This window comes from Sphaeramia orbicularis, chromosome 6 (genome assembly GCF_902148855.1).
Source record: "Sphaeramia orbicularis chromosome 6, fSphaOr1.1, whole genome shotgun sequence".
In the NCBI taxonomy this organism is placed as follows: Eukaryota; Metazoa; Chordata; class Actinopteri; order Kurtiformes; family Apogonidae; genus Sphaeramia; species Sphaeramia orbicularis.
The window spans coordinates 21,416,244-21,488,332 of NC_043962.1; the positions used below are offsets into that span (position 1 = coordinate 21,416,244).

At 35.6% G+C, this 72,089-nt stretch overlaps 1 pseudogene; it reads left to right on the top strand.

Annotated features, from left to right (window-relative positions):
- Positions 1-13,424: 13,424 nt before the first annotated feature.
- LOC115421025 (inactive serine protease PAMR1-like) lies at positions 13,425-48,070 on the top strand (annotated as a pseudogene).
- The last annotated feature ends 24,019 nt before the right edge of the window (positions 48,071-72,089 follow it).

The following is a 72,089-nucleotide window of genomic DNA, read 5'->3' on the forward strand; positions in this document are numbered from 1 at the left end:
GACCATTTGAACTGCTGCAGGAAGACATGAGTCACGTTTGAGTCAATCACGCCGGCTGCGGTAATGTGTATACCATGCACCGTCTCCAAGACTCCTATAACCAAACTCCTGTCTGATTCGTGTCTGTAAGTGCACACAGCTACCGCACAGTAACTAATACCTTCAATTTGTAGTGTCGGTGAATGTGGGATGTGTGTGTGGCTTATTAAGATGCAGTAAATATGCCTCCTGGCAGATTTACCTACCCATGTTGTTGTCAGCTGAGTCACTCCCAGCACAACTTGTTTCATAATCCCATATAATGAGCTGATAATAGATGTTTCTTGAGCTGTTTTAATGCAGAACTAAGGTGTTTACATTGACAGTCTCATTTCTTGTCTTTTTAAGTGTGTATAAACATTTTCTTGCCGCTATTTGTGTTTGTGACTCTACCACGTCAGGAATGTAGTCAGTTATTGGGTTGTTTGTAAAGCTATTCTAACAATTTTCAGGAAATTTAGTGTAAGAATAGGGAAGGAGGCAAGGACAAAGAGCAGGTTTATAAACATGACAGAGCTTGGGAGTTCTTTTTGCTTTTTCTAACAATGTGGAATTAAGAGTTTGATTGGATTACAAGACTTTGGGGTCTTGGCAGATGTTTGCATCCTACTGAGTGCCCTTCATGTTTTTGTGAGGACCGCTGAGGCTTTTTGAAGGCTTCCTGTTCGGGGACCGTCCACCCACCTGAATCCCAACATGTCCTGTCCTTAAGGCATAGTTTCCTCTGTCCTGTCAGTGTTGGCTCCTGTAACGAGTGTTTAAATAAAGTCCTCCAGGAGGTTGTCGGGGCTACTGGGTAACAGGCAGTAGCAAACAAAGACCAAAGTATGAAGATGTAAGAAAAATATTTGAGAGGAGTGAGGGAAAACTTGGCACGCATGCACAGTCACAAGAAAAAAAAAGTGGACTCAGATTGAGCATTTGGAAAAATGTGTGTCATATCAGGAGGTAACAGTTCATGCCAAGTTTAGAGCTAAATGCTAAAAACAATGTGCACATCGCGGACGCTTGTTTGACATACTGTTGCACGTTCAGACTGTGCCGACATTGATAGGGGATTTCATTGGCTTTGTGGGTTTCCTAGAGGAGGGAAGTTTATTTAAAGCAATCTACAGGATGACCGCTGGGACGAGTGCTTGGGTTCAGGCTACATTCACATATGCAATGGCCGCAAAGATCCCCTGGGAGTTTCCCCTGCTCTACGATAGCCAAATTACTCCCACCTCAAAATACCAGACAGCTGCTGTGGGCAGTAAGCAAAAGGAATTACACACGGACATACATCTATACGCATGGACTGGCAGCTGCTATAAAAACAATCACTTTTCCATGATACATCAGTCAAAAAAGTGCAATTTGTCAGCAGGAAACTATTCATTCAGTGGTGGATAAAGTATAGTATATATAATTTGTTCAACACTGTCACTAAATAATATCAACAATTGCTTAAAGAATTGGTTTACCCACAGCAATACCTACATTCCACACAATACTTGTTGAGTAGTATCTACAGAATCATGTTGACTTTGCGATACATCTGCCCCAATCTTGTAGTCTTTTCTCTAGATACTAGTGGAATTTTGTTTTGGGTGTTTACAGAATTACTTACAAAATAGCTCTTTTCATAGCAACAAACTCCCAGTAGAATAATTAATACACACAAGAGAGACACAGTGACGTTCACAGTTATGAAGAGCCACGAAACTAGACAGAACCTGATAAGCATGGGGATCTGCTTGCTCTAAAGTTCTTACTCATCTTTTTCAGGTCTTTTTTTTTTTTAAATAGCTAAACTAATGACATGTATCAGCTCAAGACAAGGGGCAAGCTGATACCAGATACACTTTCTGTGCAAGACAATGAGAAACTAATTGTTTTAAATGCCAGAGATAGCCATGTGTCCGCTGTATTTCTGATAACATTTGGATATTACATTGGAGCTCATTACAAAAGTTATCTGAGACTCTGCAGGCAGTGTCTGACTATAAATGGAAACCAGGGCAAAAGTTGATGCTGATGCATAAACTCAGTAAATAAATAAATAAATAAATAAAGCATAAGCTGGTGACCCTGAGTTTATTCTTAGCTGAGTACAAAAGAAGTTGCTTCCTGAAAATGATGGCACAGTTTCAGAGCTGATGCAGGCGTATGAGTCATTTGTAAGGTCAAATTCAGCATCTGCAGCATGTTTTGAATGCAGTGTAGGCATTTATTAACCACATATGTAGGGCATGTGTAACACTATTGTTACGTTAGTCACAGAGAATAGTTTGCAGAAATTGGAAAAAAAACTCCAAATCCTATGATTGTAACTTTGCAAGGTCAGAGTCTGGTATGGGTAGACCACAGGTTAGCAGGCCAAACAAAGGGTCACAGGACAATACTTGACGTGATCCATGGAAGGAAGTGCCTTAATTTCCATGACCACTTCTCTGCCCTCAGTAATAATGATGTCAGTCCCTGGATCCAGATCAAAGGTGGAAAGCCGAGGCATGTCGGCTAACAACCTGGACCTCAAAAACCTCTGACTGGATGGAAACGGTCAGTGACATACAGAGGTTTCCACAAAGAAACAGGGTGTCCATTATGATGCTCATGCTATTGCTATTTTCATTTCTCTGGCTTTGTTGACATGTTGCGGGATGCATTTAGTGCAACATCTGGAATGGAAAAAGCAGATACCACTTACATAAGACCCAAAAAGCCAAACAGCCCACACAAAAATCTGCCCTCTTAGCTGCAGGACTGAAGGGGAAATAAAAAGAATTTATTATATTATTTTTTTTGTTCTATGACTTCATGACATTGTCTTGTCAAACAATTACGAGGTGTGCATGCATGGAGGGCTCTATAGCAAATTACAAAACACATAATAGAAGTACAGGATGAAAAGGATTCTTATAGCCGAAAGGCATAAAGGAGAAAGTAATGTGCCATCAGATGTACAGAGCGTCCTCCTATCTATCAACAACTGTTAAAAGTTTTATGTTTAAACATGCATTAGCCAGCAGCGTACAGGACTAACATAATTATAGGTGTGAAGGAACAGAACATAACGATAAGCAAAGTCAAATTTGCATAGCGCTGTGTTCTGTCTCACTGTAACTGAGGACGACTGATTTCTATACAGTATTTTTAAGCATGCTTGTTGTCTCCGTTACTGTTTGTGGGCCTACTGTCATGTACGTGCAGTTCCACACCTGTTTAAAACCACCCTAACTGTAGTAAAATCCCACATGAAATGGTTACTGTCCAGTCTGTAGTTACCTGCAGGTGTTGACCTGGAAGCCTCGCAGATGTTTTTTTACGAGACAGTAAGCTTATCACTGAAATGTATAGATTCTAACCACCGGGGCGCACGCCAACACGCCGTTATGCAGAAACGATCGGCAGTGTTGTATAATCCAGTTAGCGCTTGTTCAAAAAAATGGTCAAATAGGAGTCCAGAGAAGTAAAGATGGCATTCCAACATGCGTCCAGCACTGGGAGAGAAACCACAGCACCATGCGTCAGAGAAAAAACAAAATAGCCTTATCAACAGAGGAGGAGGTCCACAACTGGATCCATTCACGGGGTATTAAACACCGAAAACATTGCTGCCTGTGTGTATTACCTCAAGGACAAGTATCAAGAAAACAGCTTCAATCTGGACGTCTGGAAACTAATCCTATCATAAATGCGTGTTCTGTGATATCATGGGTAAGACTGAGGACTCCTGAGGGTTTAACCAAATAAAGATCCATTCTATTCTATTCTATTCTATTCTATTCTATTCTATTCTATTCTATTCTATTCTATTCTACTCAACTCTATTCTATTATCTTTCTATTCTATTCTGCTGTACTCTGCTCTGTTCTGTTCTATTCTACTCTATTTTATTGCTATTCTATTCTATTCTATTCTATTCTATCTGTTCTGTTCTATCTATTCTACTCTGTTCTATTCTATTCTACTCAACTCTATTCTATTATCTTCTATTCTATTCTGCTGTACTCTGCTCTGTTCTGTCTATTTCATATCTATTCTATTCTATTCTATTCTATTCTATTCTATTTCTATTCTATTCTAGTCTATTCTAATTTACTCAACTCTATTCTTTATCTTCTATTCTACTGTACTCTGTTCTGTATCTATTCTATTCTATCTTACATAGGGGTGTATGGCATTTAAATCCAATACGTTATTTCTCTATGAAGGACAGGACCAGCAGCAACGCTTCATTTAATGACATACCAGGCAATCTCATAAAACTCTTTGACCCTTTCATGTTTATGTCCTATAAATCAGATTTCATGGCCTCTCCGGCCAGTGTCCTCTAAAAACATTGCACTGAGGAAGGAGAAGAAATAGTACCAGCACATCTAATCCCATGAGGCTGATTTTTCACACATTTTAACAATTGTTTTTATCCGTCCACTCTGTAACTATTCACAGTACTTTGTAGAATAAACAGTAAAAAATTGGGTTCTTCAGTGTTTTCTTGCTCGACGGTACTTCAGTTTATATCCTTGGGTCGTATTGCAATCATAAATAGAGGTTCTGTCAGCTGTGTTTTAATATATGTGGCGACACTAGATCAGAGTTTGGATTGAACTACTGACAGTGAACAAATCAAGCTCCTGAAATCAGCAGGTTTTATATATTTCTTCACAGTTTTCACCTCTGTGAGATTAAAAGTATTTGTATTTCTATGTTCCATTCAACTTAAACCTTTATAGGGCACTCTGAAATTCAAAATTTCATTCTTTGTGTGTTCTGGACATCATCATCTACCTCCTCGTCAGTTGGTGTGACAATAGTCTTCCTCCTCTTGGCATAAAACATGCAATAAAAACAACTGTTATATGTTCATTAACTGACAAAAAATCACTCATATTCACTGTTTACAGCTTCAAATTTCTATAAATCTCTCTGAATCACTGAAAAGACTAACATGCTTCTTGACCCTCACTGATGCACGGGATTGACTCCATATTTAATGTTTGTGGAAATTACCAAAATAGTCACTTGCCCCATAAAGGGTTAATGCATAAAGTCAAAAGAAGTGTTTTGTCCTTCTTCCCTTTAACCCATAAAGACCCAAACAGCCACTGGTGACCAAAGCAATCTACTGATCTAAACTGTTTAATACCTGCGATCCACTACTCCTATCAATACATGTAAATAATTGGTGTAAAATGCAGTTTGTTCATCTTTTCATGGTCATCAGATATGACCCATTTGGATGTTTCAGAGCCTCCATAGTTACCGTGGAAACACCATCATCCTCTACAACACTGACTCACCAGTAAAACCAATGGAGTTTGATAAATGACAGTAAATGGGGATGCTTGTTTTATGTTCGATTAATGATATATTTTGTTGAAAAAGTCCCCTTCAGTTTTCTCTGTTTCTGATATAATAAAACACAACTTAATCTGAGCTTTTTTTGAACATCTACATGATTAGAGAATTAAATGTAGGAAAGTACATGATTTTAACTGAAAAAACACCAAAATACAGAAGATAATATTATAATAAATGTTGATAAGTTAGTTTTAAGAATGAGTAAATAGATTGAAAAAGTCATATGGGAAACTGCACAAGAGAAGCACCGGGTCTTTATGGGTTAAAATCAATTTCTTGTTCAAACTTCCTAGTCACAATAGATACTAGTCGCTTTTCCTCAGTGTCCTGTATAATGTCTCCATTTTGTCTCAACAGACACATCCCTAAAGACATAGAAGGGATGGTCCATGCCATGGATGTTTGTGGCTCTTGTACTTAGTCAAAACAAATCCACAAAAATGACAGTCTGAAGAAAATTATGAGCGCTTCCCTTCTTGTCTCCAGGAGGCAGACCATATTAACGAATGAAGACAATACAGCCATGGCAGCTTTAGCTCAGAAACAAAGCCACATTTTTCTGCCACCACAAAATACTATCACTTGTGGTGAGTTTGACAACATGGCATTGTGTAAGCGACTGTGTGTGAGGGCGCCCTGATCAAACAACATTAAGACTACCACTAAATCATAACCCGGATAGAGCTGGGCGATATGGAAAAAAATCATATCGCGATCATTTTTTTTTTTCATATCAGACAATATTGATATGTATGTATGCACAATATAAATCAAATCCCTGTTTTTGTCAAGCTTAAATTTTCTGTTACTAATAAGTTTGTTGTGAAGACAGAAGGTTATTTTGATTTAAATATGATTTAGTTTCTGTCAGAGGTTGACCATGACAGATTATACAACTGTTTCAGATAAATAAAACAGGTACATATATAGTCATGGAAAAAATGATTAAGACCACGCCCTGTTTTCCTTCCTTTTCTTGTCATTTTAATGCCTGGTACAACATAAAGGTACATTTGTTTGGACAAATATAATGATATCAACAAAAATAGCTCAAGAGTTTAATTTCAGAGCTCATATCTAGCCGTATTCCATGGTTTTCTGGATAATAACCAAAATCACTTAAGTTCTTACATCAGTAGCTATGGCATTGTACTGACAAAAACAGTGCTTTTAGGCATTCCGTGTTTTCTTTTTCTGTCTGTTGTAGTCACATGATACACACAGGAGTTAGCACTTGATTACATAACTATTGTTTTTGATGACTTTTGATGGTCTAATCATTTTTTCCGCAACTGTATTTAAAATTAAATTAAAGTCGGACCAGCAGGCAATAGCTTTCAAATTTTAAAAGAGAACACAAACAAACATACCATCTTCACAAAACAATGCAGGGGGTAATATACGTTCTGTAACTGCCATAACTGGTGCAACCGAAAATGAAACTTACACATTTTCATACCCCGACTCCCGGCTTCTATGATCCTCCCTACTTTTCAGTAAACCCGATCGCCCCGAGTTCTTGCTCAAATTTTCTCCGAGGGCACACTCGTTTCATCCCGCTGTAGCCCAAACAATTAGCGTGTGTGCAGCGGTTGCTCTTACCCTGTGCTGTGTGCGTCAATTAACTTGCCCTGGCTCTAGCGCAGGAGTGTCCAAACCTGGTCCTCGAGGGCCGGTATCCTGCATGTTTTAGATAATTCCCTCTTTCAGCACACCTGGTTCAAAACGGTTCAAGCAAACTACATTTTGAAAATACTCAATTCAAAAGTCAAACAGTTATGGCCCCGACCCATGCATACTTACATTCAGTCTCCTCCAACAACCCCACTCTTACAGAACAGCCCCAGTTCATACGTATCTAGCCAACATTACATTTGCTAGGGATTTATGTTGTGACAAAACAGTTTGTCGCTGAACTTTCCATCATAATATGACTAATATAGCCAAGCTCTGGTTCTGGCTTCGCTTCCTGTACAAACCATCCAAGCCTTTGAGAACTTATGATTCATGCCGAAGAGGGGTATGCACAGAGGGGGGAGGGACAAATGGCAGTTGAGTTTGATAGCCATATCACCGGGCACAAATGATTGGATGCAACAAATGATTGTATGGTGTTTTTTCAGTCCTGTCCATTCCACAAGGTGACTAAATTTTTTTTTATTGTTGCGTTAGAGCAATCGTGTATCATTCGTTCATTCATTTTCAATATAAAACAACTGTTTGTTTTTCATTTTCAAACCACAATGAAAAACGTACAATGGTATTGGTTTTCCATTTCCCAATTTTGTGCTCAAATAAAAATGGAAAAAACGGGATAACGACCGTTTCAACCGATTTTGCTATTTTCAGTATAAGTTAAATTGTCTGACCCGGAAGTAGTCATTACTAGGGAAAAAATAAACAAACGGAATGTTCCGAATTAATGAGATACTGTTTCTGAATTTTTTTAAAAATTCAGCTCTGTTTTCTGAATTAATAATTCAGAAAACCAGAGCCGAATGAATTTTTTGTGTGAATGCAATACGCTTGCGTATGCATCAAAAAGCGCTTAATTATAACAAAATATTCCTCCAGTCCAGCCATGATTCTGTTTATTTTTTCCCTGGTAACAACGACTTCCAGGTCAGACAACCTTAAACCAGCAAAATCGGATTAAACAGTTGGTTATCTGTTTTTTCATTTTCATTGAGCACAAATCGGGAAATGGAAAAACAAACGGTTATCAGTTTTTCATTGTGGTTTTGAAAATGAAAAACAAAAAAAACTGTTTTTTTTTTGTTTTTTGATTTTTGGTTTTAAACTGAAAAATGAATGAACGAATGATATGCAGATTTAGAGCATTTAATTAATTGGTTGTAATCGGGTGTGAAGGGGATTTTAACCAATATAGTAAAAATGCTCCAGGAAAACATCTCGCACCCCACCTTTAATGATCAGCTCATCATCAAGCTCTGCAGAAGCCTAATAATGATGTAATGGTTTCCAGGTGTGCTGGAAGAGGGAAATATCTAAAGCATGCAGGATACCGGCCCTCGAGGACTGGATTTGGACACCCCTGCTCTAGCATGATTGGTTTGGTGCTACTTAATTATGATTGGCTGTTCTTATGTCTGTCAAAACATGGATGAATGAATTCTATCGAAATTGTATCGAGCATGTCTCTCTATCGAGGGAAAGTTATTTTGCGACATATATCGTTATTGTTTTATCACCCAGCCCTATCCTGGGATCAATTACATGTTATTCCAGTGCGATACAAAGAAGGGCGGACGGCCAGCCATGTTGTCGCGGGCTTGCCGAACACGTTTGTACAAATCCAGCTGAGCCTACATTATCAAAACAATAAATAAAATGATAAAAGAACAGACATGGGTGATAAAACCGCCAAATGACAGCTTTATGAAGCACAAAGTCTGTCCTTAAAAAACCTGCTTTATAACTGACCTAGTCGCTTTGCACAACATACTTTCTGTTTGATTAATGTCAGCGTGCATGTCATAGCTCACCGTTTCTTCTACAGTGGAGGGGAAACAGTTGAGGAGAAGGCCAGATTCTAGCTGGACTCAGGCACAATTTATGATATCATTAATGTGCAAGGGCAGCGGGGACAACTCACAGCATTCCAAGACATCTGCGCTTCTCCATTCTAGACAGTCTGCATGCACCCAGTAGGAGACTCATCACTTACGGTTACTAATGTTTTCTCTGCTATGCAATGTGTGTTTAATAATTAAGGGAAAAGATTAAAATTTCTGTGGAGCTTCTGGCAAAATGTTTGTGAAAAAAGGGAACACATTTATGGAATGTGTGTGCAAGTAAAACCAGTTGGACTGTGTTTTAGGGAGTATCAAAAAGGAGTAAAGGTTTGAGGTTAGGATTATTGCCACTGCAAAGCTAACAGGAGGTTATGTGCAAAATGCTGCAACAGCAACATGCCAAGTTTAAAGTGCAGCTTCTGTTAGTTCTCTATCCACATCTGCCACTAAACAATTTCCACTTGTCTGTTTCAGCTTTTAAAGTCACCCTTGCATAATCGGGATCATTCAAAGTAAAACGCCCATGACTCACTGGTTTCCAATCCAATTAAACATTGCATTACATTTACTGTGTAAAAACTTCAGAGAGTAGAAGGTCAGAATTTACGCTAGCATATGTAAGGTTTAATGATTTAAATCTGTTTTTTGTGACGGTGACTTTACCATTGTGGCATGTTGTTGAGTTAATGATGTATGATGCAATAAAGTATGGAAATGCACAGAGGGGGTAATCCACTAAGAACCTGTCTTCCACTAACAACAAGCTCGAGGATACGTGGTAGTGGAAACAACCGGAGAACCATAAAGAGCTGCAGCATGAACAAACAGACAACTTTCCTTCTGTTTTCCCACAATGTGACACAATTCAGTTCAACACAATTCAAATTCCATACTTTTCCACACCCTAATTTCCAGATGTCTTGCTTAAAAAGCTTCCAACCAGCCAACCAGTTTAATATTTGGGATTTTAGGCGGCCATCGTCAGAGAATTTACTTCTACCTATTATGAGTGCTGCCAACGATCATGGACAAAGGCATGTTGAATATCTCGCTCATGAACAGGTGTGGACATCACCTGTCTGTCGAAGCAGCAGTGAAACTTGACAACCACCTTATAACGCCTTAAAACGGGTTGGAGGAGGATAAGAGCGGAAGGCGGGGCATTCAACTTGTCAATCTGCTCAATGTTTTCTGGGACTTGTAGCCTACTGCAAGCATTTTTAACAATTCTGATTTTACTGTAATTTTATGTGACTTTAAATATTTACATATGCTGTATTCATGTTTATTGTTTATATATATGTATTTGTGTATATGTGTTGTGTGTGTGCATAAATATATATATATATATATATATATATATATAAATATATATAATATATATATATATATATTTTTTTTTTATTATTTTTTTTTTTATTTTTTTTTTTTTATTTTTTTTTTTTACATCTGATTGTACATTGTCATTTTATGCAACCTGAAATGTTTGCTACTTCTTTCTTCTTTGCTAAAGCCTGACTAGTGACTGGAGATGGAAACTAACAATAGCTGTAATCTCTTTAGGTGAATCATCAGTTACTACAGCTTCTTTGTAACTGGTGGAAGCTATAATATGTAATTTGCATTGTCTCTATCAAATAAACTTCATAAATAAAAATGAAAAAAATGCACCTTAACCCTTTCATGCATAGTGATCACTACAGTGGACAGCTATTCTACTGTTCCTCTTGTATATTCATGGATTTTGTTGTAGTTCCCTATCAGCTAAACACATTGGGCGATCATGCATTATCCCATACACTGTAACGTTGATGTTCTTGATCAACCGGACCTGCAGTAACATGTTTGAGCGTAAAGCAATTGCTTGTTATTTTTATTGACATTGTAATTAACAACAAAAAGGTGTTTTTTTTGCAATATTATTTCCATGAAGTGAGTATTGACTAGTATTAGAGTATGTTAAAATATAAGAAAAACATCAGATTACAAACTTAAAAACATTTTCGTTTCATTGTTTTCACACAGTTATATCATTAATACATGTTCTTTGCTTCAAAAATTAAACACATGAGTGTCCAAGCTGAGCGGACCATTTTTGCCAACTCCATGAAAAACAGATTCATAAAAACTTTTGCAATCTCATTGTTTTTTAAATGCCTAAAGAGGAATAAAAACACTTAGGAAAAAAAATCTTGGTTAAGGTTCTCATAATTCATGCATGAAAGGGTTAAAAAAAAACATCGATCCATTTCTTTTTTTTTTTTTTTTTTAGATATTTGTAATTTATGCTTTAGAAAATAGATCAGCGGTAACAGTCTTGGAAACATGAATATTTTTCCATACATTTGTTTCCATTTCCATTCTTTTCCATACTTGCGTAGGAACCCTGCATGTTTGACTTCTGTTTGTCTCGTTTCCACACATAAATGCTATGCCACCTGCAGCTTGGATGGATGTTTCTGATCCTGATTTGTGGTTTTCTTTAGATTACAGGCATCTGTACAATCACTGCCCAGGCCCAGAGTGGAACGTTATGTGCAGAGGCTGTTGCGAGTATGACGTGATCCGCTGTAAATGTCCTCTCCAGGGGACTCCAGTGGGCTATGCGTACCCTGCTGCCGCAACGCCATCAACGAGTGGGACCCCTGCATCATCCATCCAGGTACAACTTCTAAATGCAGATTAATATGATTTGCAAACCTTTTCATGAAGAGCAGAAGAAATACTGACCAAGGCCATTCAAAAAATATCGTGGACCACATCTTTGGAATAATCTACATTCTGAACTTCAATCAACATCTTCTTTATCATATTTAATTATTATTTCACTTATATCATATTTTATTCTTTTTTTTTTGTGTATTGTTTATTTCTGGGGAGGTATTTACATAGGCCTTTTTTGGCTCCTGTCCTCTCCTACACAATGGGTGTTACTTGCATGATGTTTTTTTTTTCTTGTTGTGATGTGCAATAAATAAATACTAACCCCGATAACAGCCAAATGTATCATATTTGATACATGAGTTTTGAAGCCCTCTACATGATCAGGGTGATATTTGTTGTCTTGAAAAACCTGATGTATACAATTAGATACATGCAATAGACAAATAGTCCACCAGGGGGAGGAATTCGTTCACCAGAGGCCTTTCCAGTGACACTAAAAGATTAACTTAGTGAGGAAGGAGGCAGAACTTTACCAATTTTGAAAAGCAATTACCAATTTGTCAGACATGTTTGGTTATATTATATTTTTGTTTGTTCAAAAATAATAATATTTGAGCATTAAGACCTATTATCAAATAAGATACAAAATGAAAGTCATACATTGAAATTGATGTTTAAAAACACATTTTTTTAGTTGTTCAGAAGGACCAATAAGGCTCCAATTTCAAAGAACTGAATTTTTTTGCAGTAATGTAATAGTTCAGGCTTTCCAGGGTTAAATACTAAATTACATGAATCTACACCTTCAGTCTGTTTTCTTGAATCTGCCAGTTTGTGCAAGAGGAGGTATGGTCTGCCTGCACATTTGTTCATCTGTTCTTTGCGAAGCATGACAAACAGTGTCGTAGAAAGTCTGAAAATAACCAGATTATTTGTCTGATCTAATTTGTTTCCGGGCCAGCATTCACATTGGCTCCTTCTCTGATTACTGGCAGAAATCTCTTGAACTGGCGGAGTGAATGATCGCACTTGGAACATGATTGTGAATGGAAATGGGAGCAATCTTCCGGATGAGCACATCATTGTCTGTGTGAAAAGCCCCTGCATGTGTAATATGTCAGAACACACTACCTGGGATGTCTGCACGTGAGCTGCAACTCACACTCGCACAATCTTGTTTTTCTTCAAGTCATTTTCCTACATGCCATCCACCTATACATGTGTGTAATGTTTTCCTTACCTGCTCGAATGTGCTCATGTTTTCCTTTATGGGGAAAAAACAAGCTGTTCAGAATTAAATGGATACCTGAGCCTCAAGTTTAACTGTACTAAAAATGTTCTTCAGGACCTTCGTACAACCATAAATTACCCTGTGTACATCCCCCGCTCATTTGCTGTAAAAAAAAAAAAAAAAAAAAATCTACCTGTAAGCAGGTCGTATGTAGCTCTTTAACCCCAGTGGACAGAGGAGGCTCATACGTGAAAATACATCCTCCATGGGTTTTCTAAACAGTTTTATTTCAGGAAGTGGCAATACTTTATACTTGTGCATTCTGTTCTAGTGGAAAAGTAAATTTAATGAGTTTTGCAGGGTTTATAGCAGGGCAACAGAGCCAAAGCTGTTTCAGAATGTATAATAATCTAAATTCTTATTATAATTGTGCAGTGTTTGTCTGACTTCCTTTGACTGTGATTTTCCTTTTACATCTTTTTTTTTAGGTTGGCAGTGTATTGAGAACTGTAACGCTGTAACAATGGAACGTGGGGGCCGAGGGATGATTTCTTCATTAGTGGCAGATACTGTGCAGAGTGTCGGCCCGGCTGGTCTGGGGAGACTGCATGAGTACGTTGTTTAAAAAAAAAAAAAAAAAAAAATACAGTATCTAATCTATCTATCTATCTATCTATCTATCTATCTATCTATCTATCTATCTATCTATCTATCTATCTATCTATCTATCTATCTATCTATCTATCTATCTATCTATCTATCTATCGTCTAGTACAATTACACACATACATGGTCTAGTACAAGTACACATATATAATCTAGTACAAGGTACACAGATATGGTCTAGTACAAGTACACATATATGGTCTAGTACAAGTACCCATATATGGTCTAGTACAAGTACACAGATATTGTCTGTACAGTACACATATATGGTCTAGTACAATCACACAGATATGGTCTAGTACATTACATATATATTGTCTGTACAAGTACACATATATAGTCTAGTACAAGTACACACATACATGGTCTAGTACAAGTACACATATATTGTCTGTACAAGTACACATATATGGTCTAGTACAGTACACATATATTGTCTGTACAAGTACCACATATATAGTCTAGTACAAGCACACATATATAGTCTGTACAGTACACATATACAGTCTAGTACAAGCACACATATATAGTCTAGTACAAGTACACATATATAGTCTAGTACAAGTACATATATAGTCTAGTACAAGCACATATATATAGTCTAGTACAAGCACACATATATAGTCTAGTACAAAGCACACATATATCTAGTACAAGTACACATATATGGTCTAGTACAAGTACACATATATTGTCTGAACAAGTACACATATATGGTCTAGTACAAGTACATATATATTGTCTGTACATGTACACATATATTGTCTGTACAAGTACACATATATGGTCTAGTACAAGCACACATATATAGTCTAGTACAAGCACATATATGGTCTAGTACAAGCACACATATATAGTCTAGTACAAGCACACATATATAGTCTAGTACAAGTACACATATATAGTCTAGTACAAGTAGTATCCCAAAGTAGCAGCTTCTGCATGGCTTTACTGTAATTATTTTTAAACACATGTACATGTAGGTGAAATGGATATTATGTGCTTTATAGTCTTTCCATCCATGCTGATTTATCTTAATCTAAGTCAAAGATGGCACCTTGGACGGCTGCCACATGCCCAGGAGGTTTTCCACAATCAGCTGAATGACAAGACAGAGTCAACATTTAGGAATCCAATAAAATGATTTATTGGTGTAACATTTCAACACGGACTATAGCCTCGTATGCAAATATGTAGCCACAGGGCACAATAAGTATACATTAAATTAAAAGCAGAAGCAAGCTGCTGAATATCTTTGTTGGCCCTTTGTGCTCTGTGTTTATGTTTTCTTATGTCTCTGAGCATTCATTGGCGAAATTTAACTGTAATTACCTTCGGTTTGAGCGTGAACCAAAGCAGCTGAATATAGTTATGTAAATAATAATTATGCTATAATTAACAGGCTCTGTAATTTTAACTAGCGCCCCAGTTTTTACTCGATTTGCTCAAAATGGAGTCTCTTGTTTTGTGTGCTACAGAATGTGGGGGTGTCATCCATAAACGACAGGGCCATTGGTGCTGGAGAGTTACCCCAACAACGCCCGGTGCGAGTGGACCATTCAGGTGGATCGTCCCTTCACCATAGAACTCAGGTAAAATAATCAGTTTGGAAATAAAATCACATAAAAACCCTCCAGAGCCCAGAGTTGCACTAAAAATAATATTCCCGAAATAGTATTGAATTATAGCTTTCTTTGTTTTATTTGACTTCACACTCTGTAGATGTCGATACAATGCCATACTATTTCAATACACATAAATAACCCATAAAGACCCAAACATCCACTGTCGACCAAAACATCTACTGATCTAAACTGTTTAATACCTGTTGATCCACTAATCTTATCAATACCATGTAAATAATTAGTGTAAAATGCAGTTGTCGTCTTTTCATGATCATCACATATGATCTATTTGGACGTTCAGAGGCTCCGTAGTTTACCGTGTAAAACATCGTCATCCTCTGCAACACTGACTCACCAGTAAAACCAATGGAGTTTGATAAATGTCAATAATGGGGATGCTTGTTTTATGTTCGATTAATGATATATTTTGTTGAAAAAGTCACCTTTTCTAGTTACCGTGGAAATGCCGTCATCTTCTACAACCAAGTTGTCAAACATGCAGCCCGGGGGCCAAATCCGACCCGCCAAAGGGTCCAGTCCGGCCCTTGGGATGAATTTGTGAAATGTAAAAATTACACTAAGATATTAACAATCCTTTTAGTTTAGGCTCCACGTTCAGACCAATTCAATCTCAAGTGGGTCAGACCAGTAAAATCTATCATAATATTTATAAATACTCACAAATCCAATTTTTTCTCTTTGTAAATGTAAATATTTTCATGTATTTCCACTAACTCAAAGTATAATTTCGCAAAAAAACGTGAATAACCTGAACAAATATGAACAACCTGAATGTCTTAAGAGAAGTAAGTGCATATTCTGCCTGTTATTAAATGTTTTGTGTGTTTGTAGATCCACTGTGATTTGTAAGTTTCTAATGTACATGTGTAAATGATAAACTGAGGCTTAATATTGTTAAAATTACACTTATTTTTTCAGTTTGCTCATATTATTCACCATTGTCTTAAAGGGTAGTTTTGTAGATGTAAACCTGTTCATAATGTAAATGTACTTTTTTTTGCTCATAGACATAGAGAAAAGTTTGGAGTTGACATTATTTATATCTATTATTATGTTATTTTACCGGTTCGGCCCACTGCAGATCAAATGTAGCCGAATGTGGCCCCTGAACTAAAATGAGTTTAACACCCCTGTTCGACAACATTGATTCACCAGTAAAACCATGGAGTTGGATCAGTGACAGTCCATGGAGACACTTGATTTTACATTCAATTATTGATATTGTTGCTGAAAAAGTCACTTTTCAAACAGTTTTCTCCATTTTTGATGTAATAATCTTCAACTTTAATCTGAGCTTTTATGAAATCTACATAATCAGTAAATTTATCATAGGAAACTACATGATTTACACTGAAAAAATGCAAAATACAGAGGATAATATTATAAGAAAAGTTCAATATCTTTTGGAACTGCCACAAAAGTAGCATCTGGGTCTTTATGGGTGAATTGATGCATACTAAATGATAATGCAACTTAAACATAATGATGCTGCTAGACCTGTACATGAGTAAATTTTCTCTATCCTGACCTTTTAAATAATAATTCACTACCGCTGGACTAAAGGAGCGTGAATAATCCTCAACACGTTTTGACTTTGTGATGAATTGTTCTTTAGTGCTCATGATTTCCATAAAAACACCCAATAGCAAAAATATGGAGAATCGAAGCCTTGTAATGATATGTAGCATGTCTTTATTTGCACAAGTAATTATGTTGTGACATTAACCCTTTCATGCATTAGTGGTCACTACAGTGGACAGCTGTTCAAAGGTATTTTCTTGTATATTCCATAGATTTTGTTGTTTTAGTTCCATATCAGCCAACACAGTGGACACTTATGCACCATCCATATACATTCCAATTCATACCATTAATGTAACTTGCTGTTCTTGATAAACCTGATCTGTAGTAACATGTTTGAGTGTAAAAAATGTTAATCGTTATTAGACTTAACAGTTTTTTTTTGCTTTTTTAAACAAAAAGTTGTTTTTTGCATATTAATGTCCTTGAAGTGGGTAATAACTAGTATTTGAGTATGTTAAAAATGTGAGAAACATCAGCTTAGCGGCATTAAAAATGTTTTTATTTCATAGTTTTCACACAGAATATCAATAAATATATGTTTCTTTGCTTCTAAAATTAAACACATGCTGTCCAGCTGAGTGGACGGTTTTGTAACTCCAAGAAAAATAGGTTCATAAAAAAAAAAAAAAATAATAATAATAATAATAATAATTGCATTATTAATTTTCATGCTAAAGGAGAATAAAAACACTCAGAAAAAAAAAATCTTGATTAAAGTGCTTATAATTCATGGCATGAAAGGGTTAATGAACATCATGGGGGAATCTATGATCATCATTATACAGGAGATTAATTTTGTTTTTTCTGTAATTCCAGTTCAGTAGCTGCAGTCACACCTATTTTGCTAATGTCACATCAAACACGCAAAGCAACTACTGCCATGAAAGCACCTGAAATGCAGAACTTTTCCTTCAACTGTCTCTGAATGGAGGCGACAAAAATATAGATCAGTCCAACCAAAGACAGGAAAATAAACTCAATAGCCCAGTTGAATAAAGAGTCCCAGTTAGATATGAACACACCTCACAGCAAAAACATACCAATGCATACGTAACTATTGAAACCAAAAAGATACAGAGTCAGTAACGTCAGGATGTGTCAATAAAGTTGCCACAGTTTCATCTGGCATGAAATCATCACTTTTGGGATCTTTAATGTCCATCTGCAATAGTTATTAATGGCTGGCTGACTTAAGTCAAATTTCCACTTTGTTTCTGATATTTCTGGCCAGATGTAAGTCATAGACACATGCGAGTCTAAAGCAAAGTTTGGGTAACCACACACATCCCCTCTTTCAAAAAGTTATTACACCCTCCTTTTTTTTTCAGAGAAGGTATTACTTTTCAGCCTCAGTGATAACTATGTATTTATGTAATTCTCTCCATTACACAGACGACATTTTACAGGTGCTCGCAGTTTGTGCTTTGTATTAACAGAACAAAACTTCCATACAGCTACTTTCAGGCCTACGTTTAATGGTTTGTTGCGCGTGTAAAAGATGTTAACATTCTTATGTTGTGTTCCTTCTGTATATATAGAAGCACTGCTGTAAACGCTAATGTCAGTTATATTAGAATGCTATAACATTTATGGCCCTTTTAAACAGAAATTCAAACAAAACCCCCTAGCTAGTGGGCTCATAAACAGACTAAATGGGAAGTTATAAGTCTGGGCTTCAGCGACTGAATTACAAGCAGGCTATTGCTGTATTTCTGTCTTTAATCGAGTTTAGGTGAGTAGTGCTCTCATCACAAGCAACGTATTATGGACTTAACAACTGGACAATAACTGTCTGGTGTATTTTTTTTTTTATCAATGTATTTTTATTCATATTGAGTCTTTTAAACATACAAAAAGTAAGACAAACACTGAGACATATAACAGAGGTATAAGACACCACATTAGACAGACAGACAGACAGACAGACAGACAGACAGACAGACAGATAGATAGATAGATAGATAAAGGGTTCCACTATGTTATTACACAATCACTTTGTACACAGCCCACATTATCCAGAGTCAAGGTGCATTGTCAACTGCTCTACATAAGAAACAAGAAAAGCACTTGGAGAGCGCAGACCTCGCCCAAGACAGATCCCCCCCCCCCGATCACCACCAAAATGTAATCATGTTCTTCCTTATTCCAGTATCAAACATTTCCTGAAAATTTCCTGAAAATCCGGTCCATAACTTTTTGAGTTTTTGCTAACAAACAAACAAACACACAACCCTATTTCTGTCTTAACGGTTTAGGTCAGCATGCTCTCATCACAATCAACGTATTTACGGACTTAACTACTAACAATAACTGTCCTGGTGTATTATTTATTTATTTGTTTTTATCGATGTATTTTTAATTCATATTGAGTCTTTTAAACATACAAAAAGTAAGACAAACTCTGAGACATATAACAGACACCACATTAAATAAATAAATAAATGATAAAGAAAGAGAGAAAGAAAGAAAGGGTTCCACTATGTTATTACCCAATCACTTTGTACACAGCACACATTATCCAGAGTCAAGGTGCATTGTCAGCTGTTCTACATAAGAAAAAAGAAAGCACGCGGAGAGCGCAGACCTCTGCCAAGACAGAGGCCCCCCCGCCCCCGGCCACCACCAAAATTTAATCAGTTGTTCCTTGTGCCAGTATCAACATTTCCTGAAAATTTCATGAAAATCCGTCCATAACTTTTTGAGTTATCTTGCTGACAAACAAACAAACAAACAAAGCAAAGTGATCACAATACCTCCTGGCAGAGGTAATAAAAGGATGCTATACCACATTAAACTTCCCATTGATCCATTCAGTGTGTATCTAATCTTTTTCAATTTTAAGGAAAAACTGACATCATATATCCATCTGCCAAAAGAAGGGGGGTTATTCATTCTTTCAATTTAAAAGAATGATTCGCCATGCTAAAAGGGAGGAAGTAGACTATACTATTTAATTGTGGCCTTTGGTAGAAGGAGATCTTCTACGGTATGCCAAAAAGTCCGATAAAAGGGCAGGGGTCAATGGTCAGACCTGAATGGCTGAATGTGCTTCAAATATTCAAATATAATTTAATCATGCTTTTAGATGTAAAGCATTTTGGGCTTCTTTAATGTTGTAAGTGCTATATAAATAACTTTGATTTGAAATATTGAAGACCCAGAATGCAGTTAGACTTGAAACATGACCAAAAAAGTGTGAAGGAGAGTAGCAGGTGCGTTGTCCACATCTGTCACAAATAGGTTTAACTTCTGGGTAAATTTTGGATACTGTCCGGGCGTATTTAACATTCCTATGTGTCTCAGTAGCCTATGTGCTGCCTTGACATCCGGGCCTGTGTTAAAGGAAAACAAGAGCAAGCAAAGATTAGTCAGTGTTTTACATAAAGTTCATCATCGGCTGGATGTCTGTTCCAGTGTAAGGCCAAGGCCGTTACATCTGAAACTCTGTGCAGTGGAAAGGACACTTCTTAGAGTTTCTCTCAGTACAAACTGCCAGTACACTCACCATTGGAGACCTTTATTACCTCTGCCAAGGAACGGGGGAGGTTATGTTTTCAAATCGGGGTTTGTTTGTTTGTCTGTCTGTTTGGTTAGCAAGATAACTCAAAAAGTGGACAGGTTTGGATTAAATTTTCAGGAAGTGTTGATATTGGCACAAGGAACAAATGATTAAATTTTGGTGGTGATGGGGAGGGGGGTTGGGGTTAGGGTTAGATAAGATAGAAAAGCCCTCCGAGTGCTTTTCTAGTTCTAAAGTTGAAACGGCCCTCTCTACCCAACAGGCGTGAGATTGGATGTTATTTGCTTTTAAAGCCCTCACTGGTCTTTTACCATCTTATATTACTTTTTAGTATCTTTTAATGCAAGTTAATATCACACTCGCTCAAAGGACTGGCTCACACTGCAGGTTCCTTCAGTTCGTACTGAATTTGGGAAAGTCCAGTTTTTCCTACTGGTGCTCCAAAACCATGTGAAACTCACCACACTTTTATCATTAGGGACAGTGTTTTTTCAACCTCGGGTTGCCTGGAATTTTTAGTACTTGATAAGAATAAAAACTACTAATAAAAAAATATGTTGTGTTGAGAGAGACGATCCCAATACATAACAGACATGACAAACTCTGAAGGTGAAACTGAAGCACTGTGGTATTGTTTATGCTGTCCAATATTCATTGTGGTCAGTTCAGATGCTGCAGCTCTCTTTCATAATTCATAGTTTGAGTTATTGTTGGTTCAGTATTAATTGTCAGCCTTGTAAATCACAGCTGACTGACTGTACATATCTTGACCAAAGGAAAATCAAATTCTCACTTTGTGGCAGTAATCTACACCTGGATTACTGCCTCTGTCCATAATAATTATACATTATACAGGGTGGGGAAGCAAATTTACAATATTTTGATTGAAAGGGATTGAAAGACAGTGTATGACCAATTAGTTTATATGAAAGTCATGAGGATTATTGCCACAGAAAATTTACATATAGAAAATGTTTTTATTCCATGTGTCGTCCGGCCTTTCTCAATAAACTGCCTTCAACACGGCTTCCTGAAACTTGCGCAAGTGTTCCTCAAATATTCGGGTGGACAACTTCTCCATTCTTCTTTAGTAGTATCTTCCAGACTTCCTCGTAATAGTTTTGCTCATAGTCATTCTCTTCTTTACATTATAAACAGTCTTTATGGACACTCCAACTATTTTTGAAATCTCCTTTGGTGTGACGAGTGCATTCAGCAAATCACACCACTCTTTGACGTTTGCTTCCTGATTACTCACATGGGCAAAAGTTCTGAAAAGGTATGGATATAGTGGTTAGGTATGATTATGTTTGTTTCAAAACAATTGACGTAGTGGCCTGCTGAGAAAAAAACAACTAAAGTGTCATTGTAAATTTTGCTTCCCCACCCTGTATAGACTAAATGTTGTTTAAAATTAACGTTTATTTGCAATACGTATAGCATAGCAAAACTATTACATGATCAAAAACAAATTCATTTTAGCCAAAAAAGAAAAAAAAAGAAAAAAAAAAAGTCTCCATTTTATATGTGCAGTGTCGCCAGAAATTTGTGATGTTAAAATGGGGTCACGAGTCAAAAAAGGTTGGGAAGCACTGCATTAGGACAATTTAAATCCTTAATCACTTCTTATTTTACCTCTGGCTGCTCCTGTTTTTAAGTAGATGTCGTTTTTTGTTGTTCAGCTTTATCACTTTCAGTTCTTGGTACTTTTATGTTCTAAATCCATAATTCCAGTCTTATTTTACCTCCAGCTGTTCCTGTTTTGAAGTAACCTTCTGTGTTTTTAATTCGTCTTTGTCACTTTCAACTTGTCGGTATTTCTGATATGTCCATTGTATGTTTTGTTTTGTCTCGGCTATAATTTGTAAATGAGGTTGCGTCTTCAGTATATCTCTGAGTTTAAATAAAGGTCATGAAATGAAATGAAAGTATTCCTAGTGTCACACTCTGCATCTAAACTAAACATTTCATGAATTACAAGCTTATGTAGATTATTATAATAACTTAATTGGCATTCAGACAGTCTACAAAGTCAACCTTCTGGAGTGTTCGGAATATTTTAAAGCACACTGGGATAACTGAGTGTATTCTACTCACGAATCACTGCCTGTAATTCGTGTTTGGGGAAAAAACATTGGGAAATCAACAATTTTAATCAAGACCTGAGAAACGCTCAAGATTCAGTTGTTTTTAATGGTCTTATCTTAATATGTTACGACAACCATCCAAAGCCACAAAGAGACAATATGGTTTAGGTTCCTTGGATGTGTTTACTATTTTATCACTGCTGCGAAATGTCCATAAGATTGTGAAAGGTTGCTGCCAAGTGTGTGGTGTTTTGTAAGAATTTAATCATCCTGTCTGTACTGGGTTTAACCAATACATCTCTGGTGACTCATTTTCTTTAATCCTCACTTCTAAACTCCAAAGAATCACTGTTGGGCCCAGAAAAAACAAAATACAGAAGACTACGCACATAAATTTAATCTTTAATTGCTATGGCACACAGCGAAAGCACATTATACACACTATTAACTGAAGTAAACCAGGCAACAGCGGTGCAAATGGACCCGCTGTGGTTAACCATATCCAGCAGGTGTCATTACTATTTAGTATTTGTTTGTTGGCTGTAGATTTTAAAGAGTTGATGCCAGTTAATGTGGCACTGCCAGGGAATACAGGTGTGCAGATTTTCCAGAAAAGGAAAAACACGATGACTATAGCAGGGGCTGAATTATAGACCGACCAAGACGACTGGTAGAGTTTCATGGAATTTAGCAGAAATGAACACGCCGTGGAAATATATATTCAACTGTTCTAACTGTGGTGATTATATTAATGTCTTTCTTAATGCTTTATATTTTTTTTTTCCACAGGTTCATGATGCTGAGTCTGGAACTTCACCATTCGTGTCGTTATGACTATGTGGAAGTCCGAGATGGTGATAGTATAAGATCACGTGTTATTGGTCGATTCTTCTGCGGGAACAACAGACCTCTGCCGATTCAGAGCTCTGGCAACAGTCTTCACATTCTGTTTGTGGTCCGATGGCTATAAGAACTTTGACGGCTTTTTCGCCACATTCCAGGAGAGCTCAGGTGAGTCAAATACAGATGTACCGCAGTAACACTTGATACTTAGGAGGTCAAAGGTAAAAAAGAGTCTAAATTCCGTATCAGACACAAAAAAAAAACAAGATTGTATTTGTGAATACTATATGAACTTGTTTTGTGGTGTATTTTTGGGTTTTTTTATTAATAATTTCTGACAGACATAAAAATAATACGTATACATACACAGACAAGGCTGGGATGAGGGGTTGTCGAGCTTACATTCGTAAAATTTGTTACACAGAAAAGTACAGGACCATCACATTAACCCTTTGATGCATGAATTATGAGGACCTTAGTCAAGATTTTTTTCCTTAGTGTTTTTATTCCTCTTTAGGCGTGGAAAAACAATGTGATTGAAATTTTTTAATGAACCGATTTTGAATGGAGTTAGAAAAACGTCCACTGAGCTGGACGCCAATGAATTTAATTTGTAGTAACGGAGACAATAAAGTAATAAATTTGCCATTTTGAAAATGTAAGTAAGCCCAATAATGTAATAAAGTTCTGAACCGATGACGTAATAACTTTTGGCCAATTATATAACTTATCAGCGGGCTATTGACTGGTTATTGAGAGAGAGAGAGAGGGAGAGGAGAGAGAGAGAAATTTATCAGTTATATCTAATAAATGAAACTTAAATACAGTGATATTAATATATTATTACATTATTGGCTCAGTTATTACATTGCAAAGAATTTTTTTTACCAGGCCAATACATAATAAGTTCTTATGTTATTGGCCAAAAGTTATTAGCGTTATCGGTTCAAGAATTTTATTACGTTACACTGGTCTACAAGGAAAATGCTTCCAGAATAAAAGTAATGAAATTTTACCACGAGAGTCACTGATAAAGAAAAATCAAGTAACAAATGCTGGTTGGCTGAAGTTTCCAAGATACAACCTTCGGTCAAAATGTGAAATTCAAGAATTAACGAGAGAATGGGTTTGACTCAAAAGGAATATTTGTCTCAGAGCAACAAGATCTACTTCAAAACACTGTCTGCACATTAGAATACATTCACTTTACAGGTTCTATTTAGTGGAAGATTTATAAAACTATCTATAAATGTACATAAACCAATATATGTGTACTAACACTTAATCATATACCTTGAAACATCAGCAAACCGGCACTTTTGTCATTTATTTTCCAATTAATCTTATTAAAATACATAACATTTAGCACATTTAATCTCTGAAGCAAATCATTTCTAAAAATTGTAGACCAGTGTTATTGGCCTATTACAGTTTAAAAATGGCAAATTTATTACATTATCGGTCATTATTACGTTATTGGCTCTACAAGTGAAGAAACATGTATTTAAAATGCAATATCAAAAAGTGATAAACTGTGAAAACTACGGAATACATTTTTACATCTGATGTTTTCTCACATTTTCACATACTCTAATACTAGTTATTACTCACTTCATGGAGATAACATGCAAAAAAAAAAAAAAAAACTTTTTGTTTCAGAAAACTGTTAATTACAGTCTAATAACAACTAGCAATTGATTTCCACTCAAACATGTTACTACAGATCAGGTTTATCAAGAGCAGCCAGTTACAGTGATGGTATGAATGTCAGTGTATTATGGGATGATGCTAAGTGTCCACTGTGTTGGCTGATATGGAACTAAAACAACAAAACCCATGAATATACACAAGAACAGCTGGAGAATAACTGTCCACTGGAGTGACCACTATGCATGAAAGGGTTAATATATATTTTAAGCAAACAAAATTTGACGGTGGCATTTTTTTTTTACATTTTCAAAATTATACAGTCCGGCACAGTACATACAGGTTGTAGAAAATATATAGCAAATCCAAAGAGTTCCACAGATACTTTGCCAAACTTTGCTGTAAAGACGTCCTTCTGATCGTTAACCTAAAATCTTAGTCTTTCCAGAGAAGTATAGTCTGATATCAAAGACTTCCACAGATGTATTAAAGAGGTTCTTCTACCCATTTGGTCATAAGAACCTTTCGGACAAGTATTAACAAAAAATAACAGTATTCTTATGTGATCTCAATGATTCAGGAATACATCCCAATCAACACAATATGGATTAGGCTGTAATGGTGCTTACTTACCATACTAAGGCCCTGGTGTTTTAAATTCATTGGGAGGTCCAACAAAAGTGAGGCCTGTTCCATAGAAAGGAGGTCCCTGAACCAATTGTCTATACTAAAACAGTTGTTTTTGCGTTCCTTCCAGATTATCATTGTAATGCACTTTGCTGATAGAAATCCCAGTGGCAGTATTTGTCCATTATATTTGATTTGACATTTTGGCTTCTTATTCCCTTATAATCTGCACATCAAACAGAAAAGAGTCATTTTTCAACAACAGCACTCCAAAATAACTTCACAGCATATGCATTAGTGTGCCTCTGCCCCACAACCATGCCAGCACAAACTTAATTTTTCCTTATTCATTATATTTTGTATGTAGGGTGTGATACAAGCTCGATGTAATAATGTAAGCTGTTAATTTTAGACCGGACACATTTCGATACATGGTGTTTTGTGGTGTATTTTAAGGCCATCTCATAATAGATTTTCCTTAACTTACATTTAAAATGAATTGGTATTAAGGTAGAAATTGACAGGGAAATCTCAAAGGGAAACTGAGGAACTGTTATTTGCCATAGTTAGAACACTTAATCAAAGCAAGACATTCGGTTTAAGGGAAAGGACCTTGCTCTAAAAATAGCTAATGCGAAAGTAACTTACAGTTTTTAAAACTGCTGAGGCCACTGGAGTTAGCTCCAAAAAACCCTGGACATTGACTTCTCTCTAAAAAGTTCCAGTATTTCTCTGTCAAAGTGTGATTGACAGGTCAGTAGAGCTCATCGCTGACTAGCCTCCGAGTTGGAACCATTGATGTTTCTGTTTCCTGACAAGCTTCGCTATAAATTGTAGTCAATATCTCCAGTAAAATCACTTTGTTACGTAATGCTTGATGAGTTTACTGTTTTACCAAGGTCAGTAAACTACCACTTAGCATGATCTCACTCTGACTATTCAGGCTCCTGTTGCGTTCCAAAAAGCTAACATGCTGAAAGCCAGGTTCGCAAACTACTGGCTAAAGAATCCCATTTCAGAATCCAAGAGGTGACCTCGCTGTCCACAAATTACATACAGTCTATGGTTCATGCAATGTTTGTATCAATGAATAAAGTACATTCCAAGCTGGGGAACATGGATATATCAATAAATCCAGGTACACTGGAAAAAATCAAAATTTTACCAAGTGTATTTTTCTCATTTCTAGTCAAATATCTCATCACACTTAAAATAAGACATAATCACCTAAAGAGTAACTTTTCAGTGAGATATAAGAACTTATTTTCAGGCAACAGATCTTGAAAATCTTATTTCAAAATCTTTCAATTGGCAGATTTTTTTTTGCTTAATTCAAGCAGATGGAATGGAACAAGTGAAAATATCTTGGTAAGATTTCTTGAAAAAAGATTTTCAAGATCTGTTGCCTGAAAATAAGGTCTTATATCTCACTGAAAGTTACTCTTAGGTGATTATGTCTGTATTTTAAGTGTGATGAGATATTTGACTAGAAATGAGAAAAATACACTTGGTAAGGTTTGGATTTTTGCAGTGTAATTATCAGGAAATTAGAAGAAGGCCTTCATTCAGGAAATGACCTGAAATATCTAACCTTTTAAAGAAAACTGTACTTAAGTCACTTAATGAACCACTAAATGAATAATTGTCTTTGGAGTCCTGGACCAAATAACAAACAAGGAAAAAATCCAAGACACCAGGCTCGAGTATAATAAAAAGCCTTTTATAGTGCATAGTGACACCTACATGTTTCCTTAAAAGCCCTTTCCAGGGTGTTAGACCAACAACAGCCCGGAAATGTAAAAAAGTGAGGACAAACCAAATTGTGCTAACTATCTAGAAATGCTCTCATTGTCAGATTCTGAAACTCAAAAGCAGACAAACACATAAGTTTCCATCAACAAAGCCAGATCTAGTAAAAATAAACAGAGGCTTTCTCTGCTGAAGTGCCCACAGTTTAGAAAGTGAGTGGACATGAACTGATGTTTGCTTGTATGAATTCTATATCTTATTTTGTAAGAGCTAACAATTTTGGAACACAAGCACCATTGTACTGCTACAAAAAACCCAAAACATTGTACACTCACACTGTTGGACTTGTATATTTACAGCGTGCAGCTCCTCTCCTTGCCTGCATGATGGGACTTGTATCCTGGACACGTCTTACACTTACACTGTGCTTGTCTGGCTGGTTATACAGGCAAGAGGTGTGAAAACGGTGAGTTTTTATGAAGCTTCTAACATGACCTAATGATCATGAAGGTTAAATGTAAATATGCAATACTCCTGGTGAAAAAATAGAAATGGGTGTGCAGGTTCTAATTACAGAGCAGAATAATAGTCTTTATAGTGCCGCTTCATGGTGTGGACTTGACTTTGATTTTCCATCCAATCTTTACGAATCAGACAAACGTGTTTTCCTGTGCTCACACTATGAAATCTTAGATTATTTGACTCGTTTTCCTCTGAATTTAGACACACCTAGTTACAACACAGCTATTTGCAATTAACTTAATCCAAATGCCTTTTTCTTGTTGTTGTTGCTGCCCAAAGGCAGGCAGTGATTCACTGTCACAAGGGAGAGTGGTCTGTGGTTTGGACAAGTTTCAGAACAGCTGCCTTCCTCATATGTAGCTGTTCCCATCTACGGCTTTGTCCAATCAGCTTTTTAAAAGATATGACATAAGTTCCAACAGATGGACTGCAAATTCCTGCAATAATCTAAATTATATTTTTCAATGTAACATGTTATTAACAAAGCCAAAACCAGTTAATGTTGCAAGTGTCAAAGAAGGAGACAAAAGAACAACAAACAATTCAGTTACGTCTGAATATAGGACTAAATATTCTATATCCTTTTGGTTCCGCTGATGTCACAAACCACACTGTACCCACTGTTTATTCACTTTCCACCAATTCACTGGCAGAGCTCCAGTCCGTCATGGGGGTAATGCTCCCTCAGGGTGTGGTTTCTGGCCAACATACATAAGGTCTTTGATTTATTGGTGCCTGGACCCTAACTTGTGCTTTTGTGCCCAATATACCGCCCTTATATCCTGCCAAAACAGACGTCTTGACCCCTTCATTTTTTTCTTGTGGTGTCGTTTTCAGAACTGCATTCAACTCTGTAAAACTCATGGTGAAATAAGTTGTTTCTTTAGCACAATCCAGCTTTTCCATCTGAGGAGACACCCATAAAAAGGCAGGAGTTTCAGTTGACACAGTGTGCATTCATCTGTATTCCCAGGAGGAATCTTCAGCTGTTAATTTTAATAGAAAAGAACCGGACTCACACTAATGTCTGTCATTTTGTAGAGGAAATGTAGCCTATTTTAGGACATGGAGTCAGATGCTGAATTATGTCAAATATGAACCTGACATCAGCCACATTTTTATATCCCCAATAATCATGCCTGTCACTTATCATAAGTTTGAGTTAAAGCTCATTCTGTATGAAGGAAATCACAGGAACTGAACATAAGAAATTATTTTTTTCTCTCTGCGCTTCTCTCTCCAGTGTAATTTAATCGAATCTGTTATGGAGTGGAGTGTTTAACATAGTTTCCATGTGATTATTGAGAAATGATGATTTCCTCACAAGTATGGTCATTATACAAAGTATGTGTTAAGCATTCCACTATAATTACTCAAACTCATCTTCTTATGCGGAAAGAGACGAATAAAATCAGACATGGAAGATGGATTGTCATAACAATTCCCAAAGTACATTAGGGTGTTGCACATTTTTTAACATTTACCCAAAGGTCAAATTCAGTTTAATTTTCCACTTTGCTTGGGACAGAGCTCTCTCCGTCCCTGGAGAGACTAAAAACTGAAAATGCGGTAAGTCAAAAATGACCAGATTATAGGGAGGGTTCCTTCCTTCAAAGCTATAAAACCACAGTCTGTGCACTTCATGGATCTGACCCAATTTAAAGCCAACATTACAGCAAACATCCTCGTGGATCATCTCAGAGTGTTTTAATGGTATGCTCACTGAAGCACTGAGGTTTTTCTAAACCCAGCTGCGGGTGACACAGGCCTGTTGTGAAAAGTTTTTGCATTTTTTTTTTTTTTTAGAAATCAGCACTTCAGTCTCAAGAAAACATGACATCAAAATGTTAAATTTGGTTGGTTTCTATTTTGAAGTAGGTTGTCGTAGAAGTTCCACACAGTAGTCCATTGCTATCTCAATTCTCTTCTCTTTCACTTCATAAAATCCACTTTTACAACACTGGAAAATAGAACTGTTTGACTAAAGCTGGTTTATTGCATCTATTTCTTCCTCATTTACAAGCCATGTGTTAAAGCCTTGTGAACTGTTCACACTTTACCAAGAAGGGTGAAATTATTCATTAATGAGCCTCTGAGGTAGCCCTTTTAAAACCCTGAACATCTTAAATTTAGAGCAATGAATCTGTGAGCCGAGACTTTGGTTTGTGGGCTACCTGTCTGACCTGCATTCAACACATGGAAACGAACTGAATAAAGGTCTATTTGTGTGGCCTTTTACTACCAGAGAGGCGCAATAAACTGATGTTGTTTGAGCTACAGATGCCTTCTAGATCCTCTGAACATCCTAATTTGAACCAAGAAATAAAGGCATGCAACAACAAGTTCATAAACAAACTGTACATACCTGTGTTTCCTGGTAGTGGTGGGATGCCGTAGGCCTCCGGTGCCCACCCATGGATCAACAAAGGGTTTGTTTCATCACTCTGGGGCACGCATCACTTTCCACTGCGACTCTGGATTTCAACTGCAGGGATTTCGTAGCGCAATCTGCCTAAGTGATGGCACCTGGAGTGCGCCTGCCCCACAGTGTGGTAAGACGATGATTTGATGTTTTTCTCTGCCAAATAATTAGAATTTGGAATGTGAGAAAGCATATGTATGTTATTAGCTTGTCTGTTTGGTACCATACATTCTGCCCCATGGCACATGTTATGGAAAAAGTCTTAATTTGTAGCTTCTACTAAATTGTTTTTTTCCTTCTTTCCAGTGCCAGTGGAAAGTGTGTGTTCTCTACCACCAAAGCCAACACATGGGGATCACTTTTTGGTTTATGGACCCAATGATGTCCTTGTGGCCTTACAGTACCTGTGCTACCAGCCTTATGAGCTCAGCGGGAGCTCTCAGAGAACCTGCCTCCCGAACAACACCTGGAGTGGGAGTCCGCCTGTTTGCGTCAAAGGTCAGATGAAGTGAAAAAAAGTGCAGATGAAAAACACTGCAGTTCATTTTGCTTCTGTTCTGTTGTGGATATCAGCTGTTACAGAGCTACGGAAAAGAATTGGCATTTATCTCTTAACCCTTAATGACAGTGAACTGTTTTTGTGGCAACTTTTCCAAGATTTATCACCATTTATTTGCATTACACTGCAAAAAATCAAAATCCAATCAAGTGTATTTTTCTCATTTCTAATCAAAATATCTCATCACACTTAAGACAGACAGACAGACAGACAGATAGATAGATACTTATTAATCCCAAGGGAAATTCAAGTATTAGCAGCTTTACATACAGCACAAGAAGACAAAAAACAGACAGACCAAAAACACAACACAACAGTGGGTTAGTAACCAGGTTGACATTAAGGTTAGCACATATACTCTAAAAGACACTTGCTAAATAACTAAAGTACTACCTCTAAAAGAGCTTCCTGCACAATACTGTAAATAAACACTTCAGGTTGTATTTACACATTTCAGGGCAGTGATATAAAGTGAAACAGTGAAAAAAAAATAAAGTGTAGCAGTCCTCTAAAGTGAATCGGTGATGTAAGTGTAACAGTTATTTAAGTGATCTACGGCGGTTCGAAAATAAGACAATCATCTAAATAGTAACTTTTCAGTGAGATATAAGAACTTATTTTTAGACCATAGATCTTGAAAAACGTATTTCAAGAAATCTTACCAAGATAATTTTCACTTGTTTCATTGGCAGATTTTTTTTTTTTTTTTTTTTTGTTTTGCTGAATTCAACATTTTTTGCTCAATTAAAGCAAAAAATCTTATTCCTATATCTCTCTGAAAAGTTACTCTTTAGGTGAATCTGTCTTATTTTAAGTGTGATGAGATATTTTGACTAGAAATGAGAAAAAAAAATACACTTTTTTTCCAGTGTATCCTCTGCATTTTTCCCAAATTTCCCATATTTACTGACATTGTAGATGTCAGATGTAGAAACACTGTTATTTTCTTTTATTCAACAATAAAACCCATGTTGTTTGATAGATGAAAGTGATTGTAGAAGCTTTATGTTTAGTTAATGATATATTTTGCTGAAAAACTCACTTTCTTCATTCCTTTGAATTTACTCTGAGCACTTATGAATATCTACAATGTCAGTATATATGGGAAAATTGGGGAAAAATGCAAAATGCAGAGGATACGCTGGAAAAAAGTATTTTTTTTCCTCATTTCTAGTCAAAATATCTCATCACACTTAAAATAAGACATAATCACCTAAAGGGTAACTTTTCAGTGCGATATAGGAATAAGATTTTTTGCTTGAATTGAGCAAAAAATGTTGAATTCAGCAAAGAAAAAAAAATCTGCCAATGGAATAAGTGAAAATTATCTAGGTAAGATTTCTTGAAATACGTTTTTCAAGATCTATGGTCTAAAAATAAGATCTTATATCTCACTGAAAAGTTCCTATTTAGGTGATTATGCCTTATTTTAAGTGTGATGAGATATTTTGACTAGAAATGAGGAAAAAAATACACTTTTTTCCAGTGTATCCTCTGCATTTAGCATTTTTCCATATTTACTGACATTGTAGATATTCATAAGTGCTCAGAGTAAATTCAAAGGAATGAAAAAAGGGAGTTTTTCAGCAAAATAGATCGTTAACTGAACATAAAGCTTCTACAATCACTTTCATCTATCAAACAACATGGGTTTTATTGTTGAATAAAAGAAAATTACAGTGTTTCTACATTTGCTAACGAGCCTTTGAACATCCAAATGAGTCATATCTGATACCACTGAAAGCTGAAAAAACTGATTTTACATGAATTATTCCAATGTATTGATAGAAAGTGTTTAAATATTTCATATCAGTAGATGCTTTTGGTTGGGCAGTTAAGTAATAATGTTTTTTTTTTAATGTTTTTTGTTCTATCCACAGTGAATAACACACTCCCTGAAGCTGAAAAAGAGAAAGATAATGCAAAAGAGACTGAAAAACAGAAAGAAACTGAAAAATACACTGACAAAGATATCAACAAGACTAAAGAGAAAGGTCAAGAGAACACAACTGTAGAAAAAGAAATTGTTGGAAGCAAGGATATAAACACTGGGCACATGAATACAACAACAGCAGACAGAGAAGATAAATATACCGGTACGATTCCAGAGGAAACTGCGGCTGAGGATAGGAATGAAGAAGGGCCAGAAGAAAAAAATACTGGGTCAGAACCCACTGGAGGTAGCATAGATAAAGTGGATAACAAAGGCCCAGACAACAGCCTGAACACGGTGGAAAAACAAGATCCTGAGGTGGTACAAGCACCTGAGAAAAAAGAAGAAAGCCCAGATAGAAACCTAGACGTAGGAAAAACAGATGTAACACAAATAGTGGTGATTAAGACAAAGGGCAAGAAGAGAAGGAAAAGAAAGAAGAGCAGGTCAATGGAAAACGAGAACGGGACAAAGTCGGCCCGAACGACACCAAGATGATGACCGTTATATCCGAGGGAGAAAACGCTGTGGAGATATTTGAACTGGGAATGACCAACCATACAGTAACACATGATGTGAAAGACACCAAAAAAGAAAATAACACCATAAGCCTTCCAGATCTGGAGAAGAAAGTATTTCCCACAAGGGTCAACATTACACAGTATACTATGTACAGAGCAGGAGTAGACAGTGAGAAACCAAAGGAAAAAACAACAGAAGCTGAGGGGAAAACAAAGGAGGAGCTGGAACGGGAGAAAGAAAAAGAAAAGGAGAGAGAAGTCAATCAAAGCATCATGGGTAAGAGACTCACTGACATTAGATCAGAATTAGATCCTGCCTTTGGTCCATATGGGGTATGGTTACATGATGTTTTTTAAATCTGATTTATTTTCCCAGAAGAAATTCAACCAGAACTAAAGTACAGGGTGACACAAAAAAACGGAAACTTTTTAACAATCCAATAAAACCAAGAGTGATGGAAGAAAAATATTTTATTCATAGTAACTGAAACCTTAAAACATGCCATTTAAGAAACAATGATGGAATTTTAATTTTTTTTAAATTACAGGGTGACCCAAAAAAACGGGAATTTTTGAAGTGAGTATTGGCAGACATGAGCAAGTGGCAGCACTGCGAGACAGTGATCTTGAGCAAGTAAACACACCCCCATTTTAGTAACCATTGGCGGCTGTGCGAGAATTGTTCGGTAACCGTGTGATCTCAAGATTGGGTAACGTTCTCTGGCCCCCTAGATCGCAAGATTTGTCCGTTTGTGATTTTTTTCTTGTGGGGCTATCTCAAGAGTAAAGTGTACACGACTCGACCAAGAACTGTGGATGAGTTAAAACAGAGAATTCAGGATGAAATTCACAGTATCCCAGCTGAGATGTTGCAGCGGTCAATGAGGAATCTCAACAGCAGATTTCAAGAATGCATTCGTACAGGAGGACGCCATCTACAGGAAGTAATTTTTTAAAAATGAAAATTCCATCATTGTTTCTTAAATGGTATGTTTTAAGGTTTCAATTACTATGAATAAAATATTTTTCTTCCGTCACTCTTGGTTTTATTGGATTGTTAAAAAGTTCCTGTTTTTTTGTGTCACCCTGTACTAAACTTCGGTAATTGCATGTTCCCCACCACAGAGAGGAGCTGCCCCCCTCTGCCTCGCCTCTACAACGGCTACCACCAGGTGGTGCCAGGATTGGAGCCCGAGACCAGGGAATTCATCTGTAACCACTCCTACGCGCTCAGCGGAGACGCCCGGCGGACCTGCCAACCAGATGGGACTTGGACTGGCACGCAACCCGTCTGTGTCAGAGGTATAATCTGTCTGGTCACTGGTTATTCATTTTCCTGATTGAAGTTATGTGTCCGTGCAGCTGATTTTAGTCCTTTTTCTATTGACAAAAACACAACTTTATTCTATATATACAGGGTGGGGAAGCAAAATTTACAATATTTTGATGCAGGGATTGAAAGAGTGTATGACCAATTAGTTTATTGAAAGTCATGAGAATTTATTTGCCACAAGAAAATTGACATAATAGAAAATGTTTTTATTCTATGTGTCCTCCTTCTTACTCAATAACTGCCTTCACACGCTTCCTGAAACTTGCGCAAGTGTTCCTCAAATATTCGGGTGACAACTTCTCCCATTCTTCTTTAATAGCATCTTCCAGACTTTTTCGTAATAGTTTTGCTCATAGTCATTCTCTTCTTTCCATTATAAACAGTCTTTATGGACACTCCAACTATTTTTGAAATCTCCTTTGGTGTGACGAGTGCATTCAGCAAATCACACACTCTTTGACGTTTGCTTTCCTGATTACTCATATGGGCAAAAGTTTCTGAAAAGGTATGGATAATAGTGTTAGGTATGATTATGACATCAATATATGTTTGGTTTCAAAACAACTGACGTAGTGCCTGCTGAGAAAAAACAACTAAATGTTCATTGTAAATTTTGCTTCCCCACCCTGTACAACATATTCTCTTCTGGTAATAGTAAGTAATATCTCTTAATAAGTTATATTTATTAATAATAATGATAATACATTTTATCTATAAGTGGTTTTCAGGACACCCAAAGACACTGTACAGCAGAGGATAAAACAAAACTAAAAAAAAAGGTAAAAGATAAAGGTAAAAGAAAATTGCAAAACATAAAAATGGGAATGCATAATGGAGGGTAAAACCAACTTTACTGTGGTGCTGATTCATAGTTTTATTTTAACCCTTAGATGCTCAAGTATCTGGACGCTACATTCTTCCATAAATGTGTCAAAAATGGCCCCATGTTCAAATCAATATATTTTTGTGTCATTTTTTCATGTTATATATAATCATTTGTATTTAACCCTTTCATGCATAGTGGTCACTACAGTGGACAGTTACTCTACAGCTTTAATCTTGTATATTCATGGGTTTTGTTGTTTTAGTTCCATATCAACCAACACAGCGGACACTTATGCGTCATCTCATAAACTGCAATTCATACCATTATTGTAACTTTGCTGTTCTTGGTTGGTTCTTGAGCGGAAATCAGTTGTTAATATTTACTTTTTGCATATTATCTCCATGAAGTGAGTAATAACTAGTATTTGAATATGTTAAAATGTGAGAAAACAGATTAGCTGCATTAAACATGGTTTCATTTCACTGTTTTCGTATCACTTTATGATATTGGGTTTTAAATACATGTTTCTTTGCTTCAAGAATAAATTTCATGGTGTAGCTGAGTGGACATTATTGTAACTCCATGAAAAACAGGTTGATTTAAAAAAAAAAAAAAATCAATCACACTGTTTTTTTTTCATGCCTAAAGAGGAATAAAAACACTCAGGAAAAAAAATCTTGATTAAGGTTCTCATAATTCATGCATGAAAGGGTTAAAGTCAAGGTCAGATTTATTTCTATAGCACATTTACAACAACACAACGAGCCCAAAGTGCTGTACAAGGATATGGGTAAAAATACAAAATATGATAAAACTAATAAAAATATATAGATATAGAAGATAAGATATACTAAAACTGATAAAACAGATACACAATAATATGATAAACAGTGTCTAAAAATACAACCAGGAGATAACACAAATACAAGTCACACACTTATATTAAAAGTCAGTAGTAAAGTATTACATTTTGGTCCACAAAATAATGATTTCATGTTTGAAATATTTGAAAAAAAATAAAATGTGTAAAATTTGAACAGCAAATTATATATTATATATAGTATATAACAGCAATAGAACAATGTCAGTAACCATTTTGTGAGTGAATGGGTGAGTCTTTTGGTCCTGCTGTAGTATGTAGAATAAATGAATGTAGAATGAATCACAGGTTCAGATGAAATTCCACTGAAAATGAATGTGGGTCATTTTGACCCAATTATGGACGCTTGGGATAGTCATACAAAAACTACAATTTCATAAAATCTATAAAATGTAAGTTAAAATTTTAATTAGCATGATGTCAGCAGCATGTTTTTTGAGGAATACCTGGGATATGAAACAGTATTCGCTTTTCCATTGGACATCTGTGCAAAACTTTACCAATATTTACTGTCAAAAAAACAGAAGTGCGTAATGTTGGTTTTTCCATAAAATCACAAATGTGATGATTTGTTTATTTATTAGCACGAGATGACACGAGAAGTCATTCCATAAACACGGCAACGAACGTAAATATGGTGTTGATTTACAGATGTATTCATTATTATTATTATATATTACCCCTCTATCTCATACTAAATTAAAAAATGATCACGTTTCCTGGTGTGTCCACACATACTGCGACATGTTTCTTCTTCTTCTTCGTTTGTTGTAACATACGTCAACATCCGGTTCTTTAATTCACCTGACTCTAGTTGCGAAAAAAAGTCTTTCCATTGCAGTTTTGCGTGATATACCATTTGCGCTACGCCGGAAAAACCACTTCTTGCCAGCGCAAAAACTTTTAAATTGAAAAATGAGACTTCTGGCGAAATTGTCGTTTTTCCATTAGGTAAATTTTTATGCACAAGTTATATTTGCGCAATTTGAGAGTCAATGGAAAAGCGACTAGTAACAACTTTTCATTACAAAGACATTATAAGAAAACAACCTCACTGTTTTTTTTTGACTCACTTATACATCTAAGGGGCATGGTATCAAACTGTAGCTCAGAATTTTACATTTCTATAACATTTGGTGACCTGAATGTAACAGATAAACAATTAAAACTGAAAATCCAGACCTAAAACCAAGCCTACACTTCATTTCTTCATGATGAATCACAACTTCCCTGCCTTTATTTAACCTCCAGACCTCCACTTTGTACAGAATACTTTCTACTATGCTCTCAGACTTTAGAAAGTTACCTCCACAATCAAGCTATTACACAACGGAGTAGCACTCTGACAGGTAAACTGCACTTCATGTGTAAAATCAGTTCCACTTTTATAAAAGGACATTGGTTTTTCTAACTTTAAAAGTGCACGGCGGACTTACAAGAGTAGTTACGTTTTCTAGTGAGTAATGAATAAAGAGCCCTTCCGATATTCCAATAAAATAATCCATCAAGTCTAAAGCTATAAAAAATAATTAGCTCCTAATGGATTTTGGCCTTGATGCTCTGCACTTCTTTGCCAGAAAAGAAAGTGGTTAGGCTGTCCACTTGCCAGATATATTAAAGAGCAGGAAAAAGACAAAGCAAATTGCACTGTAGGACCATGCACGGCAGCCAAATGGATTTTTGTACTCAGTTAGGCAAGCCAAGCTTTAATAATGGCTTGTTACTGCATTTTACTGAGAAGCATTAATAAATAATACCTTGACTGTTTTTAAATTAATTACTCAGCCTCTAAAGTTTTTATTAAAGGCATTAATATATAAGAAAATAGGTACAAAGAGTGCATAGATGGTTCTTGACAGTTTAATATTCCTCATAGACTAGTGAGTGGTCCAGATATAGCAGCTCCATTTAGTGGCTTTAATACAATTATGATGTTTATAATGTGTCTGTATATGTATCTGCAGCATGTCGGGAGCCCAAAGTGTCAGAGTTGGTGAAGCAGAAAGTTCTACCGCCTCAGACTCTGGTCAGGTATGTGTCCCAAAGCATTATGGTACCTCTGACAACTATGAGGAGTATGTATGTCAGTGTTTTTCAACCTTGGGGTCAGGACCCCACGTGGGGTTGCCTGGAATTCAAATAGGGTAGCCTGAAATTTCTAGTAATTGATTTAAAAAAATAAAAAATAAAAAATTACTAATAAAAAATATATGGTGAGTTGAGAGAGACAACCGCAATACATAAAAGACATGACAAACTGAAGCTGAAACTGAAGCACTGTGGTTCTGTTTATCTGTCAAATGTTCATTGTTAATTACAGAAATTTTTCAAATCGGATTTTAATGTTTTTTGTCCTTTTGTATTGATCAAGTAGGTTAAAGTGAAAAAATAATATGCAGATGTTATAGACCAGGGGTGTCAAACTCATTTTAGTTCAGTTCCACATTCAGCCAAATTTGATCTCCAGTGGGCCGGACCAGTAAAATAATAACAGTGAAAACAGTAAAATTATATTATGATCAGGTTTACATCTACAAAGTTTCCTTAAAAATCTGAATAACATGAACAACTGGCATTGTCTTAAGAAAAACAAGCGCAATTTTAACAATATTATGCCTCGATTTATCAGTTTATCATCTACACATGTGCATTACAATTGCATAAAACATTTAGTAACAGGCAGAATATTGGTCAAATTGCATTTACTTTTCTTAAGACACTTCCATTTGTTCAGGTTATTCACATTTTTTGTAAAAGTATAGTTTGGTAATGTAAACGTTTTCATGTAATTTTACTTTTTTACACCAAAAAAAAAAAAAAGAGAAAATTTGGGGTTGTCATTATTTATAGGTTATTATGACCCACTTGAAATCGGACTGTATGTGGAACCTGACTTAAAATGATTTTGACACCACTGATCATTAATATCTTCAGTGTAATTTTTGCATTTCACAAATTCATCCCGCGGGCCAGACTGTACCCTTTGGCGGGCCGGATTTGGCCCCCGGGCCGCATGTTTGACATCTGTGTTATAGACAAAGTTATGCTGAGAAAAAAAAAAACAATATCAAACATGGGTATAGTAAACATTTCTTTATATAGTATATAAAGGCAAAATCAAAAGTACTCAAAAACAGCCAAAATAGGCTCAAACCCCTAAAGGGTAAAGATGCTGCAACTCTTTGATGATTCATTGTAAATATAAGCTGGACTGACTGTACATATCCTGACCAAGGAAAATAAAATTCTCACTTTGTGCAGTAAACTACACATGGCTTTTCTTCCTCCGTCCGAAATAATATGCATTATATAGCCTAAATGTCGTCTAAAATTAAAGTTTATTTGCAACATAGTACAGCAAACTATTACATGATCAAAAACAAATTAATTTTAACAAAAAAAAAAAGTCTATTTTGAATGCCTGGGATCGGTAGAAATTTGTGATGTAAAAATGGGGTCACGGGCCAAAACAGGTTGGGAACCACTGATGAAATAATGATATAATCAATAGTATCTTTTTAAGACAGCCTGTTAAAACTTGTGAAACCCTTTCCCTGATGTTCCAACATATATTTACCCTTGGCCTGTCCTCCATCCTTCAGAAAAACACCTTTGCACAGGTTGTACTCCTCCAGGCTTGGGAGACAGTTCCAGTCTGACGGTCCAACCAAAGCCCCCCCAGTGCTTTCCCAGCTTCACAAGGGCTTCCACCACCTTCACACACACATAGAGTATGAGTGTGCTTCCCCGTTCTACCACCACTCCGGCAGTTCTCGACGCACTTGTCTGAAAACTGGGAAATGGAGCGGGCGCCATGTCTCCTGTTCACCTGGTGAGGGCAGCAAAACACAAGCTATCGCCCACTCACTTGCAAGTTACCACCATACATACACAGATTTAGCACAGTCTTTCCCACCCATGTAACAGTGATGTGTGATGACTCCTCAGACATTAATTTAATGAATAGACTGGAAAAAATCTAAATCTTGCCAAGTGTATTTTTCTCATAGATAGATTCCTTTTGTTGTCATTGCAAATAACAAATGAAATTTTAAAGCACAAGGTAAAAAAGTGTAAGAACAATAAATTAAATACGAAAGAATAAATTATTCCATTCATACTCCACACCCACACTACACACATGCATGCAAAACAATCAGGCAGTACCTAAAAATATGCAGTGATCATAAAATATGCAGTTAATGCATAAAATAGTCCCAGATTATTGCACAAGCCGTTATGTTTTTAGTGCATTATTTAGTTTGGTGATGGCTTGAGGATAAAAACTATGTAACAGTCTGGCGATGCGAGTCTTTTCTAGTCAAAATATCGAATCGCACTTAAAATAAGACATAATCACCTTAAGAGTAACTTTTCAGTGAGATATAAGAAATAATTTTTAGACAACAGATCTTGAAAATCTTATTTCAAGAAATCTTAGCAAGATAATTTTCACTTGTTGCACTGGCAGATTTTTGTGCTTGAATTAAGCAAAAAAAAAAAAAAGTTCAATTAAGCAAAAAACAAATCTGCCTATAGAAAAAGTGTAAATTATTTCATTTCATTTATTCATTCATTCCAATCTAAATGATTAGAAAGGAGCAGGTTGAAGAAAACTTCTAATACCTGCCCCTTTCTTGAAACATCTGCTTCCATCAGGTAGGTTGCCGTTACAGCTATTACAGTCAACAGTTTACATCAGGGGTGTCAAACTCATTTTCTTTCAGGGGCCACATTCAGCTCAATTTAATCTCCAGTGGGCCGGACCAGTAAAATAATAGCATAATAACCTATAAATAATGACAACTCCAAATTTTTTTATAAGCAAAAAATAACAAATTATAAAATCCTTTACATTTTACAAACTATCCAAACAAAAAAAAATGCGAATAACCTGAAAAAAACTGAAATTTCTGAAGAAAAATAAGAAATACTAAGAAAAATTTGATCAATATTTATATGTGCATCTACCAAGACACAAAACAGCCAGAACATTGTTAAAATTACACTTATTTTTCTTTTGACATTTCAGGTTATTCATATTTGTTCAGGTTATTGATGTTTTATTGTTAAAGGATATCAGAATTTAATGTTCTTTGCAGCAAATCAAAGAAAAAATTGGTGTTGCCGTTATTTATAAGCATGATGTCATATTATTTTTTTCACATTAAACCAAGAAGAAAATTTGGAGTCATTATTTTTAGGTTATTATGCTTTTATTTTGGAGTTTGACGCCCTTGACTGTTAATATCTTCTGCACTTTGCGAATTCATCCCGCGGGCCGGATTGGACCCTTTGGTGGGTTGAATTTGGCCCCTGGGCCGCATGTTTGACACCTGTGGTTTACATGATAGTCAATGCAAATAAAATAAATCCAACATCCATAACTTATATTATTTTATTATATGCTTTTATAAAGCTTCTCTGTTCTTTCCTTATACAACCTTTTAAACTGAAAAATATTTGTACAGCTCTTCTCTTCCATTGCCAAAGAATTCCACATTCTGACACTAACAACAGAAACACACATTTGTTTTACATTAGTCCAAACCCTTTGCTGCTAAAAATTAAACCTCCTTCTCTGTTCTTCATCCTGTGATACTAAAACAAATCTCTGCAAATTTGCAAGCAAATTATCTTGGTAAAATTTCTTGAAATTAGATTTTCAAGGTCTATTGTCTAAAAAATATTTCTTATATCTCACTGAAAAGTTACTCTTTAGGTGATTATGTCTTATTTTAAGTGTGATGAGATATTTTGACTAGAAATGAGAAAAATACACTTGGTAAGATTTTTTTTTTTTCCCCCAGTGTGAATATTAACAAAGTCCACCATGGGCCGCCATTTCTAAAAATATATGCGCTGCCTCTAATTGCTGACTTTGAGGAATACCTTGTCAGCTCCTTCAGCCATCTCTTAGGTATTTCTGACAGCTGTAGGCCTCTCATTACTTCTCACTGGAAAATTCCCTAAATCACAAAGCAGAAACACCAATAGCTGACATGTAAACCTGAGTGATTATAGATGACATGGGAGCAAAAGTATCTTTGGTGACAGAAAGCCTCTGGGATGTAATCAAAAGCTAAACTGGCAACCGTAAAAAACATCTTAGTTAAAGAAGTGAGATTGAAAAACATATTAGGATGTTTGTGTGTAGAAGATTTGCATGCCATTGCATAATAGATAAAGACTGGTGTATATATGACAATCATACGTTGATGTTCATGGTAAAAATAAAACCAGTTAGACAGGTTGAGTTGGTTGACCAGCTCTTAATGCAACAGAGTGTGTTCATTTTGCATCCGTCCTGCTGACTTTCTTCCTTTCCTTTTTTTTTTTTTTTAACTTGGTGGTCTGGCTGCCTTGTTGCACTGAGCAAATTTGCTTTGCCAAAGGGAACTTCATAAAGTATATCCTCCTGAGACCTAGGACAGTGAAAGTTTTAACTTTTTTACATTAAACAATTGCATTGATTGGAAACTGCATGATGGAACAGTCTTTTCAGATACATTTTCAAAATTACTTTTATTTATTTATTTAATGGAATGTCCTTTGCTATAGACAGCATTTTTTTAAGTAAAACTGTCAAACTTTTGTCCCCTACAGAGGAAAGAAAAAAATTTCTGGGTCTCAGGAGGATATAAGGCTCCACACCTTTTTATTTTGGGTTTTGTTGAACCATATTTTGATGCATCAGACCTGATGGGAAAAACAGGGGGAAAGAGAGGAAAGGGACAAGAAAGAAGGAGAGAGTGAAGGGGGGAAAAGAAGAGAGAAACAAAAACAATTAAAGGTGGCAGAGACCCTCACACAAGACAGTATCAATAATAATAGTGCATATGTAAATAAAGACAATTGTAACCAGAAAAGCACTTGGAGAGCATAGACCTCCGCCAAGGCAGATCAGTGACAACCCCCCCAGTGTTTGTTTGTCTCTTTTCTAGAAAAGTACTCAGAGTGCAGACCTCCACCAAGGCAGATCAGTGGGCCCCTGTGGCCCCCCCATCCCCCCTACCCCCAGTCACCACCAAAATTTAATCATTTGTTCCTTGTGCCAGTATCAACATTTCCTGAAATTTTCATCCAAATCCGTCCATAACTTTTTGAGTTATCTTGCACACGGACAGACAGACAAACCAGCGCCGGCAAAAACATAACCTCCTTGGTGGAGGTAATGATAGAATATAATGATAACTAGAAAAGCACTCAGAGGAGCGCAGACCTCCGCCAAGGCAGATCAGTGCCCCCCCCGATCATCACCAAAATTTAATCATTTGTTCCTTGTGCCAGTATCAACATTTCCTGAAATTTTCATCTAAATCCATCCAGAACTTTTTGAGTTATCTTGTGCACAGACAGACAGACAGAAAAAACCAATGCTGGTAAAAACACAACCTCCTTGGTGGAGGTAAAAACCGACAATAATCCACAACACCCACAGGAAGTGAGTAAACCTGCTGACTTTCAACTGTTTTCTTAACTCACCCTGCAGCTTCAGAGGGAGGGAAACCTTCCATTCACTGGTTTTACTAAAGTCAGGCACTTAAAAGGGCATCTGTAACATTTTATTGTTTCCTTATGTAAGCCGCTGTTTTGCATTTTAGCAAACAGTCCTCCAAAACAGACGTCTTTGGCGCATAAAGTAAAAGAAAGAACAGATAGTTCAAACATAGTCCCACAGATCGAAGCGTTGACACAGTCTCAATCTGTTTCATTTAGTTTCTGTTTCCCTTTTCTTCTCCCCTGGTTTATCCCTTTGCGTTCTTTCATCCTGTCACCTCCTCTTTGGCAGTGTGTGGGAAGCATCCAACCTTTGACCCAGAGAGGCCGGCAGAGGCTCACTGGCCTTGGCTGGCAGCCATCTACCGCCGCTCCGCCATCGGAACTGAGAGCAAGGTGACCAAGGCGGGCAGCCAGGCAGGGTCCCTGAAGAAAGATGGCAGAACAGGAACTAGCAACCACGACCAAGCGTCGGACTGGCAGCTTGTGTGCAGCGGGGCTCTGGTGAACCAGAGGAGCGTGGTGGTGGCAGCCCACTGTGTGACCGAGCTGGGGAAGGTGTACCCTCTGGACGCAGCCAAGGTCAAGGTGGTGGTGGGGAAGCACTACCGCGACGACCACAGGGAAAATAAAGGGCTTCAGCATCTGAGGGTGAGCACTTGTTTTTTTAATCTTTTTGATTGTTATTTTGATTAGATCCAGCCCTCAGGATGTTTTTGGGTTTTTTTTAGCTTTTTTAATTGAAATTAGAACAATGACAATATAAAAAAGTCATTATGTGATATATGTGATGTCAGAACAAGAACACTACACCTGCACTCAAAAAAAAACAAAAAACCTTAATATTAAAGTTATCTATAAAGGGCAAGGCAAGTTTATTTGTATCGCACATTTCAGCAACAAGGCAATTCAAGGTGCTTCACACAGGACATTGAAATACAACGACAAGGAAAAAGAAACACATTTAAAACATTATAAAAGAAAAAACATGTAAAAGTTGATTAAACACAGCAAGTAAGAAAACAACACATAAACCCCAAAAATATAAAAACACACACATATTAAAGTAAGAGTTGCAGTGCAGAGTTTTGAAGGAGAATACAAAATTTAAAAAGTCAAAATCCTTTTAGTCAAAGGCAGCAGTGAACAGGTGAGTCTGGAACCTGGACTTAAAAGAACTCAGACTCAGCAGACCTGATATTTTCTGGTAGTTTGTTCTAGATATACAGAGCATAGAAACTGAACGCTGATTCTCCATGTTTAGTTCTGACTTTTGGAACACAGAGCAGACCTGCACCAGACCACCTGAGTGAGACCACCAGAGAAGATACTGTTACAGTAGTCAACTAAAGATAAATGCATGGACAAGTTTTTCAAGGTCCTGCTGCGACATCAGTCCTTTAATCCTAGAAATGGGCTGCTAAGGGCTCCCATATTGAATAAAATAACTTTACATTATCTTTTAAATTTGATTTTCTCCAACTGTAGGTGTTGCATATTGTCTTTCAACAGAGCCTGATCAGTTGGAGGATTTTCTTTCTTCCACTTTAACAGAATAAGGCGTCTGGCCAGTAGTGTTACAAACTTCAAAACAACACTCCGTTTCCTCAGGATGTTTTTGTGCTGTTTTTTTTTTTTGCTATTATTTTCTTCTACCTTAACCTTATAGCTTTTTCTGTACCTCATCCTCTCATACTTGTACCTTAGGCCATCTTGAGCAACCCCAGATCTTTGGAACTTGAGATGTTTGGTCACTTGTTATCATTTTAAGTCAATGGTATTCAGGCAAATTCTTATTTTTGATGAAAATTTGCCAGATATGTTTTTTATTAATCTTTTCAAAGGCTCTAGAGGATAATATTTCTAAGTAGAATGGGAGAATAGCCCCCAAGTTGTATATTTCTTCAGTGTTTCAAGATATTCATTTATTCATTCATTCATTTTCCAAACCACTTAATCCTTGGGAGGATGGCAGGGGTGCTGGATCCTGTCCCAGCTACCACTGGGAGAAGGCGGGGTTCACTCTGAACATGTTGCCAGTTCATCGCAGGGTTGTTTCAAGATATTTCCTGTCAAATTTCTCATTTTGTATCACATGTATGGGTTCTGGGCCCCCTGAGACCAACTGATTCCAATTTGGAAGAGCTCATTATCAGCTTAGATAATACAGAATGGGTTAGAAAAAAAGTAGAAATCAACTTGAGGGCTAAACGTGGGGCCCATAATATGAAGTCATATTAGGCCACAGATATCTGCCCCATTGGTCATGTATTCAACATTTTAAATCTACAGTACACCACCACAGTATGGTGTGCTTTGCCAATACTGAGCGCCCTCTACTGACACTAGACTGAAACACACCGTCCTTCTGTAAACCATTATGGCTGTTAGAATAAGGGTAAAAAAAAAAAAGAGAGAGAGAGAGAAATGAAATAAATTGTTTGAATTATTTTTTTATAATTTATTTTTTCAAATGATGAACTGCAGCTGTCCATGTTTGGCAGATGTTACATTAAGAGTTGTTTTCAAAACTCTGTTTGAAATTACAACTGAAAATGCACATGTTCTTCTTTCTGCTCCTCATCATCTATAATTTGATCAATTTGTTAACATGACAGAGCAGATTTTGTTTTTGTGTCTGTCTTTTATCTTATGAAATTTAAAAAAAACATACATACATACATACACATACATAAATATACACACAGATACATACATACACATACATTACATACACATATATACATTCATTCCTACATACATACATACATATATGCATACAATCATACATGCATACAATCATACATACATACATATATATACACACACACATATATACATACAAACAAACACACACACACATACATACACACATACATAGATACATACATATACACATACATTACATACACACATTTACATTCATTCCTACAAACATATATGCATATAATCATACATACATACATACAGAGATACATACACACATACATTACATACACATATATACATTCATTCCTATATACATACATACATACATACATATATGCATACAATCATACATGCATACATGCATGCATACATATATACAAACACACACACACACACACATACAGAGATACATACATATATACATACACACATACATTACATACACATATATACATTTATTCCTACATGCATACATATATGCATGCATACATACATACATTCATATATATATGTACATACATACATATATACATACACACACATGCATGCATACATACATACACACATACATACATACATTCATATATACATACATACATACACACATACATACATACTTGAACAGTAAATGTTTTTTTCCCTCCCACAGGTGGCCTCAATTGTGGTTCATCCAGACTACGACCCTCATATTCTGGACTCAGACATGGCTGTGATCAAGTTGCTGGACAAAGCAAGGATCGGGGAGAAAGTTTTACCCCTCTGCCTTTCAGACAGTCAGGGGGAGGAGGCGACGTCTGGGCAGGGGATGGTCACGGGTTGGTCTCCACTGCCTGACTCTAATCTGGGCGCTGATGAGAAGGCGAGGGTCGGCCTTGTTCACCTCGCAGACATAGTCCCCTGTGAACAGCAGTACGCTCGGAACGGCATGCCAGTTAGCGTCACAGAGAATATGCTCTGCGCCAGCCAGAAGCCAGACTATGGACCCTCTAACATATGTCCATCTGACACCGGGGGAATCCTTGTCCTCCCCGACCTCTCTGACCTCCAGGCTGCTGACAACCGGAGGCCCTCTCTCAACTCAAACAGGGACAACAAAGGACTGTGGAGACTCCTTGGACTGGTGAGCTTTGGCTATGACCAAGGGGAATGTGACCCTGACCTCTACACAGTCTATACACGTGTAGCCAACTTTAAAGACTGGATAGAAAGCAATATGAAATAACAATGCTACTGTTTGACCCACTTTAGTCTCCTTATCCTTGTTAAGTATTTAAATGTCTTTGTATTTTACTGTCCTGTTCCATGCGTTTGTCCATCTATTTCTCATGTCGAATGTTGCCTTCTTCTATTCCTGGTCTTATGCACAAGGGCATTTTTGTCACTAAATGCGGATACAACACTGGACAACACAGTGCTCTAACTGCAGGGGGCGCTAGCACATTAGATGTGCTGGGAACTAACATTACATCAGAAGACTTCAGTGGTCAGGTCTCTCAACTTGAGGGAACAGACTTAAAACCAAAAGCCTCTTGGCTGATCATGGTTTGTATTGTACTCATTGGTTTGTATATATGTTGTAATGTACTGAATTATTCATAGGATTCCAGAGATGTACATATTGTAATGACAGACTGAAAAAGTGAGGATGTTTTTAATTAAAGAAAATGAGTGTGTGGTGAAGGTCGTCAGAGTGTGATTATTGTTGCGGCATTGTAAAATCCAGTCAATAGACTACACTTGAATAGGATATCCTTTTATTGAAATGAAATGCAAAGAAGCGCCTCATGTTTGTACGCTAAGTAATGCAGCTTGTGCTCTGGAGCTAATGAATCCAGGTCAGAGTAGCACCGTTTTTTTCACAACCATAAACTGAGCATATTATTCACAGATCAATTCCCTTTTCTGTGCTCAAATTAAATCAATTACTTCCATTCTGACCCTTTTCTATTATTCAGAAGTGAGTTTCCATAGATAGAGGAGCTGCAGCTTTAAATTACCTCCAAAAGGGGGCAATAAAAATGCTTAAAAATTTAACACACAGGCGAGTCAGTAGAGGAGCTGAGCAGTGGTTAGAGTTCTTTGGTGATTTTAATATGATAGAATTGAAATATTGCGATAAATGGCCAAAGCGAGAGTTAAATCAGGCAATTTTAAGTATAAAAATGAAATAATATCAAAAGGGGAAAAGGCTGGAGCACACTGGGAGTCGAAATATTTTAACCCTTTCATACATACTGGTCACTACAGTGGACATTTATTCTACAGCTGTTCTCTTCTATATTCATTGATTTTATTGTTTTATTTCCATATTAGCTGACACAGCGGACGCTTAAATGCATCATCCCATTCACTGACATTCATAGCATTACTGTAACTTTGCTGTTCTTGATAAACTTGATCTGCAGGAACATGTTTAAATGTAAATCAGTTCCTTGTTATTGTTATGAGACTGTAAATAACAGTTTTGTTTGTTTTGTTTTTTTAAACAAAAAGGTTTTTTTTGCGTAGTATCTCCATAAAATGAGTAATAGCTAATATTAGAGTATATTAAAATGTGACAAAACATCAGATTAGCAGTATTTTAAAACATTTTTTTTCATAGTTTTCACACAGTAAATCAGTAAATACATGATTGTTTGTTTCAAAAATTAAAGGCATGGTGTCCAGCTGAGTGGATATTTTTGCAATTCCATGAAAAATCGGTTCATAAAAAAATTCAGTCGCAGTGTTTTGTTTTTTTTTTGGCTTTTTGCCTGTGGTTCAAGCTGAGACACACTTGATTTTTGCTTTTTTTCTTCTTAAGGATGTGCAGAAAACCCTATTCTATGAAATAACATAATACATATACAACAAAAAAAGTCAATATGAATCACATAATAGGAATAAACCAGACAAGGCATGGAAATACTAAAGAAAATAATGCAATCACAAATAATTTCTTTAAGTTATGTAAGATTATAGAGAGTTTCTTGTATGTTTGATCAAATTTAGGTTCGGAACAATCAGAACAACCCTTTAAACCCAAGTTAAACACAAATTTAAGAAATAATCTTCTGCATTTATCACTATGATGGCTGTCTTTCCATTAAAAGTCATTTGATTCATTATAAATGAGAGGATTCATTGATGATGTCAAACCCTATTTACCATCTGAAGGTTTTTCCACTGATGTACAGCCAATAGAAAGAAGCCGTAGCACAAGTCCACATAACTACTCTAGCTTGTTGCTGGAGAAACAACAATACACTGCTAATGTATACGTCATAATTTATCGATTTGCTTTATCTAGTGCTTACGTCTTTAAAACACACTCTTTCCATGTGGTATTTCTTGTTGTCTTAACCCTTTCATGCATAGCGGTCACTCCAGTGGACAGTTCTTCTGCAGCTGTTCTCTTGTATATTCATGGGTTTTGTTGTTTTAGTTTCATATCAGCTGACACAGTGGACACATATACATCAGCTCATGCACTGACATTCATACCATTACAGTAACTTTGCTGTTCTTGATAAATCTGATCTGCAGTAACATGTTCTAGTGTAAATCAATTATTTGTTAGACAAAAAGTTTGTTTTTTTTTTTTTTTTTGCATATTATCTCCATGAAATGAGTAATTACTAGCATCAGAATATGTTAAAATGTGAGAAAACATCAGATTAGCAACATTAAAAATGTTTTTATTTCATTGTTTTCATATCACTTTCTGATATTGGGTTTTAAACACATTCCTTTACTTCAAAAATTAACTGCATGGACATTTTTGTAACTCCATGACAAAAAAAAAAAAAAACTTGATCGCATTGTTTTTTTTCATGCCTAAGGAGGAATAAAAACACTCAAGAAAAAAAATCTTGACTAAGGTTCTCATAATTCATGCATGAAAGGGTTAAGGAAATGCACCTACAGATCTTACCATATCTATTATATATCATAAAATATTATTATTATTATTTTTTTTTTTATAAATTTTTACATTTATTTTCGTTGTGCACCTCCAAAAGTACAATACAAAAAAAGAAAGAAATTCACATTTTATGATACAAGATTTCCTGACACACAAAGTATAAAGAACCAATGGCAACCCCCATACCAACCCAACCTGGATGTCAAAAATGTGAAAACCACTAATAAAAACAAATACACATCGGCTAAAATTTACTTAAGGGGTTAAATGAGTGGCCATTTTTGTCAAAAAAAAAAAAAAAAAAGTTGTCATAAATGCATAGAACTGTGTTGAAATAATGCTAATCCATTTGTGCACAGACTACTGATATTATTTAACAGTGGAAGCTCTATTTTAGGAAAAATTGGATTTGAAATAGCACGTATATGTAAAAATTTTTGCTGGTGGACGGACATGACATTACCCATGATGCTCTGGTCAGTACCAGTACTTTATTAGGAATAAACTTATAGACTTACTATTGCTATTCCTCCTCTTATTCATAAATGTTAGTATTGTGGATCTAAAACAATAACAGCTGACACAGAAACACAAAATGTGGCAGTGGACGGATGTGACATGGTTGTTACAGATCCCATCATACTGATGCTCGGCAGCCATGTCACCGTTTACACTAATGATCCCTGTGCAAAAACTAGGATCAGAATTATTTGTTGTATAGTTTATCATCATACTAAAGAAAACTGTTGATTTAAAAAGTGACGTGTGACATTCTTAATGTATGTATTGGCATAACATAAGCAGGATGGATCAGCACCATACTCCATATTAAACCTGTAAAAATAAAACGTGATTTGTAGGATACAATCTTGTCAGAAAAATTGTAGAATCTAAAAGAATAGAATATTTGCTTTTCAGGTAAATTCAGTTCAAATAGAACTTGGCCATTTGTGACATGAAAATATAGCATTAATTGTGATGAAATTGGACATTTTTGAGCTGAAAACATAGTTCATGTGACCATCAACATATTGAACAGAACTGAAATCCTGTAAATTTGCAGAACTTGCATTTACCAACACAAAGCTCCTTTGGGATTCACTTATATTGATTTCTTATACACAAAGACATAAATGAGACCTCTAAGCACATTTTAGTCGATATATAAAATATTGACTCTTGAACTTATTCAGGTGTGATTTTTCTGAATTCATTTGTAAAGGATATCTATTTCTACTGAGATCTATAAATAAATATACTCATTCCTATTATAAAATAAATACTAGCCTTTATGTCAGGGGTGTCAAACTCATTTTGGTTCAGTTCCATATTTAGCCCAATTTGATCTCAAATGGGCCAGACCAGTAAAATAATGACTTAATAACATATTAATAATGACAAATCCAAGTTTTTCTTTTTTAGTGCAAACCCCCCCCCCAAAAAAAAACAAATTATGAAAATATTTACATTTTACAAAAAAGATATGAATAACCTGAAAAAACAGAAATTTCATTTGAAAAATTAGTGCAATTTTAACAATATTATGCCTCAACTTACTATTTATACCTGTACATTACACACAATGTTACATAAACATTTGGTAACAGGCAGAATATTGTTAAAATTTTGGAGTATGGGTCTAAAATTTGAAAAATTTCTACAATATTCCATCTCTTATTATTATTAACACAACTCCAGATCACAGTGGATCCATAAATGCACCAAACATTTAGTAACAGGCAGAATATTGTTAAAATTGCACATTTCTGGTAGTTCATCTTTGTTTTTATTTATGTATTTATTTGTATTTTATTGTGAAAGAATAGTTTTGTAAATGTAAATATTTTCACAGCGTAATACTTTTTTCACTTACATTTTTTCTACATAATTTTTCACAAAGAAAATTTGTAGTTGTCATTATTTATGGGTTTATTGTGTTGTCATTTTGACTTCAGATCATATTGGTCTGAATGTGGAACCTGAACTAAAATGAATCTGTGGAATTTTTGCACTTTGCAAATTCATCCCAGGGGCCGGATTGGAACCTTTGACAGGCCAAATTTGGCCCCCGGGCCGCATGTTTGACACCCCTACTTTATGGTGTTTTTTCAGATAATGTAGTTCAAAGCTGGAATGCTAAATAACTACAGTGCCTTCCCTTTTTCTCAGGAACAACATCTATGAAAGAGGTTTTGTCTTTCTTCCAGCTATTTACTGAGATTTTAACAACAGCTTAGTCATAGTCCTATGTTTCCCAGAGGAGAGTCCGGTCCACTTGGGCTGTTCACAGGCCCCGCTTAGCTCACAGGGCATCATCAGTAGAAACATGGGTGACACTTAACCAAAACCTGACTGGCCTGGGAACAGAGATGTAATCCTGAGCAAAAGTACCAGACCATAATGAGAAAAAAACGCCACCATGAGAACTCCATAGTTAAAGCTTCAGAGGTGGAGGGGCAAAATACTCAACACCATACTTCCACAAAAATGTTTAGGTTTCGGTCCAGTTTCCCAGTAAGGCCGGTAGGTCCTGGGCGCTTTGTTCCCAGTGTGAAGAGGAGAACTATTTGAACTAAAACACTCTGGCTCACAAGATCCGCACACAGCTCGTTCGTTAGTATTCTAGTCTGAAACAGCATCATGGGGCTGATTCTCCGATGCTCTTTAAACTCCATTTAGATTGAAGCAATTAGGTTGGCTAGGCAGAAAGACCCAGAAACCATCACCCCTATTCATACTGTAAGTCTGTCTTTCAGCATGATTTCCCTGCCCCCCACCCCCCACTCCCCACCCCATGTCTGTGACACCCCACACTAGTTTCCACTCTGCATGGAAATTGTTAAAAATAGGTCAGAAATAGATAAGGTCCAGTTCATCGAAACACCTGGGACCTGCGCTTTTACCAAACATTATTCAAAGGTGAGGAAATGGTGCGTTTATTTGAGGCTATTTCCCATTATGGAGGAAAGCGTCAAAACATGCACATCCCCATGGGTGAGTAGTCTTACAGTGTGCCAGACAATAAAACTAAAGTAGAACCAGGAAAAAGAAATCCACACACCAGTGGCTCCCCTTGAAGAAATATGTTCCAGCCATAACATTTCAAGCACTATAGTTCTTCTACAGACTTCTAGAGAAAAAAAACATATATACTGAGTCCCACAACCCCCCGGTGTTATATCATTGGATTGATGGTCTTACAAAAATATACAGAAAATGAACAGAAAATAGTTTTTTAGAAAAAAAAACAACGTGATATCATGAATTGTGTAAATATACACGCCATACACGACACTTTTAATAGGTGTGTTATCTGTACGCATCATAAGTTTTTCAAGTGTATGTTCATGCTGCGTCAAATACCACCTGATTAATGGTTAGGGTTAGGTTTAAGCTTAGGGTTAGGTTAAGGTTAGGGTTAGGTTTAAGCTTAAGGTTAGAGTTAGCAGTTACAGATATGTAGGATTAGGGTTAGGTTTAGGGTTAGGTTTAAGCTTAAGGTTAGGGTTAGCCGTTACAGATATGTAGGGTTAGGTTTAAGCTTAAGGTTAGGGTTAGCGGTTACAGATATGTAGGGTTAGGGTTAGGTTTATGGTTAGGTTTATGGTTAGGTTTAGGTTTATGGTTAGGTTTATGGTTAGAGTTAGGTTTATGGTTATGGCTAGGTTTAGGTTTTGGGTTAGGTTTAGGGTTAGGTTTGTGGTTAGGGTTAAGCGCTTACAGATATGTAAACTGGAGATCTTGGCGTAAATTGACACGTGATCAAGTGGTGTTGAATAACACTAAGGGATGAAAATGCGTAGGTATAGCACGCTAAAAGCCATCAGGACTGGTGTGACATACAACACGATTTCATAAGAGCAGTCTGGAAAAAAACCTGGTAGATTTTTTATGTGTATAACATGAGTTCTCAGTACAAAAGTACAAATATGTGTATATATATATATATATATATATATATATATATACACACACATATATATTTATATATATATACACACACTCAATGAGAATTAATGTAAAAACAGAAGGAGTAAACCACATATTTAGTGGAATAAATGCTATAGATATTTGAGGTGTCCCTGCACAGAGGGTAATTGTTATGAGGGACCCGAAGAAATCACTCAATCTTAGTTTTTTTTTTGGTTGACTATTTCCCATTGCACATATGATTTGGATATATTATATGGTGCTCAGGTTTGTTTCAACCAGGAAGTATCTCACTTTGAAGTGATGTGTGGCAACAACCAGTCGTATCCGGCTGTTTCCGAATCTAGTCATGAGTTGGATGGTTTATTTCAGTATATGTGTATGTATTTGGTCAGTATCTCATACTTATACTGCATCATCTTATGTGTTTATAGCTGCTGTTATTTCTGCCCCTACTTTCTACCCATCATGCCCTTAACAACTCACCAGAACCCCTTCTACCCTTACAGCACAGGCATTATTCACTTCTAATCTACAATCCAGATATTCATATGCGTCTGTGTGGGACATACACAGAACACTCATGTTTCACCACACAAACCAATGTTGCTGAATTAATGTACAGCCCTAGCTGTGTTTTCATCCATGTGCTGGCAGCGGCCAAATTGCCCAGCAGAAGTGGCAGTATGATTTATTATAGTACTGATTGTTTGACTCCTGCAGCAGCTGCAAAGCAGGAATTTTAGCTGCTACTACTGAGCTATGGAAGAGTGAGTGAGAGAGGCAAAAATGGAATCGAAGAAAGTAAATGTAGCAATGGCAAGAAACACATGTATGAATGCATGTATTGAGACAGTCCGCACGTTTACATGACAACTTTTATTCCTGGTTTAAACTGATTAAAGGTTAGATCCTATGTCAGATGCTCATGTAAACACCTTATTCCAGTTGAAAAAGAAAAGTTCAGATTAAATTTAAACCTGATTAAAGTCACTGGTTTAATCCACTTTTGAATCTGGGCTAAATTATTTCTCGGACATGTAAATTAGTGATGTGACGTTCAAGAACGACTCAAATCTTTTGAACGGCTATTTGAAATGAACGATGGGAACCGAGTCTTTGTAAAGTGCCGTTCATTGTTTTTTTTGTTTGTTTGTTTTTTTAGGAGGGAGTGTCCGATTGCCTGTCAATTTAGCGTCACTAAAACCCTCTTTGTTTTCAGTTGTTTTCTTTTTGCTATGATTGTTTCTTTTTGTTCGGTTGTAGCAACATCAGGTGCATACATCTGCAAGCCAAAGTGTGCACTTTTTTTTTTCTTTTTCTATTTCTCATTACGGCATTCCTTTTCTTATTACCACATTTTATTTCTACTTTGAAGAACAACCGTTTGAAGACATTTGTGCATCGTACAGCTTTCTAGTATTTACATATATTTTTGTTCATGTTGCCGGAGTTACATACAATGTAATTCCATCATTTGCCTAATGTCACCTCTCATGTCATGGATTTAGCCCACACATTTGAACTAACTATTCGTTTTAGGGCAAGATAATATTTACTGCCGTACCAATTAAACACCTTTGAAATGTAATGTCAACCATCACATGTAGCCTATTTAGTCATTAAAACATTGGTGTTTCAAAAATAATGCAAAAAACATAAAAGAGCCAGTCTTTTGAACGGCTCTTTTCAGTGAACGACTCCTGATTGAACGGCTCCCTTCAAAGAACCAAAAGTCCCATCACTAATGTAAACCCTTTATTCTGTTTGGACTTTATTCCTGCCACTCTGCACATGCTCGTTGTCTATTCTGATGGCATCTACCAGCCTCTAAAACCCTGAGGGAAGAATTCACCACTTGATTTTATTCATTTGTCATGCACTAATGAGTTCCATAAGTGGGCTAAACAGTTTGCACTGCAGTGCACTGATTGACTTGTTCTCACAGCCCTTCCGTTAGCTTAGCTTAGCCTAGCTTAGCATAATGGCTTCATTCCAATGGTCAGATGTAGCCAAGCTTTTACAGGTGATTTGTAGTATTTTATGAGTGATTTTGGTAAATTCAGTTCTCCCTAATCCTTACTTTAGTCCGCTGGGGTCAATATGATCACAAACTGAGGCTCAAATCATGGTCATGTGACTTACTGCACTGATAAAATCTGGGGAAATAAAAACTAATGCAAAGCTAAAACGCTAAAGCAAAGGTATTTTAGCGCATACATCCCATCCAACAAAAAGATTTTCCAACTTCCGTCAACACAACAGTCCCAAGATTGTATGAGTGCAGTAAGTCAAGGATTTAAAGAAATAATTAGGGAAAATCAGATTTCACCAAATCACTTACAAAAGACAACAAATCACCTTTAAAAAACTGACTTCATGTGACCATGGAAATGCAGTGACTATGCTAAGCTAAGCTAACAGAAGGGCTGTGAGAACCAAATAAATGTTTCTCATGTAAACATTTACTCAGGTTTAACATTTCCATGTAAACACAAGAGAAAGTATTCTAGTTCTGGATTAATTTCTTCTGGAAAAATAAATCGGATTTTAAAAACATCATGTAACCGTACCCATTGATTAGTTTAAGTGTGAGGTCAAATGCATTGTCTTTGGTACAATACACAAGGGTTAGCACACAGTTCAATATCTGGATTAACCTCAACCCCCGAGGAAGCACTGTGGAGCATTTATAAAGACCTGCCAGCTTTATGACCCTCTGAGACCCTCATAACACCACAGGTTCTCAGATAGCTCCTCAGAGGGAGTCAACAGCGGCTCCAGCTCTGTAGGGTTAATAAAGCCTTTACTTGGAATCAAGTGCAAACGGTACGCCACAGTCGATCATTAGCCAAACAGGCCAAATGTGGAAGCTTTGGAGGAACTGAACTATGCATACAATGGCCAAACAAACACTGAATCGAGGTTCTAATAGTTTTGGATTTTTCATTATAGTTTAGTTTTATTTGGTTTTGACTTTTTTTTTCTCTAATTCAGTTAATTTTAATTCATTTTTAGGGCAACTGTGCTAGTTTTTGTTAGTTTTAATTTTTTTTCTAAACGCTTAGTTTAAGTATTAATTGATGTTTTTTCACATCTTCTCTCTTCTTCTTCATTGTATTCAAATAAATCCCAGACAAGACTTTGCTGCTTTCTCCCAACTTTAGTCTCCATGTTTCCAGGTAGAGTGGGGACCAGAAGACGACTGGAAACCACAAGTTACGGACCATGCCATATGGTGCCACTAGCTAAAATTGCTCGAGCGAAATAAATCGATTTCGTATCAATCCGACGTTGACAAAGATGAAAACGAAGGGGATTTTATCCAAAATTTTTATACGTTTTAGTTATGTAGCGCCTGTAGCCTGATTGGAAGAACACACTACAACCCATACATTCTCTCTAAGTTCAGAAAACTGGTAATAGTCACGCAACGATACCATGAAGTTAACAGTTGACAATTTATCGCCACAACAATAATACTTTGTAGTGTATGAAAATAAATGTACCAAAAAAAACCAAAATAAAATAGAGCTTTTCCCAAAAGAATTCAAAAATAATAACATAAAATAAATAAATAAAAGTTCAAAATAAATTTTCCCTCCTTCTTTCTTAGAAGGTAAGTGCTCAGTTCAGTTCTGTGTCTTGTGTGTGTAATGTTCCGTTCAAATGGTTACTACCTGGGTAGATTTTGGGTATGTTCTTATCTGTATCACAAGTGAAGTGAAGCGATGTCTTTAGTTTCTCGAAGTGGATCCCACAGTTGGCCAGACCGTGCACTGTTCCGTCTGAGTCGTTCGTCCTTCCCGGTTCGCCACCGAACCACCTCGGTTCGGAATCTGAATCAAGTCCTAATGCGGCAAAACGAAAAACCAGTCTACATATAGAGTGCAGAACAAATAACCATTACTCTCTATTCAAATCATGACATCTTTCCATTTCCACTTCTCACTCTATTCCACTCAATACCGAAATACAGGATACAGCAATCAAAGCATTATAAAAGAGACTTACAGTGCAACTTAAATATTTCAATCATAACGATGACCTATCATGAACTTATACCTTAATATACATGCAGTTATTTCAATAAAGCACTATTTATATTTTAAAACACCTGTACAAATCACTATTTATCTTTTAAACCATAGATTGTATATCTTTTTAACTCTTTTTAACCAACATGAGTATTTTCACATCTACAGTGCAGTAAAACACATTATGCACATTACATTTATCAACAAACACTTGCTCTATCATAACTAGCATCATATCCACACAATTATGCATCATATGTCGTTTCTTTCTCTCTCATATATTACAGTAGTGGCATTTTAGCTTAACAAACCACACCAATAGCATTCGTATTGCAGGCAATACCTAAATTAGCCTAGCAGTGCTAACTTCGACAAATGTTAGCTTCCCGCTAGCTCGGTTAGCGATCTTTCTGAAGCTACTTTTCGAAGTTCACAATGATACAGCTGGTACCACGGTGGGTTTAAAACATTGGAAAAACATTTCAGGAAACATATCGGGGACTCCGACTGGTCTTATGTATATACTTCTATGAACAGGAATTTTCCCACACAACAAGCTAATATCAAAAGGCTAACCACGAGGCTAATTCTCTAGCATGTAGCATTTTCTTACCGGAGTTCTCACAGAGGACGACACAGTGAAACCGGCTCCTCTCTCTCTCTCTCTTATGCACATTCACACGGCTTCTCCTAATAACAAAACACCTACCAAGACACTGCGTGAAGATTATTCGATGGTTTACATGGTTTCCGTCATGTTACATACCCAGGTTTGTCAGCTCGTTCCTAATGCATGCGCTCTAGTCAGTACCTCGCTCTAAGATGGCGCTCGCGCACACTGAGGTCACATTCAAAAATCACTACACTAGGGCTAATGTGCCACCTTGTGGTGTGGCTGAGGTATTACAATCAAATAACATTGTTTTAGTAACCATGTAGGTTACAGTTAGTTTTGTAAACACACAACACAGTTTCCGGTAGTTATTGTTTTTTCTTTTAATTCTAGTTTTAATTTATTTCAGTTAACAAAAATATTTTTTCAATTCTAGTTTTTGTCATTTCGTTAGTTTTCATTAATGATAATAACCTTGCACTGAATTCTACATTTATTACCCCACCCCCCAAGAAAGAGGCAAGGGGTATTGTTTTAGGTTTGATTTGTTTGTTTGTTTGTTTGTTTGTTTGTTTGTTGACACACTGGCAACAAAACTACACTGTAAAAAAGAAAAAAAAAATGTAAAAAAAAAAAAAAAAAGGGTATTATTCCGGCAGCAGGGGCACCGAAAAAAATACTGTAAAATAACAGAAAATAACCATCTCATAAAAATATGGTAATTTTCCATTATCAAAATACGTTTTTTTGCCCTAACTTTACATGAGATTTTGCTTCTTTTTTTTTTTTTTTTTTTTTTTTTTTTTTTTTTTTTTTACTTTTTAATGTTTAATAAAAAAAATATTTACAAGTATTAAAACAATCAAATTACCTATAAATATATAAATAAATAATTTTCAATGTGACTAAGTTTTACAATCCACTGATAAAAACTGTATTTGGACAGTTTATCAGTGCTTACACATGTTATACATTCACAAAAATACATTTATTCAACATTTTTGTTGTTAAACCTCCCATAATTACACAAGATATTTGTCAATTAACAAATAAGTCTTGTTAAACTTACAGAACAAATATTTCTTTTACGGTTAATTGTCAGTAATTGTATCTCGTTTTATTTATTTATCTATTTTTTTTACAGTATTAAACTTTAAATTAACAGTTTAATCTCATAAATAGACGATAAATATTTGTGAAATTATGATACATTTGCCAAAAAAAAAGTCACTTCTTCCATTTTCTTTGTTTTTGATATAATAACCCTCAACTTTAATCTGCGCTTTTATGAACATCTACATGATCAGTAAATTAAATACAGAAAAATACATGATTTTTACTGAAAAAGCTGCAAATTACAGAGGATAATATTATAATAAATGGTGGTAAATCACTTAAGAAAGGTTAAATCTGGAGAAAACTGCCACAAAAGTAGCGCTGGTTCTTAATGGGATATACATGTGACTGTATTGACTATGTTGATGTCTGTTTGTATGAATGTACTGCCGTGATAATATTGTTGTGCATAATTCAGTCACTGTATTATGTTTTAGTTGTGGGTTGAATGTTAAATCAAGAAAAACGTATTGTTTGATCTATGAATTAAGTTATTGATAAAGATGTAAAAGTACTTGAGGGGTACGATTACACAAGTTTATACTTCTTCCTACTCCTTTTCGAATATGCAAATCCAGACTTGCTTGTACTCAAAGATAGATCATGTTCATTTTTTTTTTCAGCGTGTTCCAAAGAAAGAAAGACAGAACAATACTGACTCAACCGTCACCTCTAGACCTTGAGAAGTTTGTCTGATTGCAATCTTTCTGACACACCTGCAGCAGTAAAACATGTCTCAACAGCGATATAAGGTAATAATTCATGAGTGAACGAAACAGAAGAGAATGCTGATTGCTTCTTGTGTTGTCTTTTTCTCATAAGATTAGATTAGTAAGACTACTTTGACCTTAAATCCGGTGTTTGGTTAACAACAACGTTTCACTTTGGGTCACGTTAAAGGGCAAGTGTTGCTTATAGTTTACCAGGTGTACAAGAGGGATTAATGAACTCCAACAGACATGGAGGCATAAGCAGACATCATACATAGCAGGGGTGTCAAACTCATTTTAGTTCAGGGGCCACAATAAGCCCAATTTGATCTCCAGTGGGCTGAACCAGTCAAATAATAACAGAATAACCTATAAATAATGACAACTCCACATTTTGTCTGTGTTTTAGTGCAAAAAAAAAACCCCTTAAATTATAAAAATACTTACTTTTATAAAGTATCCAAACAAAAAAGATGTGAATAACCTGAAAAAAACTGAAATTTCTTAAGAAAAATTAGTGCAATTTTAACAATATTCAGCCTCCACTTCTCATTAGTCCATGTGCATTATGGATCAGATCTACAAAGACACTAAACACTGAGGAACAGGAAGAAAAGAGTTCAGACTGGGCTGAATTTAATACAGACATTTCAGGTTGTTCATATTTGTTCAGGTTATTCACATTTTATTATTACAGGGTAGTTTGTAAATGTAAATATTTTCATAATTTAATGTAATTTTTTTGCACTAAAACAAAGACAAAAATTTGAAGTTGTTAATTCAAGATTTTTTGCTTAATTTAAGATTTTTTGCAAAATTTAAGATTTTTTTTGCTTGATTGAAGATTTTTTTCCTTAATTGAAGATTTTTTTTTTTTTTTTTTTTTTGCTTAATTCAAGATTTTTTGCTAAATTAGAGATTTTTTTTGGTTTAATTCAAGATTTTTTTTTTGCTTAATTGAAGATTTTTTTACTTAATTGAAGATTTTTATTTTTTTTTTGCTTGATTCAAGATTTTTTCCTTAATTCAAGCTAATTTTTTTTTTCTTAGTTCAAAATTTTTTGCTAAATTTAAGATTTTTTTTTTGTTTGTTTTTTTGCTTAATTCAACATTTTTTCCTTGATTCAAGCTAATTTTTTTTTTTTTTTTTTTGGCTTAATTCAGTTTAAAAGTGTGGAATTTTTGCACTTTGTAAATTCATCCCCCAGGCCGCATGTTTGACACCCCTGATATTTCGGCTAAAATGTGCTTAGAGGTCTTATTTTTGTCTTTGTGCATAAGAAATCAATCTAAGTGAATCCCCAAAGGAACTTTGTGTTGGTAAATGCAAGTTCTGCAAATGTACAGGATTTCAGTTCTGTTCAACATGTTGATGGTCATATGAACTATGTTTTCAGGTCAAAAATGTCCAGTTTCATCACAATTAATGCTATATTTTCATGTCACAAATGGACAAGTTATATTTGAACTGAATTTACCTGAAAAACAAATATTCTATTCTTTTAGATTCCCCAATTTTTCGTACCAGATTCTATCCTACATATCACATATTTTATTTTTACAGGTTCAATATGGAGTATGGTGCTGATCCATCCTGCTTATGTTACACCAATACATACATTAAGAATGTCACACGTCACTGTTTAAATCAACAGTTTTCTAATAATAAGCATTTTTATAAAGAAATAACAATTCTATATTGTTATTTACTCTTTAGTATGATGATAAACTATACAATAAATAATTGTGATCCTAGTTTTTGCACAGGGATCATTAGTGTAAATGGTGACATGGCTGCTGAGCATCAGTATGATGGGATCTGTAACAACCATGTCACATCCGTCCACTGCTACATTTTGTGTTTTTGTGTCAGCTGTTATTGTTTTAGATCCACAATACTAACATTTATGAAGAAGAGGAGAATTTGCAATAGTAAGTATTAGGGATGTAACGATTACCGGTATAATGATAAACTGTGGTAAAATTGCAGATGGTTAGTATTACCGTTTAAATTCTAATTATCATGATAACTGTGTTTGATTACCGCACTTTTAGGGGAAAAAAAAACCCTATGTAAAGCTATGCTTTCATGTCAAATATTTGTGTATAGTTTTAATTTATTACAATTTTGATTTTCTATGCCTAATATTTGGAACCAGTATTCACTTTTAAAGTCTTTGAAAAGGTTAGTTAAGCATCTGTGTGTTATTTAAACAATAAATTATATACATTTTTCAAATCGGATTTTATATTTTTTTTTGCGTTTTCTGGCCTTTAATGTTGGTATAGTAGGTTAAAGTGAAAAAAATAATAGGCAGATGAAACAAAAAAAGAGACCAAACATGGGTATAGTAAACATTTCTTTATATAGTATATAAAGGAAAAATCAAAAGGCCTGAAAACCAGCCAAAATAGGTTCAGACCACTAAGGGTTAATATTTGAATGTTTCTGCCAACAGAAAGTAGATTGTGCCAATTATTTTATTTATTTATTTATTTATTTATTTTAAATACAGCTTAGTTAAATTATTTCAGTGTGTGTATTTAAGTACTTTTTGAACATTTTGGGCACAATTTCTATAATACTGTGATAATAATGGTAACCGTGATAATTTTGGTCACAATAACCATGATATGAAATTTTCATATCGTTACATCACTAGTAAGTCTACAAGTTTATTCCTAATAAACTACTGGTACTGACCAGATCATCATGGGTAATGTCACGTCCGTCCACCAGCAAAAGTTTTCACATACACATGCTATTCAAAATCCAATATTTCTGAAAATAGAGCTTCCACTGTCAAATAATATCAGTAGTCTGTGCACAAATGGATTAGCATTATTTCAACACAGTTCTATGCATTTATGACAACTTTTTTTTTTTTGACAAAAATGGCCACTCATTTGACCCCCTAAGTAAATTTTAGCCGATATACAACCTACAGATGAAAAAAAAAATGTTGCCTATATTATACCACTTTAATAAAAATTTTAGGTCTCTTGGTTTCCATTTGTCCTAAGCCCTGAAAGCCAAATGATGATTTAATTCCACTCATCTGATGAATGCAGTGGAAACACATTTGATCACAGCTTTATGTGCTGCATCATTAAGCTTTCCAGTGCAAAGGGACAAAAATAGCCAGTGGGATAGAAGATGTCTGGTTAATCACACAGACATTTTGGTCTTCTAAAAGCTGGCCAGTGCCTCTGACAGTTGGTGAGTCAAAGTCTAATTGGCTCGAAACAACAGATATATTTTATTCATGCTTTCATGTTTTTCAGCTGCCTATCTGAATATTGTTTTAATGTTCCTCTGTGTTGTCTTGTGGCTATTTTTGACGTGCAGCCAGAGATCAAGGCATAAAGGAAACTCTGCACCTGAGTGATTGTAATTTTCCACATGGGACACATTTCTAAGCTTGGTATGTCATGGAATTTTATTTGATGAAAATGTACTTTTGTGCAGCTTGCAATTTTTTTTATTTTTTTTAAAATATATTTTTACTTGCAGTTGTAAATAATCTTTGAAATCTGGAGGTTGCCACTTGTTAAGCCCCTTGAGGGTTTTTTTTGATAACCATCCATCACAATTTTTAACCATCATTTATTATGTGTATGTTTTTTACTATGTGAAAATTAAAAAAAATAAATTAAGAACACCTCTAGTCACTTATGTAGTTGCAGGATATAGATATTCATAAACTTAACCTTTACAAAACTACAACTATTTTTATGGGAACTTCAAAACTGATGTTCCAGAGTGATTTATCTGCATTAATTAGAGCATTGTTTTCTGTAATTTGCATTTTTCAGTGAAAATCAGGCATTTTTCTTATTTAATTCATTGATCATGTAGATGTTCACAAACCTCAGAGTAAATTCAAAGGTTATTATATCAGAATACAGTCACGAAAAAAATGATTAGACCATCAAAAGTCATCAAAAACAGTGGTTATGCAATCAAGTACTAACTCCTGTGTGTATCATGTGACTAAAACAGACAGAAAAGAAAACATGGAATGCCTAAAAGCACTGTTTTTGTCAGTACAATGCCATAGATATTGATGTAAGAATTGAAGTGATTTTGGTTATTATCAAGAAAACCATGGAAAATGTCTAGATATCAGCTCTGAAATTAAACTCTTATGAGCTATTTTTGTTGTTATCATTATATTTGTCCAAACAAATGTACCTTTAGTTGTACCAGGCATTAAAATGAACAAGAAATTGAAAAAAAACAATGGTGGTCTAATAATTTTTTCCACGACTGTAGATAAAACTAAAGCAAAAGTGACTCTTTCGGCGAAATATCATTAACTGTACGTTAAAAAAAAACAGCATCTACATTGCAATTATTTGGTTGTTCCCAAGATAAAAAAAACAACAAAAAAACAGCGACATAGATTTAGAAGTGTTAGATAATTTATCTTGTTTTCAGAGTTAATTTCTTATTTTAAGTGTTCATACTTCTGTAGACATGCTTATTTCTAGATTCAACAATCTTAACCCATAAAGACCCAGTGCTATTATTATGGTCGTTCCAAAATATTTTTTTCCCTCTATATTTAACTTTTCTTAAGTGATTTATCACCATTTATTATGACATTATCCTCTGTATTAACATAATGTATTTTCCTATATTTAATTAACTGATCATGTAGATGTTCATAAAAGCTCAGATTAAAGTTGACGGTTATTAAATCAAAAACAGAGAAAACTGAAGAAAAAGTGACTTTTTCTGTAAAATATATCATTAACTGAACATAAACTCAGTGTTTCCACCCACTGTCATTGATCCAACTCCATGGGTTTTACTGGTGAATCAGTGTTGTAGAAGATGACAGTGTTTCCATGGTAACTACAGAGCCTCTGAACCTCCAAACGGGTCATATCTGATGACCATGAAAAGATGACAAACTATATTTTACACCAGTTATTTACATGTATTGATAGAATTAGTGGGTCAACAGCTATTAAACGTTTTACATTAGTAGATGGTTTTGGTCATCAGTGGCTGTTTGGGTCTTTATGGTTTAATTCAAGAAATCTTGTCAAGTGAAATTATCTTACTGCATGGACAGATATTTCACTTGTTTTTCCTCAGATTTAGTGTTTTTATCTTGTTTTTGGACACCCCTTTTTTTGCAGTGTATAACCACATGTACAGCTGAAATCAGCGCTGAAGAAAGTCCAGACATTTATCAGCCGATGCATGAGAACAATCCTTGAGCTCAAATGGCAAGACTAGATAGATAGATAGATAGATAGAACGATAGATGGGTAGAATGATAGATAGAACGATAGAACAATAGATAGATAAATAGGTAGATATATAGAACGATAGAACGATAGATAGATAAATAGATAGATAGATAGAACGATAGAACGATAGATAGATAGATAGATAGATAGATAGATAGATAGATAGATAGATAGATAGATAGATAGATAGACAGATAGATAGATAGATAGAACGATAGAACAATAGATAGATAGATAGATAGATAGATAGATAGATAGATAGATAGATAGATAGATAGATAGATAGATAGATAGATAGATAGATAGACAGAACGATAGAACGATAGAATGGTAGAACGATAGATAGATAAATAGATAGATAGATAGATAGATACATAGATAGATAGATAGATAGATAGATAGATAGATAGAACGATAGATAGAACGATAGAACGATAGAACGATAGAACGATAGAACGATAGATAGATAGATAGATAGATAGATAGATAGAACGATAGAATGATAGAACAATAGAATGATAGAACGATAGAACGATAGAACGATAGAACGATAGATAGTATGATAGAACGATAGAACGATAGATAGATAAATAGATAGATAGATAGATAGATAGAACGATAGATAGAATGATAGATAGAACGATAGAATGATAGAACGATAGATAGAATGATAGAACGATAGAATGATAGAACGATAGAACGATAGAACGATAGAACGATAGATAGTATGATAGAACGATAGATAGATAGATAGATAGAACAACAGAATGATAGAACAATAGAACGACAGATAGAACGATAGAATGATAGAACGATAGATAGATAGATAGAACGATAGATAGAACGATAGAACGATAGAACGATAGAACGATAGATAGATAGATAGATAGATAGATACATACATACATACATACATACATACATACATACATACATACATACATACATACATACATACATACATACATACATACATACATACATACATACTTTATTGATCCTTTGCAGGAAATTGTTTCTTTACAACAGCAGCCGTACAAGAAAAAACAAACAAACAAACAAAAAAAACAAGGTCACAAATGAAAAACTGTGGGACAGAACTGGACACAAACCAATAGAAGAAGAAATCGGACAACGGAAATGGCACTGAATATAGGACATACTCTGAAAACCAGGCAATAACATCCCAAGACGAGCACTACAGTGGAACCCACAGGGAACGACCACAAGAAACATGGAAACGGTGTGTGTAGAACATGACAAACACAGAAGGAGGGTATAATGGAAGGAGCTCACAAGGACTGACCAAGACTGAGGAAGATGGAGTTGGCTTGTGTGTGGCTTGTACTCTGTCAGGGGTGAAAGGCAAAGATGGTGACCCATGAAATACACAGGTTTCACTCATCTCTGATATTAATGGGTTGGTTTTGACCCATGTCTTAAATCAGCTGTAAAATCCACTAAAAACAGTTATCTATCATCCAATTTGTTTCTCATCTCTTGGTTACCTTGTTAGGCTTCTTTATCCATGGAAATACTGGTTTTAATATTTTTAGTGTGAACCTCTGGGCCTTTTTTTTTTTTGTCAGTATATCCCTCGATGTGTACTCTGCAAGTCCCCAACTCTATACTGAACAAGGTTCTAATAGTTTTGGATTTTTCATTATAGTTTAATTTTATTTAGTTTTGACTTTTTTTTGTCTAATTCAGTTCGTTTTAATTTGTTTTTAGAGCAGGTTTGCTAGTTTTTATTAGTTTTCGTTTTTTTCTAAATGCTCAGTTTTAGGTTAGTTTTAGTATTAACCCTTTCATGCACGATTTATGACAACCTTAATCAAAATTTTTTCCTGAGTGTTTTTATTCCTCTTTAGGCATGAAAAAAACAATGCGATTGAAAATGTTCTTCTGAAAAATAAATAAAAGAAAAGAAAAACAATTTTGAAAAATAAAAAAAAAACACATTAAAAAAATAATAATAAAAAAAAAAAAAAAAAATTCTTATGAACCTATTTTTCATGAAGTTGCAAAAATGTCCACTCAGCTGGACACCACACGTTTAATTTTTGATGCACAGAAACATGTATTTACTGATAAATTGTGTGAAAACAATGGGGAGGGCTTGTGATTCTGGGGGTTTATGCTCAGGAGAGATCTACATAATGTTACCAATTCATGTCAAAAAAGATATATAGTGTCTTAAATCTTTAATAAAGGTATGTGTAAAAAAAAAACAAACAGAAAAAACAAAAAAAACCTGAAAAGAACCACAAAATCCTTGAATATACAAGAGAACAGCTGTAGAATAGCTGTCCACTGTCGTGACCAGTATGCATGAAAGGGTTAATTTTAGTTTTTTTATATCTTTTATCTTTCTCTGTTGTCGTATTCAAATAAATCCCAGACAGGACTCTGCTGCTTTCTCCCAACTTTAGTCTCCATGTTTCCAGGTAGAGTGGGGGACCAGAAGACGACTGGAAACCACACGTGACGAGAAGTGACGGACCATTAAATATCATATGGTGCCGCTAGCTAAAATTGCAAGAGCGAAATAAATCGCTTTCGTATCAATCCGACATTGACAAAGACGAAAACAAAGGGAATTTTATCCAGAATTTTTATAAGTTTTAGTTAGCTTTGTAAACACACAATACAGTTTTACTTAGTTATTGTTTTTTCTTTTATTTATAGTTTTTATTTATTTCAGTTAACGAAAATGTTTTTACCATTCTAGTTTCCGTCATTTCGTTAGTTTTCGTTAACGATAATAACCTTGATACTGAACTGACCCCACATGTGTGGACAGGCCCGTCTTTGCTTGTTTTGTTTTTTACATGTATGCTGGATAACAAGACAAAATGAGAATCCCCAAAAGCTCATATGAATATTAGAGGAGCTGGCTGACAGTGCACTTATGATTTCAGTTTGGGCTGTAATTATTGCTTTATAATCTTATTTTTATAACTGGGTCAACTGATCCTAACAACACGAAGGTCATAATTTCAACCAGAGCATTTCATAATTTAGTGAAAAAAAATGTTTGGTATTGTTTTGTTGAAATAGAAGTTCCTGACGAAGTCAAAAAGCCCTAATGCAATAAACAAATTTTATGTGGTTCATTGATACATTTAAAACCTATAATGCACAGGTGTTAAACATGTGGCCCAGGGGCCAAATGCGGCCCACCAAAGGGTCCAGTCCGGCCCTGCAGGATCAATTTGTGAAATGTAAAAATTACACTGAAGATATTAACAATCCTTTTAGTTGAGGCTCCACATTCAGACCAATTCAATCTCAAGTGGGTCAGACCAGTAAAATACTATCATAAAAACAGAGAAATATTCACAACTCCAAATGTTTCTCTTTGTAAATGTAAATATTTTCATGTATTTACACTAAAACAAAGTATAATTTTACAAAAAATGTGAATAACCTGAAATGTCTTAAGAGAAAGAAGTACAATTTTAACAATATTCTATCTGTTACTAAATCAGGGGTGTCAAACATGCGACCCGGGGGCCAAATGCGGCCCAACAAAGGTTCCAATCCGGCCCCTGGGATGAATTTACAAAGTGCAAAAATTCCACATTTTTGAACTTAAATAAGCAAAAAAAAAATAATAATAATAATTTTTTTTTTTTGCTTGAATTAAGAAAAAAATGTTGAATTAAGCAAAAAAATCTTAAATTTAGCAAAAAATCTTGAATTAAGCAAAAAAAAAAAAAAAAAATCTTCAATTAAGTAAAAAAAAAAAAATCTTCAATTGAGCAAAGAAATTCTCAAATTTAGCAAAAAATCTTGAATGAAGCAAAAAAAAACCAAAAAACAGCTTGAATTAAGGAAAAAATCTTCAATTAAGCAAAAAAAAAAAAAAAAATCTTCAATTAAGTAAAAAAAATCTTCAATTAAGCCCAAAAAACCCTTAAATTTAGCAAAAAATCTTGAATTAAGCAAAAAATCTTGAATTAACAACTTCAAATTTTTGTCTTTGTTTAGTGCAAAAAATAACATTAAATTAAGAAAATATTTACATGTACAAACTATCCTGCAACAATAAAATGTGAATAAGCTGAACAAATACGAACAACCTGAAATGTCTGTATTAAATTCAGCCCAGTTTGAACTCTTTTCTTCCTGTTCCTCAGTGTTTAGTGTCTTTGTAGATCTGATCCATAATGCACATGGACAAATGAGAAGTGGAGGCTGAATATTGTTAAAATTGCACTGATTTTTCTTAAGAAATTTCAGTTTTTTTCAGGTTATTCACATCTTTTTTGTTTGGATACTTTATAAAAGTATGTATTTTCATAATTTAATGGGGTTTTTTTGCACTAGAACACAGACAAAAATGTGGAGTTGTCATTATTTATAGGTTATTCTGTTATTATTTGACTGGTTTGGCCCACTGCAGATCAAATTTAGCTGAACCTGGCCCATGAACTAAAATGAGTTTGACACCCCTGCCCTCCACCCTGGATGTCCAGATACTTCATTTGTGTCCACATGTCAGCGTTCATGGACCACTTGTTCTTTGGTAGCTCGTACAGATCCATGTCCAGTCCGATTGTCCTTCATTTAATTTCATATTCCACATTTTCCCGGTCTGGCTGTGTTTACTGCTATACTCCGTCATGTTGAGCAGGTTGTTTTTGCCACTCAGTCTGACTTAGAGGGGCGTGGCCTCGGGGGGAAGTGACATATGTGCAAACCCTCTATTAGTGATGGTTTTTCATCTCTGAACATCCAAATGGGTCGTATCTGATTCTGCTGAAGAGCTGAAGCTAAAACGACACTATACTTAATGATAGGATTAGTGGTGCAAAAGTTATTAAACATTTCAGATCTTGATGCTTTTGGTCGCCGGTGATTCGTTAGGTCTTTGAGGGTTAAACTTACACTTCATATGAGGGGAAAAAGTGTGTTGGATTTGTAGATTTGCGGCAAAGGACTGTATTGTTTCAACACTGAGCATATTACGGTCTATCTTTGTCAGTTTGTTCAGTTTCAGACGTTGTTGCAACAAACAAGCTGTACATAATCTTGTCCTGTCTTGTCCTTATTTTTGGCAATGCAGGTAGCAAGACTTCTATGAAAATATGGAGTTAATAATTTATACTGTCACTCAACCATCAGTAACACGGCACAAGTTATGGCTTAGAAAGACGCCTTTTACAGAAACAGTTGGTCCTTCCCACAGTCTATTCCAAAAATGTAAACGTTTCATTTAGACATTTGTGACATTGGGTATGGTTACATGATGTTTTTTAAATCTGATTTATTTTCCCAGAAGAAATTAATCCAGAACTAAAGAACTTTCTCTTGTGTTTCCATGGAAATGTTAAACCCGAATAAAGGTTTACATGAGAAACGTTTATTCGGTTCTCACAGCCCTTCTGTTAGCTTAGCTTAGCATTGTCACTGCATTTCAATGGTCCCACGTAGCCAGTTTTTTAAATCTGATTTGTCGTCTTTTGTAAGTGATTTTGTGAAATCCGATTCTCCCTAATTATTTCTTTAGATCCGAGACTTACTGCACTCATACAATCTTGGGACTGTTGTGTTGACGGAAGTTGGAAAATCTTTTTGTTGGAAGGGATGCATGCGCTAAATTGGCTTTGCTTTAGCGTTTTAGCTTTGCACTATTTTTTATATTAATGCAGTAAGTCACATGACCATGATTTGAGCCTCAGTTTGTGATCTTATTGATTAGGGAGAACTGAATTTCACAAAATCACTCATAAAATACTACAAATCACCTCTAAAAGCTTGGCTATGTCTGACCAGAGGAATGAAGCCATTATGCTAAGCTAGGGTAAGCTAAGCTAACGGAAGGGCTGCGAGAACAAGGCAATCGGTGCACTGCAGTGCAAACTGTTTAGCCCACTTATGGAACTCATTAGTGCATGACAAATGAATAAAAAACAAGTTGTTGAGTGTGATGTTTGCCACTGTGATACTGTGGTTGGCACTATTTTGTTCAGCATAAGGTTACGTGCTGTTATGACGTAATAAAGGCGGAGCCTCCCTGCACCTGCGTTATATGGCCGAGAGAGCGGTGCTGGTGTGGCTACCTGTTAAGAAAGAAAACACATCTCCTGTCTCGTGTACATTTGCTGACTAAGTTAGT